Source organism: Zea mays, chromosome 5 (assembly GCF_902167145.1).
Source record: "Zea mays cultivar B73 chromosome 5, Zm-B73-REFERENCE-NAM-5.0, whole genome shotgun sequence".
Classification (NCBI taxonomy): Eukaryota; Viridiplantae; Streptophyta; class Magnoliopsida; order Poales; family Poaceae; genus Zea; species Zea mays.
The window spans coordinates 32,737,407-32,809,495 of NC_050100.1; the positions used below are offsets into that span (position 1 = coordinate 32,737,407).

General features: G+C 43.5%; 2 protein-coding genes across 2 annotated transcripts in view; both read left to right on the forward strand.

Annotated features, from left to right (window-relative positions):
- Positions 1-30,891: 30,891 nt before the first annotated feature.
- Positions 30,892-55,199, forward strand: LOC109939662 (disease resistance protein PIK6-NP-like). The gene is made up of 2 exons (XM_035958988.1): positions 30,892-31,312; positions 55,070-55,199. Exons 1-2 carry the CDS (start codon positions 31,055-31,057, stop codon positions 55,130-55,132), a joined length of 321 nt encoding a protein of 106 aa, XP_035814881.1. The 5' UTR covers positions 30,892-31,054; the 3' UTR covers positions 55,133-55,199.
- A 15,007-nt stretch (positions 55,200-70,206) lies between these two features.
- Positions 70,207-72,089, forward strand: part of LOC118471910 (putative disease resistance protein RGA4) — a gene marked incomplete at its 5' end in the record, with an annotated part of 2,071 nt that continues 188 nt past the window's right edge. Inside the window, 2 exons of the mRNA XM_035958879.1 lie at positions 70,207-71,019; positions 71,102-72,089. The exon at positions 71,102-72,089 is cut by the window's right edge and continues 188 nt beyond it. Of these exons, the coding sequence (XP_035814772.1) occupies positions 70,207-71,019; positions 71,102-72,089 (1,801 nt within the window). The remainder of the gene's footprint in view (positions 71,020-71,101) is intronic.

The following is a 72,089-nucleotide window of genomic DNA, read 5'->3' on the forward strand; positions in this document are numbered from 1 at the left end:
ACTGTTATGGTAAAAAAGGCCAATGGCAAGTGACGAATGTGCATCGATTTTACAGATCTTAACAAGGCTTGTCCGAAGGATGAATTCCCACTACCAAGGATAGACTCTTTAGTTGATGCAGCAGCTTCTTCAGAGCTCATGAGTCTGTTAGACTGTTATTCAGGCTATCACCAAATTTGGATGAAGAAGGAAGATGAGCCGAAGACTAGTTTCATAACTCCAAGTGGCACATATTGCTATCTTCGGATGCCTGAGGGGCTCAAAAACGCTGGAGGGAGTTTCAGCCGAATGACTACGAAGGTTCTCCAATCTCAAATAGGCAGAAATGTGCTAACTTATGTTGATGACATCATTGTAAAAAGCACGAAGCAGGAGAATCATATTGCTGATCTGCAGGAGACCTTCGCCAGTTTCAGGCAAGCTGGCTTAAAGTTAAATCCAGAAAAATGCGTCTTCGGAGTAAAGAAGGGGAAATTTCTTGGATGCTTGGTTTCAACAAAGGGAATTGAAGCTAATCCAAGTAAAATTGAAGCTATACTTCGGATGGAGCCACCAACTACAAAGAAGGGGGCCCAAAGATTGACAGGAAGATTGGCATCTCTCAATAGATTCATATCCAGATCAGCAGAGAGAAACTTACCATTCTTCGAAGTGCTGAAGTCAGCCGAAGTCTTTCAATGGGGACCAATCCAGCAGAAGGCTTTTGAAGAGTTGAAACAGTATTTGATAGATCTAACAACATTAACTCCACCAATGCCAGGGGCTCCTTTATTATTATATGTGGCAGCTTCGCACTCAGCGGTAAGCGCAGCGCTTGTCCAGGAGAAGCTTGATGGTCAAGTCAAGAGGCAGGCCCCAATATATTTTGTTTCCGAAGTTCTTAGTTTATCAAAGAAAAATTATACAGAGTTGGAGAAGGTACTGTATGCTGTCTTGATGGCCTCCAGGAAGCTTCGGCACTATTTCCAAGCTTACAACATAATTGTTCCTTCCTCACAACCTCTGAAGGATATTATGAGGAACCGAGAAGCTACTGGAAGGATTGGAAAATGGGCTGCAGAGCTCAATGAATTTTGTATTGAATATGTTCATAGATCTTCGATTCAGTCCCAGGCGTTGGCAGACTTCATTGCTGACTGGACGCCAGGGGCTCAGGAGGAAGAAACGAATAAAGACAACGAAGCATGGACAGTATTTTGTGATGGATCTTGGGGAACCTTCGGAGCAGGAGCGGCTGCTGTGTTGGTTTCACCTTCCAAAGTCAAAACTTGTTATGCGGCAAAGCTTGATTTTAGTTGCACAAATAACATTGCCGAGTACGAAGCATTGCTTCTAGGTCTTCGGAAGTTAAAAGCAATGGGAATCAGAAGGGCCATACTTAAAACTGATTCCCAGGTTGTTTCGGGTCATATTGACAAAAGTTGCAAGGCTAAAGATCCGAAGCTTGAAAAGTATTTGGATGTGGTTCGAAGAGTTGAAGCTTCTTTCGAGGGATTTTCTGTCAAAAATATCCCTCGAGGACAAAATGAGCATGCTGATTTGTTAGCTAAGTCAGCAGCACAGGGGCTGCCCTTACCTTCGGATGTGTTCTTCGAAACAATAAAAGCACCTTCGGTGGAACTTCTTGAAAGAGCAGTCCTCAATATATCTCCTGTTTACAGCGAAGATTGGAGAACTGAGATCATCTCTTACCTTCAGGGTAAATTCCTTTCAGATGACGAAGCTTATAACAAGAGGATAGAGGCAAGAGCTCGTCCATATGTCATAATAGAAGGGGAGTTGTAGAAGCATGGAGTTTGTGCTCCGCTACTCAAATGTTTATCCAGAGCCGAAGGTATAGAGTTAATGAAAGAAATACATGCAGGCCTGTGTGGATCTCACATCGGATCTAGGCCGTTACTTGGAAAAATTTTCCGCCAAGGATTTTATTGGCCGAAGGCAGCTTCGGATGCAGCAGAGTTGGTTCAAAAGTGCGAAGGTTGTCAGAAATGTGCAAGAGATCAAAAACAACCTTCGTCCTTAACACAGCTCATACAACCCACTTGGCCATTGCAAAGGTGGGGCCTTGACTTGTTAGGTCCATTACCACCGGCCCAAGGAAACCTGAGATATGTTATAGTAGCTGTGGACTATTTTTCTAAATGGATTGAGGCGAAGCCTTTAGCCACAATAACTTCGGCCACCGTCCAAAAGTTTTTCTGGCAGAATATCGTTTGTCGTTTCGGGGTGCCAAAGGCTATCACTGTGGATAATGGGACACAGTTTGACTCCGAAGCTTTCAGGGATTTCTGTGATCAAATTGGTACGAAGATCCATTTTGCATCAGTTAGGCACCCGGAGTCAAATGGACTCGTTGAAAGAGCCAACAACATTATAATGACAGGAATAATGAAATTAATCTTCAACCAACCCAGGGGAAAATGGCCAGATCAGTTAACCAAAGTGGTGTGGGGCCACAACACAACAACATCAAGGTCTACGGGCTTTACTCCATTTAAGTTGTTATTCGGTGACGAAGCAATAACTCCGGAGGAAGCTAAGACCGGATCAATAAGGATATTAGCTTCGGCAGAATCAGATTCCGAAGTTACTTATTCTATAGAAAAAGATGCTTTAGAAGGGATCAGACTGCAAGCCGTGGAGAATATCAATAAATATCAAGCCGAAACAATCAAATGGCGGGATAGAAAGGTTCGGCTAAAAAATATTGAGCCAGGGCACTTGGTGCTTCGGAGAGTGGCCAACCCAGAAACAGTGGGCAAGTTGCAGTTGAAATGGGACGAACCTTTCTTAGTAGCATCTTCGTCAAGACCCGGTTCATACAGATTGAAGGATATGGACGGCAACGACATTCCTAGGTCTTGGAATGCGGATGAGCTTCGGCGATATTATGTATAACTCGATGTAATTTTTCATATTTTTTATTTTTTCTTTCATGGCACCCTTTTCCTTTCCGAAGGGGGAGAAAGGTTTTTAATGGGGCCAGCACATGTGATTTCCTTTTTTAGTTCTATAAGAGCAAAATCCCCTAAGGAATGTAAATGTAAAAGCTGAGAACGCATCATCGAGTGCCAAAAAGTAAAGGCGAAGAAGCTCCAAAGTCGTTCCTAAGGGAATGCAGAGCTTACAGCGAAAAGTCAACGCTGATTCCGCCAAAAGTAAAGGCGAAGAAGCTCCAAAGTCGTTCCTAAGGGAATGCAGAGCTTACAGCGAAAAGTCAACGCTGATTCCGCCAAAAGTAAAGGCGAAGAAGCTCCAAAGTCGTTCCTAAGGGGATGCAGAGCTAAGGTGTGATTGTTTTTAAGGAAATAATGGCTATGAGTATGGCTTGAAGTGTGATTGTTTGGCCATTCATTTGCACATCGCATTACATCATAACATTTGCATTCATAAACATTCATCCAGGCATATGTAGGATAATCATCTTCATAGCATAAGCGGTTGCTTCGGCAAGTAAAAAAAAAAGATAGCTTCGGAAAGAAAGAGCTTCGTGTACAAAAAGGAGAGCTTCGGAGAAAAGGAAAATGTTGTTTTCTATGCTTCGTTGCGTACGAAAAGAAGGGAAGGTGTTTTTTCGCCTTCGGCTCAAAAAAGAAAATTTCGTCCACATCAAAGCATTTCTCGTACATCAATGAAAGGATAAGGATATATTACAAGGTATGAACAGAATACATTAAAAACAAGTTTTGTTTACATTTACAAAAGTTATCTCAAAAGTTTCTCAAGTACTGTCTACAGTCTAATATCTAATCCCCAAGGAGCTTCGGCTTCGGCGTCATTCTTGATCTTCGGCTTCGGCTTCGTCATCCTACATGAATAAGGTCGTTGTAAGTCAAAATCAAGCTTACAAGAAAAGGTAAGCACAAGGTATGGTTTCTTACTGGTTCAAGGTGACTACGAGCTTCGTCTCCAGCCTTCTCTCGCCCACCTTTTGTCCATATCATTTTTACAAATCTGTTCGAGATACTTCGGGCAAGGTCAGGAATGTCGTCTAGGATTGATGGTGATAAGGTGAAATTTGGCCTATTGACAATCTTTCCATGGTCACAGCCAGCCTTCAGGAAAGCTGCAGCAGTCCCTCGAGAAGCCACCCAGGCACAGAAGTCACCATGCCCAGCTATGACTTCATCGAGCTCGTCAATCTCCCCCTCAATATGTTCGAAGGTCTTCGGTAGATCTTCAGCTGAGGGGGTGAATTTTTCACTGCTGGCTCCAACTGAGTAAAAAATCTTTCTTAATCGTTGAATGCACTTGTTGCTAAATTCCAAGCATTTTTCTTGAAGACTTGTCAGTAGTTTTCTCAAATCTGAATTTTGTTGAGCTTCGGCTTCAAGTTTTGCATTAAGATCTTGTTTTTCTCGTTCGAACTGCTCAGACTGGCGGAGAAGCTTCGTGTTCAGTTCTGTTATTTTTGCTTCAGCTTCTGCCAATAAACCTTCGGTTGCCTGGAGCTCAAAGTTCTTTTTCTCGAAAGCATCTGATTGTTCCTTTATTTTGCTTTCCAAATTTTCAATTATAACTTCATGCTTTTTATCTTCAAAATCTTGTTGCATTTGCAAGGCTTTGCTCAACAGCATACTCTGCACGAAAACAACCTTCGTCAGATATGTTTTTATTATTAGAAACAATAAAAGTTAAGGGACAAGTAGTTCACCTTGAAGTTGGAATAAAATAAACTACCAACGACATGTTGTCGTCGGTAGCGGCTGATGTCTGTTTCTAGCTTCGGGAATCCGATACTCTTGGACAGAGTACTGATAACTTTGGCTCCTGTTTGATCTCGAATGCAATCTATTTTTTCATCATCAACGCCTCCGAAGAGGAGTGCCCCAGGTTTGTATCCACAGGATTTGGCATATTCTCTAAGCTCTTCTACTTCAGCTTTTGATAGTTGTTCTCCAACTAAATTCTGGAACATGAAGGCTTCGCTTTCTGAAGCTTCATCAGCAATTTCTTTTCCTTTCCCCGACGCTGCGGTCACGGCCTCTTCGGCGGCGGTGGTAGCTTCTTCTGCAGCCATGTCTAGCAGTATTTGGTCAATATGTTCAATTGTGCTCTCCAGATTCAAATCTTCAGCTGAGGCAGCTTCGGCAGCTGCGGCCTCCGAAGGTGCAATTTCAATATCTGTCCCCTCTGCAGCCGCTTGTGTTTTCTGGGCTGAAGCTCTTGGCGGCGTCTTGTCAATTACCTCTGTCACAGTGATAATTCTTTGTTTCTTTGCCTTGATTGTTTTCTTCGATTTTTCGGGCTCCTTGTCCTTCTGAAAAAACTTTGTCAGTTGAGGGCCCAGTGGACTTAGCTTCGCAGGTAAGGATTCAGTCATTACCTTCAGAATTTCCTCAACGACAGCAGCAGAAGGTGATGCGGGGGTTTCTTCTGCCTCGGATATTTGTTGCTTCGGAGAAGAAGTTTTCCTCTTTTTCGGAATTTTCTTCTTTGATGGTTCTTTTTCACCTTCATTTAAGGCTTCAGTTATCCTTTTCCTTTTTTGGCCTCCGGCACCTTTGTTCAGATTTTCGTAATCAGGGTATTTGAAACCCAGGGCGTCCAGCACTCGGTTTAGTCTTCGCTTCGGACGGGTGCCGAAGGCCGCGGTCATCAATTGATCTTCTTTTTTGGAATAGTTCCCAAGTATTTCGTTGCACATTGCTTCAATTGTTTCCAGCCACTCTTGGCAAGGTGTTTTAAAGTATTTCTTAAATTTGTAATAGTAAGGCAAACGCACAAGTTCACCTTCTTTCTTTTTCCCCTTCAGCTTCGGCATTTCCCATTCTTTTAAGCTAGGAAAAACTTGGAAAGCCAAGAACTCCTGAACCAGGTCTCTTGTACTAATATGATCTGCAACAATTCTGAATTCATTCATTGCTTGTTGTGTGGGACCGTCTACTGACATGTTGCAGAGAGGTCGGGTTTCTCCGAAGATTAGTTCGAGTGGACTTTGCACGAGCTTCTCCTTGTCATCATTAACCTTGACATAGAACCACTCAGACTTCCACCCTGCTGCCCATTTACTCCGATAGCTGATTACAGGAAACTTCGTAGTTTTCCGATAAGCAAAATTGTAGCAACCAAAATTGTCATGCAATCCATCCTTTCTAGCCTTCGTCTGATAATGCAGCTCGTGAACCCGGCAAAAGCTGTCCGCAAATGGCTCCACTGCTTGGCTTCGGAGTGCCCAGATATAAACACTGAGCCTAACGATAGCGTTAGGGGTCAGCTAGTGAAAGTAGATACCGAACCTCTTCAGCACCTCTGCAATAATCCCATGAAGGGGGAATCTTAATCCAGCCTTTAAAAAGCTCTTAAAAATGACAATTTCATCCTTTTCCGGCTTCGGGGTAGTCTCTTCTCCCCCGAAGCGTAATAGCTTCTTCTGATCTTCATTGAAAAAGCCTGACTTTACCATTTTGGAGAGATCAGCCTTCGAAACGGTGGATTTTCCAAAGTCCAAGTGGCTGGGCTTACTTGGCATGGCAATACGATAATCGTCTTCGGGATCAGTTTCCTCAATAACTTCTTCTTCTACTCCGGCAGGTGCTTGTTGTGCTTGTTCTGCATCTTCACTAGGGATCTCTTCAGAAACTACCAGCCCGGATCGTTGCATGGCTTCGGAGATGGGAACAGTCTCCGAAGCTTCAGTTTCGCCTCCCTCACGCTCAACCCTGGCAGTAGAACGCACTCTGGCCATTTAATTATGAATATGTGGAAATTTAACACTTTCTTCTTCCGAAGTTTTTTCTAACGAAGCAGGCTTCAAACTGGAGCTTCGTTCAATTCCGACAGACAAGCTTCGGCGACGGTTAAAAATTTTGGCAGCAAAACAGTGCAAATAGCAATGAATGCTGTGGTAACTTCACACCTACTCGTCTGTTTATATAGTGCTGCAGGTAAGAAGGCGAAGCGCCAGAATTTTTACACCAGGCGGACACCCGCTCGCACTCGCTGCGTGGTGGACCGCAGAGACCGAACAGTAACTCTGCAAGGTGGGGCCGCTACGCGCTGGGAGATTGAATCGTTTCTCGACAACGAGCTCAGGGAAGGTGTTTTTTAGACCTTCGGCGCTCCGAAGCTTAAGAGACTTTTTTCACGGATCAAGCTCGTTACGAAAAACGATCTAGCACCGCGAAAGGGGCTACTGTTGGGCCTATGCTTCGTCGCCGAAGGTCTTACAGGGAGAAGCAGTCTTCGGCGGAAGCTGTTTGTATAAAATGGCCGAAGGTTCCTCTTTGTGAAGCTTCGGTATTACAAACCGACTTAAAGATAGAATGACCTTTTAGTCCATAAAGGTCTGAGTCAATATTGTAAGCTTTTATAAGGGGCTTATTTGTAATTCCTCACAGGCTGCGTCCTGTGCCTATAAATAGTGAACAGTACTCCATTACTGTTCACGCATTCGAGTTATTGCAATCGCATCTTCTGGAATCCAACCTTTTGCCAAGGCAAAGGTATTATTGTATTCAATGACTCAATACATTAAATAAATACAATGTAATTTGTCTATGATGTATTTATCCCTTTTATACCTTTTTATGTTATCTTATAATTTTTACTGAAATTTTATTACGAAGACTTAAACTTCGTAATTACGCTCTTATCAGCTTTCGTCCAAGGCCCATTATCCTCAAGGGAATAATGTTTCATGGACGAAGGACATTGACATTTAACACTTTATGTTGCCTTGTTCTTAATTCATAGCATTTGAGAACAAGTCCCCAACAGTCCATATATTCAAACTAATATAGAGACCATATTATATCCATTTGCAATGTCTCACTGGTTATTTGACCTTATGTTGAACCTTGTTCACTGATCATTATACACTATTCAAGTATGTTCATCATACTGAATTTCCTATTCAACACTTAGCAAACTTGTTAGACCTTTAAACGTGTTGTTATCCAAATCACCAAAACTCACTAAAGGGATGACTGCACTTTCAATCTCCCCCTTTTTGGTGATTGATGACAACACATTTAAAGCTTACATAAGATTTGATAAATAAGATTTTGAATCCTATGATATAGTTTCCTCCCCCTAAATATGTGCATTTCAGAAAATACTAATTTTGTACTCAAATGCCAAAAGCACATATTTGGGTCAAAGAGTGAAGACAACTTATATCATACTATTCATAGGGTGCTTTGTGTCATAAAATAAACGTGATGCTCATGACATAGAATGCACTAATCAACTTTCTACATCTTATGTTTTTCTTATGATTCCCCCTTTTGTTAATTATACTCCCCTTTTCAAAAGTCTTCTAACACTTAGTTACATAGGACTAAAGGTAAGCTTTAATGCACAATTTCTCCCCATTTGTCATAAATCTCCAAAAAAATATAAAGAATATAAAGGGTAGAAATTATGATTAATCAAAATTTGAACACACTATCATGAAAAGGGTCCTTATATGGCACAAAGGTAATGAAGAAGTGTCATAAGTGATGTACCTTTGCGTTTTACCTTTTCAAAGGGGTGTTCCACACTTGTGTTGTATTTAGAGTTCATTTTGCAATCTCTTGTTGGCATAATTGTGACATAGGTCCAAAATATCAAATGAATATTGTCATACTAATTGAAGGACAAATCTTGATACCTGGAGTCTAGATGTCACCTAGCATTTTCTTATCATAACAAGAGGCATCATGAAAATTGCACAAGTATGAATTATACAACTAGTGATCATGTACAAAAAATATCAATTGAAAACCACCAATTGATACAATTTGATAGATAATCAGATCACTAATTACATATTACACTAAGTTCTCCTCAAGTTTTAGTACACACATATATATGAATTCAATTGATACCTGTTGAGAGTACTTATTTGCAACTTAAAGTACCATTGGCATACAAGGAGTATCAATTGAACATAATCATGCAACATAAGGAACATGTGCACTATTTAATCAATTAAGTTCTAGACAAGAGAATTTATAAGCTATGCTACTTCAGACATTTGCAATCCAAAAGGATGTGATTCATATTTACCAATTTTAGATGACGTTGGAGTAGCATATACAAGAGAAACTCATTCTCTTATGAAATGTATAGAAGATACATTTATTGGAGCAAAGAATCTTTGATACCTATCAAATTTTGCAGTGGAAGTGATTGTCTTTGCTTGAAGATTCCTTTCTAATTTGAGACTACACACATAATAGACTTGAAAATGAAGTTAGTCTCAAAGATTCAAATTATATACCATTCTCCCCCTAAATGTATGCATACAAGTGATGAATACTTGTTTAGCTTATGCACTTGGACTTGTGAGGCCAGGGGATTAAGTTCTACAATTTGAACCTTGGTACAAATAAATTATGAAATTATGAAATTGCACCAATTTAAGGAATTACTCATAATTAAAAGGTATACTAATAGACATGATATGAAATATTTTAAGCCAAGATTCTTGAGAAGTTAGCATATTTTAACTTATGACATCACCACAAGATGTATTAATCAAATATCTAGAGATTCTTTAATCATCACCACAAGTGCAACCTTATGATGTGACTTAAGATATTGCATATACATGCACACACTAGCATGTAAGAGCCTAGATACACAAATGTTATACAATAGTTCATGGAATGACACACCTTTGTTCCATGCCATATGGTCTTCATTATAATCATGAATTTCTATCTTAGCTTTTGATAGGCTTGACATTTCAAAGAGAAACTTATCCTCTTTAAACGATCAAGAGAAACTCATTCTCTTCAAAGAACTACACAAATTCACTAAAAGAAAATGTTAGTCTTTAACGACACAAGATATAGAATGAGCTCCCCCTAAATGTATGCATCAAATACTCGAATTACTTGTAACATGCACTTGATTCAATTAATATTCTTAGAGGAGTTCATCATATATCTTGGTCAAGGCATAATATATTTGAAACAATTGAATTTATGCTAGAGAACACATATCGTTCCCTAATAGAACTAATCCATGGGGTGACATGTGGTAAATATTTGATCATTTCCTTGGAACCACTCATCCTCATTTGATGTTCTCCAAGGTGTGAGACTACAAAACATGAACTTGAAGAAATCATTAGCCTCACAAGATATAGGCTAAACTCTTCCTCAATTTGTGCATGCAAGAGTACACAAAGTACACTTATGCACATCAACAATACGAGGTTAAAGGTGAAGTTTGCGCTATATCTTGGTTTAACATAACATGCTTTACATAGATGATGAAAATCAAACCAATTGAAAGTTTAAGAACTAAAAGTATATCAATTGAAATCCTAAAGGGTAAAGCATGCTAATATAAACCTCAAACCTCATAATGAAGGATATCATATAAATATGTCACTACATCTTCATTATTTGGTTGACAAAAAGTGTAACTCCCTTCTTGAATGAGCGTGCTTTCTTTTCTTTTATGATTTCATCCAACCAAGTGATCTTGAACTTTATTCACCTTTGCTTCGTTCGATCATACTTGATATGAGACCCATTGAAACTCAATGATTGAAAGAACCAAGACTCTTATATCCGTAGATTTTCAATCCATCTTGAAAGCACTTGGAAGGACCTTGTTGAAACACTTAGAAAAGAGAGCATTAAAAAACACAAGGGAGGGTTTCACAAATGATTATCCTTATATGTGGATGACAAATGAATCATCAATATTGAAACCCAAAAGGATAGACTAAATTCCTTTAAATTAGTGCACACATATAGTTGATGTCAAAGTTATATGCACTATTGAACATTTTATATTGCAAGGAAATTAACCTATACTATGGTACATCCCACTAAGGATAGAATACTAAAGCAACTGAATGAGAGTAAGTTTTCATACCTTGGCCTCTTATCAACTTCATCTTACTTTAGTTGAATAGTATCCTTTAAGCTTGTGATTTATCCAATTTAAAACAAGCACCATCTCTTAACATAGATTTTCTATGGATAAACTCAACACAAGAGATGACATTAGTAGCACAAGCACTAGTTTCTTATTTAGCAACCCTTTATATGTGAAAGGCAAACGAGTTGCTAAAATAGAGAAACCTCATAATATGGACTAAATTTCCCTTGAGCCCTCATGCATAATATATTTTGAATGACATGGATAATATGCATGGTTTTTCAATGAAGTTTAAAGGGCTGACTTAATCCATATTATGGTGAGTGTCTAATATAGAAGAATCAAATCCAAATTAACTAGATAGAGAATACATCACCTAATTTTGGATTGTTGACCATATGATAAGATTCATTTTTCTTCCAATTGGATTTTTACTTCATAATCAACAATTGATGTATACCCTCAAGTGCTCCCTCTTCCTTAGTGGCTACACAAGTCATAAAGGAGGTAAGAATAATATACACTTGAGATTCAATTGTTACCACCCTTGCTACTATCTCCAAATATGATTTATACATCCATTATTGAGCACCCAACTTGATTCATTTAAGGAGTGATCCTGCAAAACAAGTTTAAGCTTCGTATTTTGGTACCCAATTTGAATTGGGTCCTTTGAGATTAGTAGTAAGATCCTTGGGTACCCACACATTACTTATTGTGTCCTTTCTCTTTGTGTAGGCATCCACATATACTTGACAACCATCTTACTATGGTTCCAAGTTAATATTTAATCACACAGATAAAAACTAGAGTTAAGAATAGGAGCCTTTTTTCCTTTTCTTGATACATCATTGTGTTGCCTTCTTGATGATGAACCTAGCTTGACCTTGGGTGCACCTAGCTTATCAAGGTTAGTCGCACAAGCATTCATATCATAAAGACAACTTATGCATGAAATTTACAACTTAGTGATCCAATCATAGTGTGAAGCATATGGATACAGATTGAAGTAGATTCCTAAGATATCAATTTGTAGGTTTCCAAAATTTAGATAGTATGGATCATTAATTGTACCTTTTACAATTTAAAATCATATCCATGTTAGTGCATATGTATGTGATGAATATCAACAAAAAGGATTCTTATGCACTTTTAGAATTAACGATAAGGGAATTTTAAACTGCATCAAGAGTAGCTATTTAGAAAACAAAGATTACAATCCATATGAATGAGATACAAATTTATCATTTTGGATTGTCTTAGTATAGCTTACTCAAGTGAAACTTATTCTCTACGACACAAGATATATAATGTTCTCCCACTAGATATGTGCATCAAGTATTTGAATGACTTGTCAAATGCACTTTCAATTCAGTTAAGAGTCTCATGAGGAGTACATTACATATATTGGTCAAGGCATGACAAATTTGCAATGAATTAACTTATGCCTAAGAATACTTACCACCATATAGAGTGTACCATTTGTTATATCAATTGAAAGATCTTACTATATGAGATGGTGTCACCTTAGTATTCTTATTTTCATCATTTATGGAGACTTCCTTCTTTGTTATCTCTTTTCCTTTTAAAAACTAGTCGATAAAACACTTTGAAAAGAGGTATTAGTAGTACAAGGAAGTATTTAATGAATGATGATATCTATATATATGAATGGCAAACAAATCATCATTTATGAGGCGTAAATGCATAAATTAAATTCCTTTTAAGTTAATGCACATGGAGCAGTGAATTGACAATATGCACTAATTTACAAATTTAAGCCAAAAGGAATTTAACCTTCATATTGATATTCCTTTCCATAGAATATATTATTACTGTTGGGGACTTGTTCTCAAATGCTATGAATTAAGAACAAGGCAACATAAAATGTTAAATATTAATGCCCTTCGTCCGCTGAAGCATTATCTCCCTAAGGATTTAATGAACTTCGAACGAAGGCCATGAGCAAAATATCATGAAGGTTACACCTTCGTGATCAGACTTATGAAATAATGTAAAATGAGATATAAAATATAAAACATCAGAGAAATATATAACAAAAACAGATAATATTATTCACATATTTTATCATTCAAACCTAAATATTAAAACATAAAATTTAGGTACATTTATACCTTCGCCTTGGCAAAGAGCAGTAATTCCAGCGTAATGTGTCAACGATTACAAGATTGCGTGAACAGTACAGGGGTACTGTTCACCTATTTATAGGCACATGGCGTAGCCTGTGTATAATTACATTTATGCCCTTTACAATCGACTACAATAATAACACAGAACATCATGGGTCTTTTAGGTCATATCATCTTTAAGTCGGTTCACCCCTTCGTCTTGAGGCATGTCACCGTGCCGAAGCTTTATAGGCGATAGCTTCGGCGCTGCTCTTGAGAGGATCTGCCGAAGGTGTTTTCTTTCTTTAGGATCTTCGGCTACGAAGCATACCCCCAACAGTAGCCCCTTCGTGGTGCTAGATCATTTTTTTGTAACGAGCTTGATCCATGAAAAAATCTTCTAGGCTTCGGGATGCCGAAGATCCGAAAAACACCTTCACTGAGCTCGTTGGCGAGAAACGATTAAAATAATCCACACGCAAGGTGGCCTCATCCTGCAGCAGTTATAGGCGCACTGACGATTCACCTTATCAGACTCTGTGGCCCACCGTTCAGTGAGTGCGGGTGGCTGTTTGTTCGGTGCGGAAGACCTTGATGATTCAGCTTCCCACCTGCGGCACTATATAAACAGACGGGTAGGTGTGAAGTTACCATAGCATTCATTGCTATTGCATTGTTTTGCTGCCAAAATATTGATCAAAGCCGAAGCTTGCTCACTGTTTCCGCAACTGAAGCTATTTATTTTGCTCAAGCTTCGTAACGAGAAAGAGCTTTAGCAAAGTTAAGAAAAATTTTCAACTTCATTCGAAAAACAAGAAATTTAATCACCAGATGGCCAGAGTGTGTTCCACAGCTAGGGTTACTCGTGACGAGGAGGAGGCCGAAGGTGCCGAAACTGCCCCAATCTCCAAAGTGATGAAGCGCTCAGGGCTGGTAGCATCAGAGGATGCACCTGTCGCTGAAGCCGAGTAGGCTGATGCCGAGGAACTTGAGTCTGAAGATGATTACAGCGCAGTGCCAACTAAACCTAGCCACCTGGAGTTTGGGAAATCCACCATTTCCGAAGATGACATGCCGAAGCTGATAAATTTGGGCTATTTCAGTGAAGCGAAGAAAGAGCTGGTTCGTTTTGGTGGGGAAGAGATTACTCCGAAGCCAGGAAAGGATGAAGTAGTGGTCTTCAAAAGCTTTTTCAAGGCTGGTTTAAGATTTCCTTTAAACAAGATGATTGCTGACGTTTTGAAGAAGTTTGGGATCTATCTTCATCAATTAACTCCTAACGCTATCGTTGGGCTTAGTGTTTATATCTGGGCTCTACGAAGCCAAGGGGTGGAACCATTTGCCGAAGGTTTCTGCCGAGTGCACGAGCTTCATTATCAGACCAAGGCTAGAGGAGATGGGCTGCATGAAAACTTTGGCTGCTACAATTTTGCCTATCGCAAGAGTACAAAATTTCCAGTGATCAGCTATCGTAGCAAGTGGCCGGCTGGCTGGAAGTCTGAGTGGTTTTACATCAAAGTTGACGAAGAAAAGGAGAAGTTGGTCCAGAGCCCGCTAGAATTAATCTTCGGAGAAACCAGACCCCAGTGCAACATGACACCAGGGAGCCCAAGCCAAATTGCTCTGGCTGAATTTAGAGTTATTGCGGAGCATATCGGCACTAGGGACTTAGTGCAAGAATTCTTGGCTTTCAGATTGTTCCCAACCGTGAAAGAGTGGGACATGCCGAAGCTTAAAGGAGAAAAGAAGAAGGGGAACTTATTCGACTACCCTATCATTATAAACTCAAGAAATATTTCAAAGTGCCCTGCCAAGAGTGGCTAGACACGATTGAAGTGATGTGTAATGAAATTCACGACAATTACTCCAAAAAAGAAGATCAACTAATGACTGCAGCCTTCGGCACTCGTCCGAAGCGAAGGTTGAACCGAGTAATGGATGCTCTGGACTTTGAGTATCCCGACTACGAGCGGCTAGACAAGGATGCCGAAGGGCAGAAAAGAAAGAGAGTGGCTAGTGCTCTGAATAAAGACGATGAAGAACAATTGAAAAAGAAAAAGCTGAAGCCTGAGCCGAAAATAGATGCTTCGAAGAAGAGAAAAGCTACTGCTTCGAAGCAGAAGGCAATTGACGAAGAAGAAGAAACTGCTGCAACACCCTCTACCACCGACGTGGAGGAAATTTTAAAGGTAATGACCGAATCTTTGCCTGTCAAGCTGAGTCCACTGGGGCCACATCTGACGAAGCTTTTTCAGAAGGAAGAGGAGCCCGCAAAAACGAAGAAGGCAGCTAGGTCGAAGAAACAAAGAATCATTATAGTGACGGAAGTCATTGAAGGGACACCACCACAAGCTTCAGCTCCGAAGGCACCAGCTGTTGAGAGCACAACAGCTACCGAAGCTGCACCTTCGGAGGCTACAGCTGCCACAGCCGAAGATATTCAGTTAGAAAGCACAATTGCAAATATTGATAAGATACTGCTAGACATGGCCGCAGAAGAAACTGCTGCAGCCACTAAAGAGACTACGGCCCCAGAGCCTGAGAAGAAGAAAGAAATAGCCGAAGACACTTCGGAAGATGAAATTTTTAACTTTCAAAACTTAGTTGGACAAGAGCTAACAAAGGCTGAAAAAGAAAAGCTAAAAGAGTATGCCATATCTTGTGGATATCGGCCGGGGGCACTTCTCTTCGGTGGTGTCGATGACGAAAAGTTGGGCTGTGTCCGGGACCATACCGGAGCGAAGGTTATTGGTACTCTATCAAAGAGTATTGGTTTCCCGAAGCTCGAAATAGACATTAGCCGCTACCGACGACAGCACATCGTCGGTAGTTTATTCTATTCCAATTTCAAGGTAAACAACTTTTCTTTAACTTTTATTGTTTTAACAACGAAGATGTTTCCTAACGAAGGTTGTTTGTGCGCAGAGTATGCTTTTGAGTAAAGCCTTGAAAATGCAGCAAGATTTGGAAGATAAAAACACGAAGTTATAATTGAGAGTTTAGAAAGCAAAATAAAATACCAATCAGCTGCTCTTGAAAAGAAGGAGTTTGAGCTTCAGACAACCGAAGGCTTACTGACAGAAGCTGAAGCTAAAATAGCAGAACTAAATACGAAGATTCTCTCTCAGTCAGAAGGCTTCGAACAAGAAAAACATAAGCTTAATGCAAAATTTGAAGCCGAGGTCCAGAAAAGTTCAGATTTGCAAAAATCATTGACAGGGCTTCAAAACAAATATCTGGAGTTCAGTAATCGGTGTATACAACGATTGAAACAGGTCTTTTATTCGGTTGGAGCCAGCAGCGAGAAATTTAATCCTTCGACCAAAGACCTGCCAGGGGCCTTCGAACATATCGAAGGTGAAATTGATGACCTTGATGAAGTTATAGCTGGACATGGTGACTTTTGTGCCCTGGTAGCTTCTTAGGGCACAACTGTCGCCTTCTTGAAATCTGGCTGCGAACCTGGGAAGGTTGTCAATAGACCCAATTTCAGTTTATCACCAGCAGATCTAGAGAATATTCCCAACCTTGCCCGAAGCATAGCAAATAGATTTATAAAACTGGTATGGACAAAGGGTGGACGAAGCATAGCTGGTGATGAAGCTCGGAGTCATCTTAAGCCGGTAACAAAATCATACCTTGTGCTTACCTCTTCCTTCAAACTTGAATCTTCCTTACAATACTTTAATATATACAGGATGACGAAACCGACGAAGCTGAAGAGTAAGAAGACGAAGCCGAAGCTCAACGGATGACGAAGCTGAAGCCGAAGCTTAATGAATACTAATGAAGCTTGAGTAGATAACTGTAGAAAAAAAACTCTAAGGACTCTTGTAATAACTTTTGTAAAGAATTATGTAATTAAATTTTACTCTGAACCTTGTCCATACCTTGTAATATATTGTTACCTTTCTGTCAATGTATGAAGTGCTTCGGTGTGAACGAACTTAGCATTTTTGAGCCGAAGGCGAAAAACACCTCCCCTTCTTTTCGTACACAGTGAAGCATAAAACTGCTTCTTTTTCTTTTTTCCGAAGCCTTAACTTTAGAGCCGAAGCAACTGGATGTGTTATGATGATGATGATCCTATGTATGTCTAATGAATGTTTATGAATGCAAATGTATGATGTAATGTATCGTGCAAATGAATGTCCAAACACACGTATACGAAGCCACAACCATAGCTTTCATTCCCTTAGGAATAATCAAAGTCTCTTTGCCATTTATTTTTCGGCTTCACCGCTTATTTTTCGGTGTATCAGCGCTGACTTTTCGCTGTAAGTTCTACATTCCCTTGGGAATGTCTTTTGAACTTCTTCGCCTTCTATTTCGGCGGTATCGCGTTGACTTTTCGCGCTTCGCCTTATATTTCGGCGGAATCAGCGTTGACTTTTCGCTATAAGCTCTGCATTCCCTTAGGAACGACTTTTGAGCAGAAAACTTACACTGCGCTCCCTTAGGAACGGCTTTTTGTAGCTTCGTTGTGCTCTGCATCCCCTTAGGGACGTCTTTCGAGCTTCTCCCTGTTTTTTCTTTTCTCTTTGCACTCGATGGTGCTGCTCAGCTTTTACATTTACATCTTTGGGGGATATTGCTCTTGTAGAGCTGAAATAAGAAAAAAAAAGAAATTACATGTTATGGCCCCATTAAAAACCTTTCTCCCCCTTTGGAAAGGAAAAGGGTGTCATAGGAAAAAATAAAAAGATTACATCAAGCTACACGTAATATCGCCGAAGCTCATCCGCATTCCAAGATCTAGGAATGTCGTTGCCGTCCATATCCTTCAATCTGTAAGAACCGAGTCTTGATGAAGATACTACCAGAAAAGGTCCTTCCCACTTCAATTGTAGCTTGCCTACTGTATCTGGGTTGGCAACTCTCCGAAGTACCAAGTGCCCTGGCCTGATATTTTTTAACCGAACTTTTCTGTCACGCCATTTTATTGTTTCGGCTTGATATTTATTGATGTTCTCCACAGCCTGAAGCCTGATCCCTTCTATAGCATCTTTTGCCACAGAATAATCAGCTTCGTTCTCTGCCGAAGCTACTGTTCTTATTGATCCTGCTTTAGCTTCTTCCGGGGTTATTGCTTCGTCACTAAACAGTAATTTGAATGGTGTAAAGTCTGTTGACCTTGACATTGTTGTGTTGTGGCTCTACACCACTTTGATCAGTTCATCTGGCCACTTTCCCCTGGCTGATTGAAGATTCACTTCATTATTCCCGTCATTATAATGCCATTAGCTTTTTCGACAAGTCCATTTGACTCCGAATGTCTAACCGATGCAAAATGGATCTTCGTGCCAATTTGTTCACAGAACTCTTTGAAAGCTTCGACATCAAACTGTGTTCCGTTGTCCACAGTAATAGCCTTCAGCACTCCGAAGCGACAAACAATATTTTGCTAGAACAATTTCTGAACAGTGACCGAAGTTATTGTGGCTAAGGGCTTCGCCTTAATCCACTTAGAAAAATATTCTACCGCCACCACAACATATTTTAGATTTCCTTGTGCTGGTGGAAGCGGGCCTAGCAAATCGAGGCCCCACCTTTGCAACGGCCAAGTGGGCTATATTAACTGAGTTAGAGATGAAGGTTGTTTCTGATCTCTTGCGCATTTTTGGCAACCTTCACATTTTTGAACTAACTCTGCTGCATCCGAAGCTGCCTTCGGCCAATAAAATCCTTAACGAAATTTTTTTCCCAGCAAGGGCCTAGATCCGATGTGAGATCCACATAGACCTGCGTGTATCTCCTTCATCAATTCAATACCTTCGGTCCTTGATAAACATTTGAGGAGTGGTGAACAAACTCCATGTTTATACAATTCCCCTTCTATCATGACATATGGTCTTGTTCTTGCCTCCATTCTTTTGTTATAAACTTCGTCACTTGAAAGACAATTTCCTTGAAGGAAAGATATTATTTCAGTTCTCCAATCTTCACTTTGCACTGGAGAAATAGTGAGCACTGCTCTTTCCATGAGCTCAACCGAAGGTGCTTTTATTGTTTCAAAGAATACTTCGGAGGGTAAGGGGAGCCCCTGAGCTGCTGATTTGGCTAGCAAATCTGCATGCTCATTTTCACCTCTTGGAATACTTTTGACGGAAAATCCTTCGAAGGAAGCTTCCAACCTTCGGACTGCATCCAAATATTTTTCAAGCTTCGGATCTCGTGCCCTACTGCTTTTATCCACATGGCCAGCTATGACTTGAGAATCAGTCTTTAAGATGGCCCTTCTTATTCCCATTGCCCTTAGTTTCCGAAGCCCCAATAAAAGTGCTTCGTACTCAGCAATATTATTTGTGCAACTGAAATCTAGTTTGACTGCGAAACATGTTTTGACTTTTGAAGGTGCGACTAGAACCGCAACTGCTTCTGCTCCGAAGGTTCCCCAAGAACCATCGCAAAATACCGTCCAAGCTTCGGTATCTTTGCTTGTCCCTTCTTCGTGAGCCCCTGGCGTCCAGTCAGCTATGAAGTCTGCTAGTGCCTGAGATTGAATTGAAGATCTATGCACGTAGTCAATGGTGAATTCATTGAGCTCTGCGGCCCACTTTCCAACCCTTCTAGTAGCTTCTCTGTTCCTCATAATATCCTTCAGAGGTTGTGATGAGGGAACAATTATATGGTAAGCCTAGAAATAATGCCGAAGCTTCCTGGAAGCCATTAAGACAGCATACAACACTTTTTCTAACTCTGTGTAATTTTTCTTTGACAAGCTCAACACTTCGAAAACAAAATATACTGGGACTTGCTTTTTATTTTGTCCTTCAAGCTTCTCCTGTACATGTACCACACTCACTGCATTGTGCGAAGCTGCCACATACAACAGCAGAGGAGCCCCTGGCATGGGTGGAGTTAGCGTCGTTAGATCTATCAGGTACTGCTTCAGCTCTTCGAAGGCTTTCTGCTGAGCTGATCCCCATTGAAAGACTTCGGACGACTTCAGCATTTCAAAGAATGGTAAATTTCTCTCTGCTGATCTAGATATGAATCGGTTCAAAGATGCCAGTCTTCCTGTCAGCCGTTGAGCTCCCTTCTTTGTGCTTGGCGGCTCCATCCAAAGAATAGCTTCAATTTTGTTTGGATTAGCTTTGATCCCTTTTGTTGAAACTAAACAACCAAGAAATTTCCCCTTCTTTACTCCGAAGACACATTTTCTGGATTCAACTTCAGGCCAGCTTGCCTAAAATTAGCAAATGTTTCCTGCAGATCAGCAATGTGATTTTCCTGCTTCGTGCTTTTTACTATGATATCATCAACATATGTTAGCACATTTTTGCCTATCTGAGAGCGAAGGACTTTCGCTGTCATTCTGCTGAAGCTTCCTCCAGCATTCTTGAGCCCCTCAGGCATCCGAAGATATCAATATGTACCACTGGGGGTTATGAAGCTGGTTTTTGGCTCATCTTCCTTCTTCATCCAGATTTGATGGTAGCCTGAATAACAATCTAGTAGACTCATGAGCTCTGACGAAGCTGCTGCATCTACTAGAGAATCTATCCTTGGTAATGGAAACTCATCCTTCGGACAAGCCTTATTGAGATCAGTAAAATCAATGCACATTCTCCATTTACCATTGGCCTTCTTCACCATAACAGTGTTAGCTAGCCATTCTGGGTATTTTACTTCTCTGATGACTCCAGCGCTAAGAAGTCTTTTCACTTCCTTCCGAGCACCTTCGACTTTGTCATCAGACATTTTCCGAAGCCTCTGCTTTCTAGGTCTGAAGGATGGATCGACATTGAGCGAGTGTTCAATGACATCCCTGTTGACACCACAGAGATTGTTGGCGGACCATGCGAAGACATCTTTGTTGTTGAACAGAAATCTTGTTAAATTTTTCTCCTGTTCTTCAGACAATTGAGATCCTAGCAACACCTTCTGCTCTGTTATATCTTCACATAAGAGCATGGGCTTCGGTTGATCGGCCGAAGCAGCCTTCTCCCTTCTGTACTTGTACTGCTCACAAGCTTCGGCTCCATCTATATTATGAATTGCTTTTGAGTCTGTCCAGTTTCCTTCAGCCTTTCTGGCAGCTTCCTGACTTCCATGAATAGCAATAGGCCCTTGATCCGAAGGTATCTTCATGCATAGATATGCTGGATGAAGAATTGCTTCAAAAGCATTAAGTGTCCCACGACCAATGATTGCATTGTAGGGGTACTCCATGTCGACAATATCAAAGACAACTTGCTCAGTCCTTGTATTGTTGATAAATCCAAAGGTCACTGGCATCGTGATCTTGCCGAGCTCTACAATCTGCCTTCCTCCAAAGCCACAAAGGGGGTGTGTAGCATCATGAATCTTATCCTCTGGCTCTTGCATCTGTCTGAAGGCCTTAGTAAATATAATATCCGCTGCACTGCCTGTATCGACCAGAACATTGTGGACCAGAAATCCTTTGATAACACAAGAAATAACCATAGCATCATTGTGAGGGTAATCCTTGAGTTGAAGGTCCTCTTGGGAGAAGGTAATTGGGATGTGGGACCATCTCGACTTGATGAAGGGTCCCTGCACCCCGACATGTTGTACCCTTATATGTGCCTCCTTCTTCTGCTTCTTGTTGGCCGGCTCTGAGCATGAACCGCCTGTTATCGGGAGTACCAGCTTCGTAACCGAAGCAGCTCCAGCTTGGTTGTTGAACGAAGCCATCAACTCAAAAAGTGGAAGTGAGTTCACCGGAGGTGGGCGCCAATGTTGGGGACTTGTTCTCAAATGCTATGAATTAAGAACAAGGCGACATAAAATGTTAAATATTAATGTCCTTCGTCCGCTGAAGCATTATCTCCCCAAGGATTTAATGAACTTCGAACGAAGGCCATGAGCAAAACATCACGAAGGTTACCTTCGTGATCAGACTTATGAAATAATGTAAAATGAGATATAAAATATAAAACATCAGAGAAAGATATAACAAAAACAGATAATATTATTCACATATTTTATCATTCAAACCTAAATATTAAAACATAAAATTTAGGTACATTTATACCTTCGTCTTGGCAAAGAGCAGTAATTCCAGCGTAATGTGTCAATGATTACAAGATTGCGTGAACAGTACAGGGGTACTGTTCACCTATTTATAGGCACAGGGCGCAGCCTATGTATAATTACATTTATGCCCTTTACAATCGACTACAATAATAACACAGAACATCATGAGTCTTTTAGGTCATTTCATCTTTAAGTCGGTTCACCCCTTCGTCTTGAGGCATGTCACCGTGTCGAAGCTTTATAGGCGATAGCTTCGGCGCTGCTCTTGAGAGGATCTGCCGAAGGTGTTTTCTTTCTTTAGGATCTTTGGCTACGAAGCATACCCCCAACAATTACCAATTGAAAGAATGCCACTTGGAAGGAACTACTATTGATCAACTACCAATTGAAGCAATTTGTTCCATACCATTGCATTGAGCATTCCTAATCTTTCTTTTAGGTGAAGATTAACCTTTAAAGCGTGTGATTTTACCAATTGAAAGAGCACAATCTCTACTTATGAATTTCCATGAAATATCTTAAAAGAGATTGTATTAGTAACACAAGCAATAGTTTCCTATTTAGCAACCTCTAGTATATGAAAGACAAGAAGGTTACTAAAACAAGGAAACCTCATGATATGAACTAAATTACCCTTACAAGCATCATGCATAACATCAATTGTAAAAAAGATGAAAGTAGCATGATTATTTAATTAAGTTTACATGGCAAGTTTAATTCATAGCATGGTGAGTGATTAATGTAGAAGACTCAAAACCAATTTAAACAAGAATGAATACTTCACATAATATTGGTTCGATCTTCTTTGAATGTTGAATGACACACTCTATTTGGGAAACACATTCTCATGTTGTGATACTACATAAACACTTAGATAATTCCCCTTTTGATAAGTGCTTTAAGAATTTGAATTTCTTACTTAGCACTCTATTCATTTACGAACGTGGGATAATCCTCTTTATGTCTAGGTCATGGCAATAATACGATAATTAATTTGAAATATGCCACGAATTAATTATCATCAATTAAAGTATGTAGATTGCCACATATAAGAATAACAAATATGCAATCTACCATATAATTTGATCCTTTCCAAAGCATGGTAAAATATTTTAAGTTCATTCTCATGTGCTTCATTTTTCCTATGTGGCTACAAAAGACACAAAGGAATATAATAATTAAAAGCAATGTGCACCTAAGATTTATTTTTTTACCATCCTTTGGATATCCCTTAGTTGTAGGCCTTTTGCTTGATTCCCACAAAGGTTAATCCTTATTCCCTACAACACAAGTTCTTGCTAGAGATGAATATGAAGTTAGTGATATAACAACTCAATTCATCTTTGGGTCAATCTTAAAGGATAGACAATGTAAGATTGATAGCTTGAGATAAGGATTGAGTTAAACCGCTCAAGCACCCCAAAGCTTCATATCATCTCTAGGTACCTGCAAAACTTATTAAGTACATTTTGGTACCCATTTTCGGATGGGTCCACCAAGGTTAGCTAATAAATACTTAGGCACCTAAATGGCCTTTGTGCTAGTTTTAGGTGAACTACTTACCTTTCTAGCACAAGTGTCATTTTTGGGTCTCCTAAGTGAATATGAATGAATTGACATGGTAGGCTTAGGATACTCACTCATGGGACAATCCTTGCATAGGTGTCCCTTTCTTCGGCAAGTGTAGCAAATCTGATTTTTAATTTTGCAAGACTCCTTCTTGCCTTGCTTCTTGTTTGCTACATGGTTAGTGGGCCTCTTTCTTTCTAAAGTTAAGCCACTATCCTTTGTGTAGGGACATGACTTAATCTCATGTCCCTTCATATGACATTGATAACACTTTCTAGCGCATCTTCTCTTATTTGGAAGAGTGACTTGTTTGTTACCTTGTGTGGAGCATGTGGAGGCGTGGTTGAGGCACTTGTCATGAGCTTTGGCTTTCTTCTCTTGATGTTTGCTCATGTCCTTCTTGGAAAGCTTGATATTCTTTTGAAGGGGTTTTGTGCATGCTACTATTGTCCCCTTCTCAAGCTTTTTCACCATACTATCACGGTTATCTTGAGAAGGTTGAGCATGACACTTTCCCTTCAATTGAATCAAGCTCCTTTTTAGCCTCTCATTTTCTTCCTTGAGCTCATTGTTTTCTTTTGCATAGGAAACATTACTTGTTCCTGAAAGTTTTAGCTCAATGGAAGATTGGCTTTCTTGAGAGCAACATTTGTTAGCACATGATAATATAGTTTCTGTTTGAGTACATGTGCATAAGTGAGGTTGGTATGATTTCAAATTAGTTAACACAACCTCATGAGCTATTTCTAACATGATATGTGAATCCATAAATTTATTATGAGAGCACACAAGCATATCATGTTTTTCTTGCAAAGCTAGATTTTCAATATTTAGCCTTTCTATCGTGTTCTTGAACATAGCATTTTTATTTTCTAATTGAGCAATATATGATGAATGATTAACGATTTTAATTTGCTCAATTGAAATGTCTTCATACCTTTGGACCAAACCATCATGAGAGCACTTTAGCTTCTCATGCTCTTTGGTCAACTTCTCTAAGTCTTCGATTTTTCTAATGAGGAAGTCTTCTTGCTTATGAAGCATTTCTTTTTGTTCTTCCGCTCTTTTCATGAGTTTGAGCAAGCTCATCCGATGTTTCTTGCTTAGCTGAGCGAAGAATCGTTGAAGATCATCCTCATCTTCACTATCACTTTCTTGCTCTTCCTCATCCTCACTTCCGCTGTCACTCCCATTAGCAATAAAGCACATATGAGAAGTGGATTTGAAAGACGAACCTTGTGAAGAGGTGGATTCGTCGTTTGGTCTCCATCGATCATTTTCTTCTTCAATTTTGTTCTTCGCCTCATCTTCCTTCATTTTGAGGAACATCCTTTCGGCGATTCTCATGGCAAGATCTATTGCCCTAGGATCAACATCTGCACCAAAAGATGAAGTCGAAACAATCTCAACTTTTTCAAGCTTAGAAGCACTTTCGATTCTTAGTCCCCCCGACATGATCTTTTCCTCACGCAGTTAAGCGTTAGAACGAGGATTAGGCTCTGATACCAATTGAAAGTTGCCTAGAGGGGGGGTGAATAGGCAAGTGGAAACTTTTTCAACAAAAACTAGAAACGAACTGGGTAAAACCGGTTCAACCGGTGTCAAAACCGGTTCAACCGGTTTGCACGAGCTCAACTAAAGAATGAGATATAAAACTGATTTGATCTCAAAATCCACCCAGTTAACTTTGTAAATGAGATGTTCTAGTTGATCCATAGGGTTCAAAGTAGTAGATCTGAGAAGGGCACTTCTCAAAATCCACACACCAAAAAGATATAAACAAATCTTCCACGAAATGGTGAGAGAACGAAGAACACAAACAAACATAATGAGCAAGAACACAAGATACACAAGATTTATCCCGAGGTTCGGTCACACCACCAAGGTGCCCTACTTCCTCGTTGAGGCACCCACAAAGAGCCAGGTCTCTTTCAACCCTAATCCTCCCTTTGCCGACCACAAAGGTCAAGCCCACACACTAATCTTTGCTCAAACGAGCGGGTAATACAAACTTTCTTGTGATCTTTCACAAGATTTGGAGACACCTAGTCGTCTAGGAGCTAGAAGCTCCAAGAGTAATGAATCCACAAAGAACTCGATGTAGTACCAAAGCTCGAATCAAGAAGAGCAAGAAGGATTTAGAGATGAAGCACCAAAATTGCATCTCTTCAATCTCACTCAAAGATTTCTCTCCAAAGATTTGAAATGGGAGAGGCAAGAGGTGTGTGAGAGAGAGTGGGAGGTGTTTCTCAGGTTAGAAATGGAGTCCAAGTCATGCTCTACTGTGGGAGAGAGAGGTAGGAGTGAGTATATATAGGTGGGGCTCCAAAACTAGCCGTTTTTGACTTTTCTGCCCAAAAACCGGTTGAACCGGTCCCAAAACCGGTTGAATCGGTTTTCAAAAAGCTGCGCACAGCTTTTTGGCTGACACAGCAGACTGGCAGAAAAAGGTGAACAGTGCAAAACCGGTTGAACCTGTTTCCACCAGACAAAAACCGGTTGAGTGTCCGGCTGAACCAGTATTTTCCAGAGAGCAATTTTGGCCAAGATAGACCTAAAAAGGTTGTACTACATACTTCCACTAAGGATTAACAAGGGTAAAATGGAAGTTTTAGATCAAGGATTTTGAGCTTTAGTACCAACACCAACCTTCTTTATGGATCCCCCTTGATAGTACGACGATTCCTATACTCAAGTTAAATAAAATATAATTAAGTAAACTCCTTGAGAAATTGGTGTCTCATGTGTGATTTCTCCATGGCGTTGCTTCATAAGGATCACAAACATCTTTGTCTCACCTTTTGAAGCAAACACAAATCGAGTCTGTGACTTGTGCCATTTCACCATATATGAGTTCAAATCATGGCTTCAAGTCACCTTACTGATGCATCAACATGTTGTAACTCTTTATAGCTAATTAGTTCATCGACTTAGTGCAAGTACTCTCTTCTTCACCTTAGCCATGGTACCTCGGTCTACAAGCCGTCGCTTGCCCTTCACCTTCGCTTAGTTCCTCGAAGCCCTTTCCTTGCTATCTTCACCCTATCAAGCCATTCTTGAGTCACATCCTATTGAGCATCCATTGAGAGAATCATTTCTTCAATATTGTAAACCTTGCTTGAATGTCATCTAGATATAACTGCTAAGATCAATCAAGCTCTAGTTTGATTATCATATATTCATATACGGACTAATAGTAATATGGTCAAGCCAATTCACGATTCCTCATATCTTATTCACTTTGGCTTGACCAATCCTCTTAATCACTTCAACCTCTATTATGATCATATTTATGCATAGTGATTTCTTAGGACTTGTCCATATATTCAAACCAATATAGAGACCATATTATATCCATTTGCAATGTCTCACTGGTTATTTGACCTTGTGTTGAACCTTGTTCACTGATCATTATACACTATTCAAGTATGTTCATCATACTGAATTTCCTGTTCAACACTTAGCAAACTTGTTAGACCTTTAAATGTGTTGTTATCCAAATCACCAAAACTCACAAAAGGGATGACTGCACTTTCAGATGGTTCTCACAATATGTACAAATTCTATATATCTCTCTCGTAGTTTCATAAACTACGAGAGAGATATAGGTTTTATGAACAAATTTATTTTTATTTTGTCATATGAAGAAAGATCAATATATAAATTGTACATCATGATGAGTTATACAAATTTGTAGTTGAAAACATTTTTCATTTGAATTAATTTACTGCTTTAAAATGTGATTTTTAAATTGTCTTTGCCTAGTGTTGGAAAAAAAAGCACTCGGCAAAGAGCTCTTTGCTGAGTGTCAAAAATAAAACACTCGGCAAAGAGCTTTTTCGCCGAGTGTTTTCTTTTACCGACGGTTTTTTGCGTGGCACTCGGCAAAGAGATTTTTTGCCGAGTGCCCGACTAAAAACACTCGACAAAGAGCCAAATTCCGGTAGTGCGGGCAGCCGGGAGCAGGCCCAGGCGGCCAGACGCACCCGTGCAGGCGCCGAGGCGCTCAAGCGTCAGGCACATGCAGACGCAGATGCCGAGACATGCTTCGGTTCAGATTTTTTGGATACGCGAACACAGGACTGGGTACCCGACCGGATGGTACCCGTATCCTACCCGAGATTTTTGGGTACTTACTGGGTAATAGTCTGTATGATTGGTTGGCGCGCTCGCTTATGCCAGGCTCACGCCGGCCTGGATAGGCTGGGATCTAGGAATCTCCGTCCCTGCTCATGCATCCAATTGGTGAAAAAGCGGCCTGCATTGCACCCCCGCATGCAGATCAGTCTCCGCTTGTGCATGCAACCAATCAGCGGTTTGGACGCAGTCAACGCATGCGGAGGACATGAGCGTGGATAGCAGGGAAACCAATCATGCAGAGTGTTTCCGTATCCTACCCATATTCGGGAGTTCAATATCCGGATAGTACCCGTATCCGCCCCAACAAAAAATACACGTATTCTTATCCAAAAATTCGTCTCGTTTTGATACCCGTATCGGGTACCCGTTTTGGGTACCCGTCCCGTCTTCATCCCTAACCTTAGTGGTAACTCAACCTATATGATCAGAGATCCCATAAATTAGGATACGGGAAGAACAAGTTGTTGGTTAACGGGAGAGTACACCTTACTTCTAACCCACTCCATTGGAGATGTCATACTCTCATTTCTGTAGGGTAGGTTGACTTAGTCTTAATGTGTTCTAAGGCTTTATAGAATGATATTGTCCTATAGAGTATTCTTATAAGAACACACCTATGTGAGCTCAACTAGTAGTCGCGGTTTGTAGGAATTGGGAATTCCTTAAGAAGCTCATGAAGAGAGACATGAATATGACCTATATGCTCCACTCACGGGGTAGGCAATTGGTAGCCTAGTACCAGTCCAGATGTCAAGTGAAACTTGTCCACAAAAACTGTCAATTCAAGGCTTAGTCCATTGTGCTATTGTGGATGAGTCTAGCTCGTCGTTTTAGGTGGATGTTCAACCTTAGCCGGTCTCCACCGAAAGCTGGTATATTAACAGTACTTTGGTACATGGAGAATGAAATGTACCTAAAGATCTGGGGATTGTTATAGAATTTGGGCTTGGCCCAAATAATAATTCCTATAAATCCCGAAGGCTCAATCACACACATATATGGTATGGTCTTTAGTACCACCTTGCTACTCTAGGTAGAGTGAGGCCAACTTAAATAGTTAAGTTGTCTTCACCTGGTTGAAGCCATTGAGTAGAGGAAAATGGAGCGTGCGCCTTGCTTGCCTCGCTGGGCTAGGGCAGGCCAGGTCGAGCCGGGCAATGAGCTAGTGCGCTGGTCTGTTTTGGTAAGCAACTATTCTCGCATTAATTATGATTGATCTAATTGATTGATTGTGAATCAGTCACGTTATTGTTGTGATTATGCATCTGATTACTTTCCTTAGTTGCGTAGTGTCTATATAATGGGGCGAGACATCATTCTTTAGACAGACTTTTCTCCTCCTCGTTCCAAATCGTTGCGATACCTTCGTTTTCCCATCCAATCGCCGACGTGCCATAGGTGTTGGGAGAAGCAGGATCTCTGAAGCCTACGTCCCCTCATGTCCCTATATGGGTAGGGGTCGCATCAGGTTTTTGAGAAACGCCGTCACGACTGCTCGCTGTTCGTCTGCTTCCTCCACGCTGACGTCGTTGTTCTTGCCGGTCTGCTTACTCTACTTTTGCGTTGTTCTTTCGCTGACAATTCCGCTGTAAGAATCTCTATATTTTCCTTGTTGGTTATTCTCGTATTCCTTCAATATGTGGTGGATGCAGGACGAGAATTCATGGGGGCTAGAAAGACCACATGAGAGTCATGGCTTGCTGGTTCGCCAAGCCCACCGAACGCCGGAGACAGGTCATATCGTTGCCACGAGTGAGATCTAGCTTGTCAGGCGGATCAGTGTCATGATGAAAAAGGAGCAAAGGATGGAGGCGCTAGGAAGGGGCGGAGTCGGGCGGCGTCGCATCGGAAATGGGTCGGCGACAGAAACGGGGCAGCGAGCAAACTGATTTATGTGGTGTCGGGAAGATTAGAGTCAAACTGGTATATGCAAGGACTGGATCGAGAGGATCCAACGAGGAGGCTCATGACAGGGTTGTTTTAGGGCATGTTCTAAACCTCTAGAGCTAACTGTTAACTGAATTTAGCTGGGTTGGAGCATCTAACAACTAATATTTATTTGAGGGGTATAGCTAACAATTAGTTGATCTATTCTAAACCTCTCAGCTAATTTTAGTCACTAGCTATTAGTTTTAGAGGTTTAGAACAAGACTTTATAATATCTAAAACTTTGATTTTTTTACGCTTAACACTAAATAATCATTAGGTATAAAATGGTGTACAAAATTGAGGGGGCCCACTACAGGAAACGCCTAAATTTTTGTGGGCCAAAAACCCACGAAAATAAGTGTAAACCGACGAAAATAGCCTATTTTCGTCGGGCCGAAAATAAGTTCGACGAAAATAGCCGTCGGCATGCCAGGACCCACTTTGCCCCCTTTGGATCCGTCTCTGTCTTCAATCACTAGCACTAGATTGTGAAATGCTAGTGAGTTATACATTTATAAAACATGTTGTTGTTCATCACTAATAAATTGATGTTATTTCCAACATAATATATACTGCGTTAGGTACACCGGCCGAAGAAGATGAGCAGTATGATACGTGATGGAGCACCCGTACTCTATTAGTATTTATATTGTTCGTTGTGATGACAAATCAGCCGCAGCAATACATATGGGGCATCCAAATGAAATAAAGAAAGGCAACGGCCGGCGTCTCTAACCTCGGAGGCTTGGACTGTTCCGCTAGGCGCAGACGCCGTGTTCTTGGCATAATCTAGGGCGCAGGGAGGAAGCCAATAATAAGCCAAAGTCTTCCTGTTAATCCTGCGGCGTTGCTGCGCAAGCACCTCAATTAATTATTTGCCTCGATCTGCTTCTCCATGCAGCTCTCAGGCATAATAATCTGCTGCACTTTCATGCATTTAGGTTGAGGGTTCAGTTTACAGCTCATATATATGCGCCTGTGTTGAACTTGTCCCTTAGCTAGCAATATGTTTAGGCTATCACTTCAGTAAAATAGTAGCGGCATCCGTCCGTAGCACTAAACAATCATCAATCACTGCTGGCATGCATATGGGCACTCCAAACAATGTGACCTTAACATATATGCAATTGGGAGGAAGAAAAATACTAAGCTCCAGTTGCTACCTAGGGTAGTTCATCGGGGCAGGTGAAGTACTCCGTTTCCTTTTAGTTGTCGCTGAATAGTTTAATTTTGCACTATCAAGCGATAACTAAAACGAAATGGAGAAAGTACGTGATAACGTAGTGGCTAGCTATATACAGGTGCCGCGCGCCCGCGCCGCCGTGCACCTCACCACTAATTCACCGTTGAGGAGAGGAGCTGGCTGTGGGCCTGTGGCTGGCCGGAGAGCACCGGCCGGCCGGACCTAACAGCATACACCACACACTAGCTAGCAAAGAGAGAGGGTGCCGCGCGCCATGGCGGAGACGTACGGCGATCTCAGTGGTTCTGTCCAAGCTCGGGGAGCTAGCGAGACGAACGAGGCGACCATACTGCTTGAGGTGGGCGACAACATGGCGCAGCTTCGCGACCGCCTCGAGTGGCTGCAGGCCTTCGTCCGCGACGCCGACAGGAAGCGCCGGGCCGGCACCGACCAGCTCACCCGCGTGTGGGTGCGCCAGACGCGCGACGTCGCCTTCGAAGCCGAGGATGCACTCGATGACTTCTTTTACGAGGTGAGCTTAGCTAGTCAGCTAGCTTCTTCGTCGGGAGGACATATCCGGTGCAATCACTCATTTTGGTGCAAGCGTGCAATCAAACTATCCAGAGCATCCAATATAGATCTAACGGTTTCATATGGAAGAGGTTAAAAGTAAAATAGGTACTATGTTTTAGGTGGAAGGGGTTAAATATAAAATAACAGTCATCATTAGATCTAGATCGAATGCACCAGACCGCTTAATTGCATGCTTGCACCAGGATAAGTGATTGTATAGGATATTTTCCCCTTCGGAGGTTAATCATCCTAGCTTCATTCACCCAAAAAAAAAGGATTGGCGGGTATTGTATTGGAAGATTTTTTGACTTGTTGCAAGGAATTTAATCTTCTCAATACACCTAATCTTTTTTTATTCAATTTTAGGCTAACCGAACAAGGGGATTTACCTAATCTTTTCCTTTTTCAGTTTTAAAGCAGTAACATATGTACAAACATATGTTACTCTTTAATTTACATATAGCACAAACATATGTACAAACATATGTACAAAGGGTTCCCAAGACATAGGACCATCATGTGTGCTTATATTATACTTATGGAACCCATTAGAGCTAGTTTGGTGACATGAGAATTGGAGCGGATTCTTATGGAAGAAAATGATTTTCTCCTACTATAAATAGATCCTCTACAATTACTTTATTACCAAACCAGCCCTCAAGGGTTAATAAGGCTAGCTATTTCAAACAACATACTCATCCACATCTCTATATTCAAACTTCACTCTGCAAACAGTACAATATACAATGCAAAACAATGTTTTAGATGACTATAACTGCTGAACACGATCTAACATAAGAGGAAATTAAAATAAGGTCCTTTCGACAGATGTGTCCTCCCCTATAGACCTAGCTTGTCTTACTGTTTCTCATTGAAAACAAACGCAGATCACCAATATGTAGAAAGTAGAAAATGAAGAACACCAACTTGAGGTTGAACTTGTACATATGAAAAAAGAGATATTTTATTAAGGGGTAGATCAAATACAAAATTAATTAGAAATAGCTATCCGTCCAGACAAATAAATGTGTTTGGGTTTGAATAATCAATTCATTATAGATGAGGTGGTGGATGATGTGTTCGTTCCACAAATTTGGTGGAATGAACTCATTCCTCATCTATACCTCTAAATGGAGCACCAGTTCAAATTAATCTAGATCCACCTAACAAATGACCCCCGCTGAGATGTGTTTTATTTCGTGCAGCCGGTTTTGTACACATAAGAAATCCCCCTCCATCATATTGAACTACCCAGATATCTTATCCCTAATTCTTTCTCTCACTCATTCACATCTAACGATCAAGGACATCCAGATCATCCATCCCTCACCCACGCCCTCATGCATCCTCATGCACGCACACATCCTCCACCGTCGCTCGGCTCTTTCTCTGCCCGGGAGACATTTTACTAGCAGTATTCCTAATTATTAGCCTACAAGGAATCAAATGGTGATGGATCAACTCATTTCATTCCACAAACCAAACAATAAAGTGAGGAGTGAGAAGATGTAGAGGTCTGATCATCTTCTTCATCATCATCTTCATCTTCTTCATATTCCTCTTCTTCTTCACTTGAGGAACTTGATCTAGGAGCCTTTTCTTGCCTTTCTTCTTTTCATCACATGCAAGCGCATATAGCATTGATGAAGTGGCCTACTCTTGACCCATCTTTCGTGACATCTCAAATGCCATGATTTTTCGGATCACAAGTGTCGGGGTCATTTGACTCAAGTCCTCAAAGTTGCGAAGTATGGTGATGATGCTCCCATATTTTTGTTGAGGTAGAATGGAGATGATCTTCCTCACAATGTCTGCATCACCTAGCTTGTTAATCCCAATAGAATTGAGCTCTTTGATAATTAAATTCCAATGAGAATACATATCTTTAACAAGCTCATTTTCTTTCATTTGAAAAGAATTATATTCATTTAAGACTCGACATAGTTTTTGCACACGAACATTCGATGTGCCGTCATGGAGCTCATGTAATTTAAGCCAAATCTCATTAACAGTTTTCAAAGTAAATACTTGATTGAAAATATCTATGCTAAGAGATTCATACAAGAAATATTTAGCTCTAGAATTTAAATGAATTTCGTTCTCGTCAGTCGCGATGAGCTTTTTGAGATTCTTAGGTAGTTTCATCCCATCGCGAGTGACTCTCCAAACACCTAGATCAACTACTTCTGGGTAACAAGTCATTCTAGCACTATAATAAGGGAAATTAGTGTCGTCGACGTGTGGTGGCCTATGGGTATCCATCTCCTTTCTCTAAAAAGCGTCGACTCCATTAGCTGTGAAGCTAAAATGTTCCAAATGAGCCAAACCAGGCTCTGACACCAATTAAAAGGAACACAGATGACTAAGAGGGGTGAATTAGGATTTATAAAAACTTCGCTAATCTAGGACACAAATAAATCCCTACAACAGAACCTATGTAAAAATGTAAACTAGAATGTGCGATCTAGGTTTTGTCTTAGTGTTGCTATCTCTACCTCAAAAGGAGTTTTGTAACCTAAGTTCCAATCCTAACAATTCTAACTAGGAATAGAGATATTGAAACTTTAGTACTCGAATGTAAATACTTAAGCTAAAGAGTAAAGGTAGAGATGCAAACTCCCGTGGACGACGCCTGTATTTTTACCGAGGTATCCTGAACCGTGCAAGGTCCTGACTAATCCTCATTGGTGCCTGTACACAAAGGGTAGCCCATGTGAGGGCTAAGCACCACGGATGAGTAACTTCGTAGAGAGCCGTGGGCCTTCTCCACGTGCAAGTGGTGCTCTTGGACGCTCCCCGATGTCTTCACTATCGAGCTTTCGGCCAAAACGCCACGAGCCTCGTTCCCTCCGGCACACGGTGGTGGGTGTATCACAAACGTGGTTGATACAGTCTCGCAAGACTCTCACCCCACTCGATACAATTACAATGGCTCATGCAAGATCCAGGGTTTTGTGGGTTTTTCTAAACTCACTCAACTAACTAGGATTCACATAGAGCAAGCACTAATGCAGTCTAACTAATCTAAGCACTTTGCAAAGCACCTACGGTAATCAACGGGTTATTTGAAAGTCGCTTAGAGGGGGGGGTGAATAGGGCGAATTTGAAATTTACAAACTTAAGCACAACTACAAGCCGGGTTAGCGTTAGAAATATGAACGAGTCCAAGAGAGAGGGTGAAAAACAAATCGTGAGCAAATAAAGAGTGAGACACGATGATTTGTTTTACGGAGGTTCGGTTCTTGCAAACCTACTCCCCGTTGAGGTGGTCACAAAGACCGGGTCTCTTTCAACCCTTTCCCTCTCTCAAACGGTCACTTAGACCGAGTGAGCTTCTCTTCTCAATTAAACGGGACACTAAGTCCCCGCAAGGACCACCACACAATTGGTGTCTCTTGCCTCGGTTACAATTGAGTTGATCACAAGAAAGAATGAGAAAAAGAAGCAATCCAAGTGCAAGAGCTCAAACGAACACAAGTCACTCTCTCACTAGTCACTATTTGATTGGGAATGATCTTTAGACTTGGGAGAGGATTTGATCTCTTTGGTGTGTCTTGTATTGAATGCTATAGCTCTTGTAAGGTGTAGGAAGTCTGAAAACTTAGATGCAATGAATGGTGGGTGGTTGGGGGTATTTATAGCCCCAACCACCAAACTAGCCATTTGGTGAAGGCTGCTGTCGCATGGCGCACCGAACAGTCCGGTGCGCCACCAGACACTGTCCGGTGCGCCTGCCACGTCACCCAGCCGTTGGATTCTGACCGTTGGAGCTTCTGTCTTCTGGACCACCGGACAGTCCGGTGGTGCACCGGACAGGTCCTGTAGACTGTCCGGTGCGCCTTCTGGCGCTGCTCTGACTCTGGCGCGCACTGTAGCGCATTTAATGCCTTCTACAGACGACCGTTGGCGCGAAGTAGTCGTTGCTCCGCTGGCACACCGGACAGTCCGGTGCACCACCGGACAGTCCGGTGAATTATAGCGGAGAGGCTCCCAGAATTTCCGAAGGTGAGCAGTTCGGAGTTAGAGTCCCTGGTGCACCGGACACTATCCGGTGGCACACACCGGACAGTCCGGTGCGCCAAACCAGGGCACACTTCGGCTGACTTTAGCTCTCTATATTTGAATCCTTTCTCGGTCTTTTTATTGGTTTGTTGTGAACCTTGGGCACTTGTAGAACTCATAATCTAGAGCAAACTAGTTAGTCCAATTATTTGTGTTGGGCAATTCAACCACCAAAATCAATTAAGGAAAAGATGTAAGCCTATTTCCCTTTCAATCTCCCCCTTTTTGGTGATTGATGCCAACACAAACCAAAGCAAATATAGAAGTGCATAATTGAACTAGTTTGCATAATGTAAGTGCAAAGGTTACTTAGAATTGAACCAATATGTATTCTCATAAGATATGTATGGATTGATTTCTTCATATTAAAATTTTTGGACCACGCTTGCACCACATGTTTTGTTTTTGCAAATTCATTTGTAAATTCTTTTCAAAGTCCTTTTGCAAATAGTCAAAGGTAAATGAATAAGATTTTGAGAAGCATTTTCGAGATTTGAAATTTTCTCCCCCTGTCTCAAATGCTTTTTCCTTTGACTAAACAAAACTCCCCCTCAATAAAATCCTCCTCTTAATGTTCAAGAGGGTTTTAGATATTTGTTTTGAAAGGGTTGTGTCAATTTGAAATTCTATCAAAAAATAAGATACCAAATTGAAAGATCTTTTCTAAACTCAAATTTTTGAAATTGGTGGTGGTGCGGTCCTTTTGCTTTGGGCTAATACTCTCTCCCCCTTTGGCATGAATCGCCAAAAACGGATACTTGAGTGAAATATAAGCCCTTTACTACTTTCTCTCCCTATGATAAATAACATATGAGGGAAGATTATACCTGAAAGTCGCCTAGAGGGGGGTGAATAGGGTGAATCTGAAATTTATAAACTTAAGCACAACTACAAGCCGGGTTAGCGTTAGAAATAAGAACGAGTCTGAGAGAGAGGGTGAAAAACAAATCGCAAGCAAATAAAGAGTGTGACACAAGGATTTGTTTTACCGAGGTTTGGTTCTTGCAAACCTACTCCCCATTGAGGTGGTCACAAAGACCGGGTCTCTTTCAACCCTTTCCCTCTCTCAAACGGTCACTTAGACTGAGTGAGCTTCTCTTCTCAATCAAACGGGGCACAAAGTCCCCGCAAGGACCACCACACAATTGGTGTCTCTTGCCTCAGTTACAATTGAGTTGATCACAAGAAAGAATGAGAAAAAGAAGCAATCCAAGTGCAAGAGCTCAAATGAACACAAGTCACTCTCTCACAAGTCACTATTTGATTTGGAATGAACTAAGGACTTGGGAGAGGCTTTGATCTCTTTGGTGTGCCTTATATTGAATGCTATAGCTCTTGTAAGGTGTAGGAAGTTGGAAAACTTGGATGCCATTGAATGTGGGGTGGTTGGGGTATTTATAGCTCCAACCACCAAAAGTGGCCGTTGGGAGGCTGCCTGTCGTATGGCGCACCGGACAGTCCGATGCGCCACCGGACACTGTCCGGTGCGCCAGCCACGTCAGCCGGCCGTTGGGTTCTGACCGTTGGAGCTCTGACTGGTGGGGCCTCTAGGCTGTCCGGTGGTGCACCGGACAGGTCCTGTAGACTGTCCGGTGCCCCTTCTGCGCGTGCTCTGACTCTGGCGCGCACTGTAGCGCATTTAATGTGGTTGCAGTCGACCGTTGGCACGAAGTAGTCGTTGCTCCGCTGGCACATCGGACTGTCCGATGCTTCACCGGACAGTCCGGTGAATTATAGTGGAGCGGCCTCCCATTTTCCCGAAGGTAGCGAGTTCAGTGTCGAGTTCCCTGGTGCACTGGACACTGTCCGGTGCGCCAGACCAGGATGCCTTTTGGGATGTCTTTAGCTCTCTTTATTTGAACCCATCTTTGGTCTTTTTATTGGCTTGGTGTGAACCTTTGGCACCTGTAAAACTTATAGACTAGAGCAAACTAGTTAGTCCAATTATTTGTGTTGGGCAATTCAACCACCAAAATCAATTAGGAAAAAGGTGTAAGCCTAATTCCCTTTCAATCTCCCCCTTTTTGGTGATTGATGCCAACACAAGCCAAAGCAAATATAGAAGTGCATAATTGAACTAGTTTGCAGAATGTAAGTGCAAAGGTTACTAAGAATTGAACCAATAAATTCTCATAAGATATGCATGTATTGTTTCTTTATTTTTAACATTTTGGACCACGCTTGCACCACATGTTTTGTTTTTGCAAATTCTTTTGTAAATCCTTTTGCAAATAGTCAAAGGTAAATGAATAAGATTTTGAAAAGCATTTTCAAGATTTGAATTTTCTCCCCCTGTTTCAAATGCTTTTCCTTTGACTAAACAAAACTCCCCCTTAATGAAATTCTCCTCTTAGTGTTCAAGAGGGTTTTACAAATTTTGAAGATACTAGTACTTTCTCCCCCTTTTGAAAACAATAAGATATCAATTTGAATACATCAATGTTTAAAATTAGGTGATGGTGCTGTCCTTTTGCTTTGGGCTAATACTTTCTCCCCCTTTGGCATGAATCACCAAAAACGGATACTTGAGTGAAATATAAGCCCTTTTATAACTACTTTCTTCCCTTTTGGTAAACAACATATGAGTGAAGATTATACCAAAGACAGAGAGCGGCGCGGAGCGACGACGAAGGATGAGTAATTTTGATGGAGTAGAGTGGAAGCCTTTGTCTTCGCCGAAGACTCTGTTTCCCTTTCAATCTATGACTTGGTTTGAAATAGACATGAAAACACATTAGTCATAGCATATAAAAGAGATATGATCAAAGGTATAATAATGAGCTATGTGTGCAAAACATCAAAAGAAATTCCGAGAATCAAGAATATTTAGCTCATGCCTAAGTTTGTTAAATGTTTGTTCATCTAGTGGCTTGGTAAAGATATCGGCTAATTGATCCTTAGTGTTAATATATGCAATCTCGATATCCCCCTTTTGTTGGTGATCCCTTAAAAAATGATACTGAATGGCTATGTGTTTACTGCGGCTATGTTCAACAGGATTATCCGCCATGCGGATTGCACTCTCATTATCACATAAAAGAGGAACTTTGGTTAATTTGTAACCATAGTCCCTGAGGGTTTGCCTCATCCAAAGAAATTGCGCGCAACAATGGCCTGCGGCAATATACTCGGCTTCGGCGGTAGAAAGAGCTACAGAATTTTGCTTCTTTGAAGCCCAAGACACCAGAGACCTTCCCAAGAACTGGCAAGTCCCCGATGTGCTCTTTCTATTAATTTTACACCCTGCCCAATCGGCATCCGAATAACCAATTAAATCAAATGTGGATCCCTTAGGGTACCAAAGGCCAAACTTAGGAGTATAAACTAAATATCTCAAGATTCGTTTTACGGCCGTAAGGTGAGCTTCCTTAGGGTCGGCTTGGAATCTTGCACACATGCATACGGAAAGCATAATATCCGGTCGTGAAGCACATAAATAGAGTAAAGAACCTATCATCGACCGGTATACCTTTTGATCTACGGATTTACCTCCTGTGTCGAGGTCGAGATGCCCATTAGTTCCCATGGGTGTCTTGATGGGCTTGGCATCCTTCATCCTAAACTTGTTTAGAATGTCTTGAATATACTTCGTTTGGCTAATGAAGGTGCCCTCTTGGAGTTGCTTCACTTGAAATCCCAAGAAGTACTTCAACTCCCCCATCATAGTCATCTCGAATTTCTGTGTCATGATCCTACTAAATTCCTCACATGTAGATTCGTTAGTAGACCCAAATATAATATCATCAACATAAATTTGGCATACAAACAAATCATTTGCAAGAGTTTTAGTAAATAAAGTAGGATCGGCCTTTCTGACTTTGAAGCCATTAGTGATAAGAAAATCTCTTAGGCATTCATACCATGCTCTTGGGGCTTGCTTGAGCCCATAGAACGCCTTAGAGAGTTTATACACATGGTTAGGGTACTCACTATCTTCAAAGCCGGGAGGTTGCTCAACATAGACCTCTTCCTTGATTGGTTGATTGGTCCGTTGAGGAAGGCACTTATCGCGTCCATTTGGTAAAGCTTAAAGCCATGGTAAGTAGCATAGGCAAGTAAAATGCGAATTGATTCTAGCCTAGCTATGGGTGCATAAGTTTCACCAAAATCCAAACCTTCGACTTGTGAATATCCCTTGGCCCCAAGTAGGGCTTTGTTCCTTGTCACCACACCATGCTCATCTTGCTTGTTGCGGAAGACCCACTTGGTTCCTACAACATTTTGGTTAGGATGTGGAACTAAATGCCATACCTCATTCCTAGTGAAGTTGTTGAGCTCCTCTTGCATCGCCACCACCCAATCCGAATCTTGAAGTGCTTCCTCTATCTTGTGTGGCTCAATAGAGGAAACAAAAGAGTAATGTTCACAAAAATGAGCAACACGAGATCTAGTAGTTACCCCCTTTTGAATATCGTCGAGGATGGTGTTCACGGGGTGATCTCATTGTATTGCTTGGTGGACTCTTGGGTGTGGCGGTCTTGGAACTTGCTCATCTTCCTTGTCTTGATCATGGGCATCTCCCCCTTGATAATTGCCCTCCTCTTGAGGTAGCTCATCTTCTTGATCTTCTTCTTCATTGTCTTGAGCCTCATCCTCATCTTGAGTTGGTGGAGATGCTTGCATGGAGGAAGATGGTTGATCTTGTGCTTGAATGGGCTCTTCGGATTCCTTAGGGCACACATCCCCAATGGACATGTTCCGTAGTGCGACGCACGAAGCCTCTTCATCATCTAATTCATCAAGATCAACTTGCTCTACTTGAGAGCCGTTAGTCTCATCAAACACAATGTCACAAGAGACTTCAACTAATCCAGAGGACTTGTTAAAGACTCTATACGCCCTTGTGTTTGAATCATAACCTAGTAAAAAGCCTTCTACAGCCTTAGGAGCAAATTTGGATTTTCTACCTCTTTTAACTAGAATAAAGCATTAGCTACCAAAGACTCTGAAGTACGAAACATTGGGCTTTTTACCGGTTAGGAGTTCGTATGATGTCTTCTTGAGGATTCGATGCAGATACAACTGGTTGATGGCGTAGCAAGCGGTGTTGACCGCCTTGGCCCAAAACCGATCCGAAGTCTTGTACTCATCAAGCATGGTTCTTGCCATGTCCAATAGAGTTCGATTCTTCCTCTCCACTACACCATTTTGTTGTGGTGTGTAGGGATAAGAGAACTCAAGCTTGATGCTCTCCTCCTCAAGGAAGCCTTCAATTTGAGAGTTTTTGAACTCCATCCCGTTGTCGCTTCTAATCTTTTTTACCCTTAAGCCGAACTCATTTTGAGCCCGTCTCAAGAATCCTTTTAAGGTCTCTTGGGTATGAGATTTTTCCTGCAAAAAGAACACCCAAGTGAAGCGAGAATAATCATCCACAATAACTAGACAGTACTTACTCCCGCCGATGCTTATGTAAGCAATCGGGCCGAATAGATCCATGTGTAGGAGCTCGAGTGGCCTGTCAGTCGTAATGATGTTCTTGTGTGGATGATGAACACCAACTTGCTTCCCTACCTGACATGCGCTACAAACCCTGTCTTTCTCAAAATGAACATTTGTTAGTCCCAAAATGTGTTCTCCCTTTAGAAGCTTGTGAAGATTCTTCATTCCAACATGTGCTAGTCGGCGATGCCAGAGCCATCCCATGTTAGTCTTAGCAATTAAGCAAGTGTCGAGTTCAGCTCTATCAAAATCTACTAAGTATAGCTGACCCTCTAACACTCCCTTAAATGCTATTGAATCATCACTTCTTCTAAAGACAGTAACACCTACATCCGTAAAAAGACTGTTGTAGCCCATTTTACACAATTGTGAAATTGAAAGCAAGTTGTAATCTAAAGAATCTACAAGAAAAACATTGGAAATGGAATGGTCAGGTGATATAGCAATTTTACCCAATCCTTTGACCTAACCTTGATTTCCATCCCCGAATGTGATAGCTCGTTGGGGATTTTGGTTTTTCTCGTAGGAAGAGAACATCTTCTTCTCCCCTGTCATGTGGTTTGTGCACCCGCTATCGATGATCCAACTTGAGCCCCCGGATGCATAAACCTACAAAACAAATTTAGTTCTTGATTTTAGGTACCCAAATGGTTTTGGGTCCTTTGACATTAGATACAAGAACTTTGGGTACCCAAACACAAGTCTTTGACCCCTTATGCTTGCCCCCAACATACTTGGCAACTACCTTGCCGGATTTGTTAGTTAAAACATAAGATGCATCAAAAGTTTTAAATAAAATGTTAGAATCATTTGATGCAATAGGAGTTTTCTTCTTAGGCAATTTAGCATGGGTTGATTGCCTAGAGCTAGATGTCTCACCCTTATACATAAAAGCATGATTAGGGCCAGAGTGAGACTTCCTAGAGTGAATTCTCCTAATCTTATGCTCGGGATAACCGACAGCGTACAAAATGTAACCCTCGTTATCCTGAGGCATGGGAGCCTTGCCCTTAACAAAATTAGACAATCTTTTAGGAGGGGCATTAAGTTTGACATTGTCTCTCTTTTGGAAGCCAATGCCATCCTTGATGCCAGGGCGTCTCCCACTATAGAGCATGCTTTTAGCAAATTTAAAATTTTCATTTTCTATGTCATGCTCATTAATTTTAGCATTAAGTTGAGCTATGTGATCATTTTGTTTCTTAATTAAGGCTAGGTGATCATGGATAGCATCAACATTAATATCTCTACATCTAGTACAAATGGAAACATGCTCAACGATAGATGTAGAGGGTTTGCAAGTTTTTAGTTCAACAATCTTAGCATGTAAAATGTCATTTTCACTTCTAAGATTGGATATGGTAACATTGCAATCATCTAAATCTTTAGCCTTAGCAATTAATTTTTCATTATCATTTCTAAGGCTAGCAAGAGAGACATTCAATTCTTCAATCTTAGCAAGTAAATTAACATTATCATCTCTAAGATTGGGAATTAAGTCATCACAAACATTTGAATCAACCTTAGCAATTAATCTAGCATTCTCATTTCTAAGGTTGGCAATGATATCATGGCAGGTGCTTAGCTCACTAGATAGCTTTTCACATTTTTCTACTTCTAGAGCGTAAGCATTTTTAACCTTAACATTCTTCTTGTTTTCCTTAATTAGGATGTCCTCTTGGGAGTCCAAGATTTCATCCTTCTCATGAATAGCACTAATTAATTTAACTTTTCTTTTTGTTGCATGTTTAGGTTGGCAAAAAGGGTACGCAAATTATCCTCATCATCACTAGAATTAGCCTCATCGCTAGATGTCGCATATTTAGTGGAGGATTTAGATTTAACCTTCTTCTTTTTGCCGTCCTTTGCCATGAGACACTTGTGGCCGACGTTGGGGAAGAGGAGACCCTTGGTGACGGCGATGTTTGCGGCGTCCTCGTCGGAGGAGGAGTCGGTGGAGCTCTCGTCGGAGTCCCACTCCCGGCAAACATGGGCATCGCCGCCCTTCTTCTTGTAGTATCTCTTCTTCTCCTTTCTTCTCCCCTTCTTGTTGTCGCCCCTGTCACTGTCACTAGATAGTGGACATTTTGCAATAAAATGACCGGGCTTACCACACTTGTAACAAACTTTCTTGGAGCGGGGCTTGTAATCCTTCCCCCTCCTTTGCTTGAGGATTTGGTGGAAGCTCTTGATGATGAGCGCCATTTCCTCGTTGTCGAGCTTGGAGGCGTCGATGGGGATTCTACTTGGAGTAGAATCTTCTTTCTTCTCCTCTGTTGCTTTGAATGCAACGGGTTGTGCTTCGGGCGTGGAGGAGTCGCCTTGCTCGATGATCTTTTTGGAGCCTTTGACCATTAGCTCAAAGCTCACAAATTTTCCTATGACCTCCTCGGGAGACATTAGCGTGTATCTAGGATCACCTCGAATTAATTGAACTTGCGTAGGGTTAAGGAAAACGATGGATCTTAGAATAACCTTGACCATCTCATGGTCATCCCATTTGGTGCTCCCGAGGTTGCGCACTTGGTTCACCAAGGTCTTCAAGCGGTTGTACATGGCTTGAGGGTCCTCGCCTTGGTTGAGTCGGAACCGACCGAGCTCCCCCTCGATCGTCTCCCGCTTGGTGATTTTGGTCACCTCATCTCCTTCGTGCGCGGTCTTGAGCACATCCCAAATCTCCTTGGCGCTCTTTAACCCTTGCACCTTGTTATACTCCTCTGGACTTAGAGAGGCGAGGAGTATAGTGGTGGCTTGGGAGTTGAAGTGTCGGATTTGGGCGACCTCGTCCAAATCATAGTCTTCATCCCCCAGTGATGGTACCTGTACTCCAACCTCAACAACATCCCAAATGCTAGTGTGGAGTGAGGTTAGATGATGCCTCATTTTATCACTCCACATATTATAATCTTCACCATCAAACATAGGTGGTTTGTCTAATGGGACGGAAAGTAATGGAGTACGTTTGGAAATGCGAGGGTAGCGTAGGGGGATCTTACTAAACTTCTTGCGCTCATGGCGCTTAGAAGTTATGGACGGCATGTCGGAGCCGAAGGTGGATGGCGACGAAGAGTCGGTCTCGTAGTAGACCACCTTCTTCATCTTCTTCTTCTTGTCACCGCTCCGACGCGACTTGTCGTGTGAAGGGGATCCCTTCACCTTGTTGGCGGACTCCCCGGATGGAGCCTTCCCATGGCTTGTAGCGGGCTTCTCGCCGGTCCTGATTTCCCTCTTGGTGGATGCTCCCGACATCACTTCGAGCGGTTAGGCTCTAATGAAGCACCGGGCTCTAATACCAATTGAAAGTCGCCTAGAGGGGGGGGTGAATAGGGCGAATCTGAAATTTATAAACTTAAGCACAACTACAAGCCGGGTTAGCGTTAGAAATAAGTACGAGTCCGAGAGAGAGGGTGAAAAACAAATCGCAAGCAAATAAAGAGTGTGACACAAGGATTTGTTTTACCGAGGTTCGGTTCTTGCAAACCTACTCCCCGTTGAGGTGGTCACAAAGACCGGGTCTCTTTCAACCCTTTCCCTCTCTCAAACGGTCACTTAGACCGAGTGAGCTTCTCTTCTCAATCAAACGGGACACAAAGTCCTCGCAAGGACCACCACACAATTGGTGTCTCTTGGCTCGGTTACAATTGAGTTGATCACAAGAAAGAATGAGAAAAAGAAGCAATCCAAGCGCAAGAGCTCAAATGAACACAAGTCACTCTCTCACAAGTCACTATTTGATTTGGAATGAACTAAGGACTTGGGAGAGGCTTTGATCTCTTTGGTGTGTCTTGTATTGAATGCTATAGCTCTTGTAAGGTTTAGGAAGTTGGAAAACTTGGATGCCATTGAATGTGGGGTGGTTGGGGTATTTATAGCCCCAACCACCAAAAGTGGTCGTTGGGAGGCTGTCTGTCGCATGGCGCACCAGACAGTCCGGTGCGCCAGCCACGTCAGCCGGCCGTTGGGTTTTGACCGTTGGAGCTCTGACTGGTGGGGCCTCTGGGCTGTCCGGTGGTGCACCGGACAGGTCCTGTAGACTGTCCGATGCCCCTTCCGCGCGTGCTCTGACTCTGGCGCGCACTGTAGCGCATTTAATGTGGTTGCAGTCGACCGTTGGCGCGAAGTAGCCGTTGCTCCGCTGGCACACCGGACAGTCCGGTGTGACACCGGACACTGTCTGGTGCTTCACCGGACAGTCCGGTGAATTATAGCGGAGCGGCCTCCCATTTTCCCAAAGGTAGCGAGTTTAGTGTCGAGTTCTCTGGTGCACCGGACACTGTCCGGTGGTGCACGGACACTGTCCTGTGGCACACCAGACAGTCCGGTGCGCCAGACCAGGGTGCCTTTTGGGATGTCTTTAGCTCTCTTTATTTGAACCCATCTTTGGTCTTTTTATTGGCTTGGTGTGAACCTTTGGCACCTGTAAAACTTATAGACTAGAGCAAACTAGTTAGTCCAATTATTTGTGTTGGGCAATTCAACCACCAAAATCAATTAGGAAAAAGGTGTAAGCCTAATTCCCTTTCAATACCAAAGTTGGAGAGCGGTGCGGAGCGACGGCGAAGGATGAGTAATTTCGATGGAATGGAGTGGAAGCCTTTGTCTTCGCCGAAGACTCCAATTCCCTTTCAATCTATGACTTAGCACAAAATGCACTTGAAAACACATTAGTCATAGCATATGAAAGAGATATGATCAAAGGTATATCAATGAGCTATGTGTGCAAGACATCAAAAGAAATTCCTAGAATCAAGAATATTTAGCTCATGCCTAAGTTTGGTAAATGTTTGTTCATCTAGTGGCTTGGTAAAGATATGGCTAATTGTTCTTTGGTGTTAATATATGCAATCTCGATATCCCCCTTCTGTTGGTGATCCCTTAAGAAATGATACCGAATGGCTATGTGTTTAGTGCGGCTATGTTCAACGGGATTATCTGCCATGCGGATTGCACTCTCATTATCACATAGAAGAGGAACTTTGGTTAATTTGTAACCATAGTCCCTAAGGGTTTGCCTCATCCAAAGCAATTGCGCGCAACAATGGCCTGCGACAATATTCTCGGCTTCGGCGGTAGAAAGAGCTACGGAATTTTGCTTCTTTGAAGCCCAAGACACCAGAGATCTTCCCAAGAACTGGCAAGTCCCTGATGTGCTCTTTCTATTAATTTTACACCCTACCCAATCAGCATCGGAATAACCAATTAAATAAAATGTGGAACCCCTAGGGTACCAAAGGCCAAACTTAGGAGTATAAACTAAATATCTCAAGATTCGTTTCATGGCCCTAAGGTGAGATTCCTTAGGATCGACTTGGAATCTTGCACACATGCATACGAAAAGCATAATATCCGGTCGAGATGCACATAAATAGAGTAAAGAACCTATCATCGACCGATATATCTTTTGATCTACGGATTTACCTCCCGTGTCGAGGTCGAGATGCCCATTAGTTCCCATGGGTGTCTTGATGGGCTTGGCATCCCTCATCCCAAACTTGGTGAGTATGTATTGAATGTACTTCGTTTGGCTAATGAAGGTGCCCTCTTGGAGTTGCTTGACTTGAAATCCTAAGAAATACTTCAACTCCCCCATCATAGACATCTCGAATTTTTGAGTCATGATCCTACTAAACTCTTCACATGTAGATTCATTAGTAGACCCAAATATGATATCATCAACATAAATTTGGCATACAAACAAATCATTTTCAAGTGTTTTAGTAAAGAGAGTAGGATCGGCCTTTCCGACTTTGAAGCCATTAGTAATAAGAAAATCTCTTAGACATTCATACCATGCTCTTGGGCCTTGCTTGAGCCCATAAAGCGCCTTAGAGAGTTTATAAACATGGTTAGGGTACTCACTACCTTCAAAGCCGGGAGGTTGCTCAACATAGACCTCTTCCTTGATTGGTCCATTGAGGAAGACACTTTTCACGTCCATTTGATAAAGCTTAAAGCCATGGTAAGTAGCATAGGCAAGTAATATACGAATTGACTCAAGCCTAGCTACGGGTGCATAGGTTTCACCGAAATCCAAACCTTCGACTTGTGAATATCCCTTGGCCACAAGTCGGCCTTTGTTCCTTGTCACCACACCATGCTCATCTTGCTTGTTGCGGAAGACCCACTTGGTTCCTACAACATTTTGGTTAGGAGGTGGAACTAAATGCCATACCTCATTCCTTGTAAAGTTGTTGAGCTCCTCTTGCATTGCCATCACCCAATCCGAATCTAGAAGTTCTTCCTCTAACCTGTGTGGCTCAATAGAGGAAACAAAAGAGTAATGATCACAAAAATGAGCAACACGAGATCGAGTAGTTACCCCCTTATGTATATCGCCGAGGATGGTGTTTACGGGGTGATCTCGTTGGATTGCTTGGTGGACTCTTGGGTGTGGCGGTCTTGGATCTTGTTCATCTTCCTTGTCTTGATCATTTACATCTCCCCCTTGATCATTGCCGTCTTCTTGAGGTGGCTCATCTTCTTGATCTTCTCCTTCATCATCTTGAGCCTCATCCTCGTCTTGAGTTGGTGGAGATGCTTGCATGGAGGCAGATGGTTGATCTTGTGCTTGTGGAGGCTCTTCGGATTCCTTAGGACACACATCCCCAATGGACATGTTCCTTAGCGCGATGCACGGAGCCTCTTCATCATCTAGTTCATCAAGATCAACTTGCTCTACTTGAGAGCCGTTAGTCTCATCAAACACAATGTCACAAGAAACTTCAACTAGTCCAGTGGACTTGTTAAAGACTCTATATGCCCTTGTGTTTGAATCATATCCTAGTAAAAAGCCTTCTACAGCCTTAGGAGCAAATTTAGATTTTTCTACCTCTTTTAACAAGAATAAAGCATTTGCTACCAAAGACTCTAAAATATGAAACATTGGGCTTTTTACCGGTGAGGAGTTCATATGATGTCTTCTTGAGGATTCGGTGAAGATATAACTGGTTGATGGTGTAGCAAGCGGTGTTGACCGCCTCGGCCCAAAACCGATCTGAAGTCTTGTACTCATCAAGCATGGTCCTTGCCATGTCCAATAGAGTTCTATTCTTCCTCTCCACTACACCATTTTGTTGTGGCGTGTAGGGAGAAGAGAACTCATGCTTGATGCCCTCCTCCTCAAGGAAGCCTTCGATTTGTGAGTTCTTGAACTCCGTCCCGTTGTCGCTTCTTATTTTCTTGATCCTCCAGCCGAACTCATTTTGAGCTCGTCTCAAGAATCCCTTTAAAGTCTCTTGGGTTTGTGATTTTTCCTGCAAAAAGAACACCCAAGTGAAGCGAGAATAATCATCCACAATTACAAGACAATACTTACTCCCGCCGATGCTTATGTAAGCTATCAGGCCGAATAGGTCCATGTGAAGTAGCTCAAGCGGCATGTCGGTCATCATAATGTTCTTGTGTGGATGATGAATACCAACTTGCTTCCCTGCTTGACATGCGCTACAAACCCTGTCTTTCTCAAAATGAACATTGGTTAGTCCCAAAATGTGCTCTCCCTTTAGAAGCTTATGAAGATTCTTCTTCCCAACATGAGCTAGTCGGCGGTGCCAGAGCCAACCCATGTTAGTCTTAGCAATTAAGCAAGTGTCGAGTTCAGCTCTATCAAAATCTACCAAGTATAGCTGACCCTCTAACACTCCCTTAAATGCTACTGAATCATCACTTCTTCTAAAGACAGTAACACTTATATCCGTAAAAAGACAGTTGTAGCCCATTTTACATAATTGAGAAACAGAAAGCAAATTGTAATCCAAAGAATCTACAAGAAAAACATTGGAAATAGAATGGTCAGGAGATATAGCAATTTTACCCAATCCTTTGACCAAACCTTGATTTCCATCCCCAAATGTGATCGCTCTTTGGGGATCTTGGTTTTTCTCATAGGAGGAGAACATATTCTCCCCTGTCATGTGGTTTGTGCACCCGCTATCGATGATCCAACTTGAGACCCCGGATACATAAACCTACAAAACAAATTTAGTTCTTGATTTTAGGTACCCAAACAGTTTTGGGTTCTTTGACATTATATACAAGAACTTTGGGTACCCAAACACAGGTTTTTGACCCCTTGTATTTGCCCCCAACATATTTGGCAACCACTTTGCCAGATTTGTTAGTTAAAGCATAAGATGCATCAAAAGTTTTAAATGAAATGTTATGATCATTTGATGCAATAGGAGTTTTCTTCTTAGGCAATTTACCATGGGTAGATTGCCTAGAACTAGATGTCTCACTCTTATACATAAAAGCATGATTGGGGCTAGAGTGAGACTTCCTAGAATGAATTCTCCTAATTTTGTGCTCGGGATAACCGGCAGGGTACAAAATGTAACCCTCGTTATCCTGAGGCATGGGAGCCTTGCCCTTAACAAAGTTAGACAATCTTTTAGGAGGGGCATTGAGTTTGACATTGTCTCCCTGTTGGAAGCCAATGCCATCCTTAATGCCAGGGCGTCTCCCACTATAGAGCATGCTACGAGCAAATTTAAATTTCTCATTTTCTAGTTCATGCTCGGCAATTTTAGCATCTAATTTTGCTATATGATCATTTTGTTGTTTAATCATAGCAATGTGATCATGAATAACATCAATGTTAATGTCTCTACATCTAGTGCAAATGGTAACATGCTCAACGGTAGATGTAGAGGGTTTGCAAGAATTTAATTCAACAATCTTAGCATGTAATATGGCATTTTCATGTCTAAGATTAGAAATGGATACACTACAAACATTTAGTTCCTTGGCCTTAGCAATTAATTTTTCATTTTCATTTCTAAGGCTAGCAAGAGAGACATTCAATTTTTCAATCTTAGCAATCGAACTAGCATTATTATTTCTAAGATTGTCAATTGAATCATCACGGACACTTGATTTCTCAACCTTAGCACTTAATTTGGCATTTTCATCTCTAAGGTTGGAAATAACATCATGGCAAGTGCTTAGCTCACTAGATAAATTTTCACATTTTCTATCTCTAAAGCATAAGCATTTTTAACTTTAACATGCTTTTTATTTTCTTTAATTAGGAAGTCCTCTTGACTATCTAAGAGTTCATCCTTATCATGAATAGCACTAATTAATTCATTCAATTTCTCCTTTTGTTGCATGTTTAGGTTGGCAAAACGTGTCAATAAATCATCCTCATCATCACTAGAATTAGCCTCATCACTAGATGTTGCATACTTAGTGGAGGATCTAGATTTTACCTTCTTCTTGCCGTCCTTTGCCATGAGGCACTTGTGGCCGACGTTGGGGAAGAGAAGGCCCTTGGTGACGGTAATGTTTGCGGCGTCCTCATCGGAGGAGGAGTCGGTGGAGCTCTCGTTGGAGTCCCACTCCCGACAAACATGGGCATCGCCGCCCTTCTTCTTACAGTATCTCTTCTTTTCTCTTCTCTTTCCCTTCTTGTCGTCGCCCCTGTCACTATCACTAGATAATGGACATTTAGCAATGAAATGACCGGGCTTACCACATTTGTAGCAAACCTTCTTGGAGCGGGGCTTGTAGTCCTTCCCCCTCCTTTGCTTGAGGATTTGGCGGAAGCTCTTGATGATGAGCGCCATCTCCTCATTGTCGAGCTTGGAGGCATCGATGGGGACTCTACTTGGTGTAGAGTTTTCTTTCTTCTCCTCCGTTGCCTTGAATGCCACGGGTTGCACATCAGGTGTGGAGGAGGCGCCTTGCTCGATGATTTTCTTGGAGCCTTTGATCATCAACTCAAAGCTCACAAATTTGCCTATAACTTCCTCGGGAGACATTAGTGTGTATCTAGGATCACCACGAATTAATTGAACTTGCGTAGGGTTTAAGAAAACGAGTGATCTAAGAATAACCTTGACCATTTCATGGTCATCCCATTTGGTGCTCCCGAGGTTGCGCACTTGGTTCACCAAGGTCTTGAGCCGGTTGTACATCGCTTGTGGCTCCTCCCCTTGGTGAAGCATGAAACGACCGAGCTCCCCCTCGATCGTCTCCCTCTTGGTGATCTTAGTCACCTCGTCTCCTTCGTGCGCGGTCTTGAGCACATCCCAAATCTCCTTTGCGCTCTTCAACCCTTGCACCTTATTATACTCCTCTCGACATAGAGAGGCGAGGAGTATAGTGGTGGCTTGGGAGTTGAAGTGTTGGATTTGTTCGACCTCCTCTGAATCATAATCCTTGTCTCCTTCCTTTGGTACCTGCGCTCCATACTCAATAATATCCCATATACTTTTGTGGAGTGAGGTTAGGTGATGCCTCATTTTATCACTCCACATAGAATAATCTTCACCATCAAACATAGGTGGTTTGCCTAATGGGACGGAAAGTAATGGAGTGCGTTTTGAAATGCGAGGATAGTGAAGGGGCATCTTACTATACTTCTTACGCTCATGGCGCTTAGAAGTGGTGGATGCCGATTTCGAGCCGGAGGTGGAGGGTGACGAAGAGTCGGTCTCGTAGTAGACCACCTTCTTCATCTTTTTCTTCTTGTCACCCTTTCGTTGGGACTTGATGGAGGAAGAGGATTCCTCCTTGTGCTTGTGGGCGGACTCCCTTGAGTGTGTTCTCCCCGAGCTTGCGGACTTGTCGCTGGTCTCGATCTCCCTTTTGGCGGATGCTCCCAACATCACTTCGAGCGGTTAGGCTCTAATGAAGAACCTGCCTCTGATACCAATTGAAAGTCGCCTAGAGGGGGGTGAATAGGGCGAATCTGAAATTTACAAACTTAAGCACAACTACAAGCCGGGTTAGCGTTAGAAATATGAACGAGTCCGAGAGAGAGGGTGAAAAACAAATCATGAGCAAATAAAGAGTGAGACACGATGATTTGTTTTACGGAGGTTCGGTTCTTGCAAACCTACTCCCCATTGAGGTGGTCACAAAGACCGGGTCTCTTTCAACCCTTTCCCTCTCTCAAACGGTCACTTAGACCGAGTGAGCTTCTCTTCTCAATCAAACGGGACACTAAGTCCCCGCAAGGACCACCACACAATTGATGTCTCTTGCCTCGGTTACAATTGAGTTGATCACAAGAAAGAATGAGAAAAAGAAGCAATCCAAGCGCAAGAGCTCAAACGAACACAAGTCACTCTCTCACTAGTCACTATTTGATTGGGAATGATCTTTGGACTTGGGAGAGGATTTGATCTCTTTGGTGTGTCTTGTATTGAATGCTATAGCTCTTGTAATGTGTAGGAAGTCTGAAAACTTGGATGCAATGAATGGTGGGTGGTTGGGGGTATTTATAGCCCCAACCACCAAACTAGCTGTTTGGTGAAGGCTGCTGTCGCATGGCGCACCGGTCAGTCCGGTGCGCCACCGGACACTGTCTGGTGCGCCTGCCACGTCACCCAGCCGTTGGATTCTGACCGTTGGAGCTTCTGTCTTCTGGGCCACCGGACAGTCCGGTGGTGCACCGGACAGGTCCTGTAGACTGTCCAGTGCGCCTTCTGGCGCTGCTCTGACTCTGGCGTGTAACACCCCAGGTGTTGCCATGACTGGAGCACACCTTGGCACTCAAGACTATGATCACATGTGGAAGAACTTAAGGAGCAAAAGTATAAGGGGCTTTGGAAACTAAGTTTTACCAAGAGTTGGGAATGACCAAAGGCATTACCCTAATTGTGTGCAACTATGACCATGGATAAGAAGGGAAAGAGAGTGAGCAAATGTGCAAGCATGGGTAATCTTTACCCAAACCCTAAGCAACATTATAACCATCAATTAGGGAGGGGAATTATTGCAGAAAGGCCCCTAGGGAAACCCCATTTCAAATCTCCAAGTGGAGAGAGAGCTAGAGCTCTCTAATTCCCTCTAAGTCCCTTTTTAGCCCTAAATCAAAGATCAACCGTGTTCACTTCAAAAATGGCGCCAAAACCACTTGGGTTCTATACCAAAAATGTGCAATACCACTTAGGGCACCCACTGGAAAAAGTTGAGCTCGAGACTCGGACGTTTGACATGCCATGGCATGGCTTTTGTCGTGTTATGCTCAGTATGACACACCTGTTTTGGCACCCGAAGATCTTCCTCCCTAGGCCGTATCTGCCCCGGCGTCTCACAGTTGAGTGACAGCCCTAGGTGCCAGGAAGAGGTCTGCGGCGGACTTTTGCAAAGATTCGCACGTATGCGACCTCTGGCGACGTTTGAACACTGGAAGAAACAAACCGCCACGTGTTCGACGCCGTCTGCCGCGCCAGAGCACGCCCGCGCCCGCGCCCGCGCCGCGCCCAAGCCGAGCCAGCGCCCTGGTCCGCGTCCGCGACTATAAAACGCCTAGGAGCCTTGGCCGTACCCCTCCGCACGCACTCAAGCCTCACCGGAGCTCAGTTCGCCGCCGTTTGCCCATACGCGACGCGCCCGCGGCCACCCGAGCCCCTGCCACCGTAGACCGGCCAGCCCAGCCATTCCCAGCCCCGTCCAGCCCCCGGAGAAGACTGTGCACGTCTCCGTGAAGCTCCCCGAGCGAGGAATCGGGCTCTGCTTCACCGGAGAGGCCGGCCCAAGGTCACCGGACTTCAACCGACCGCCGGCAACCGTGGACCGAGGTACACCGTGCACCTCTCTTCGATTCCTTGCACGGTTAGACTCCTTAGACCTCCACGAAGCTCCCTATGCCCTTGGATTGATCTATGCCGCCGTGGATAGGCCGGAGCACACGCCGCCGGCGAGCTCGCCCGCCTGCTCACGTGGACCGGGCGATTCCGGCCATCCCCGACGACGAGCCGTACCTCGACGTGATCGCCAGACCCTCCCCGAGCCAACCCTACACTTCGCCGGAACTCCCTCGCCGCCGGTAAGCCGCGCCGCCCTTTCTTTTTCCGCGGCTACTGTTTCGGTTGAGGGAGGGACTGCGGGTGAGAGGGAGAGAAACCCAGGGGGTTAAGTGAAAGGTCAGAGACTCAAGTGAATAGTGCCTTAAGGGTAGATCTGCGAGGTTTGAATTGTTTTAAACCCAGGGGCCTCGGCGCAAACTGTTTTTCCAGGAAAACTTAATTAAAACCTAATTTAAATTCAAACAGAAACTTTAAAAACCCATAACTTCTGTTTGGTTTATCCAATTTTGGTCAAATCAATTTTGCCAGACTCTAAATCATGTAACCTATTTAGGAAAAATATAAAACCCCTTGGTGCTGTGGAAAACTTAAAAGTTCTGATTTAATATTAACTTTGGCCAAAAGCTAAATAATAGTAAGAAAAATAGTTAGGCTATTTGACTAAGGTTAGGAAAATTTGGAGAAGTTTATATTCACCTACTAACCTGTTTAAAAATGTTAAACCCCTCTGTCCATTACATTAAGTTAGTTTTAACCCCTTATTCCAAATATGCTTAAAGTTTAAGAAAAATAGGAAAAGTGACACACATATTGAACCAGAGGGCACCCCTATTTTTGTTAAGATACTTAGTTAATGTAGTTCACTAGAAAAATATATCATACCCTGTTTTAGTGTAAAAGAATTAAGATCTTTTTTAAATTAATAAAACAAGGATAACTTAGAAAAACTCCACAAAAATAACCCCAAGGTGAAAACACCCCCACCCTTGGGATAACTATTGTTTTATTAGAAAGAACTTAGGAAAAATATGAAATCTGCTGTTTGACATTTTTCAAATAGTAATGTAGCAGAAAGAGCCTTTTTGACATGAAACTTAAGAAAAGCATAACTAAATAACCACCCCTTAGCTTTCTGTGATTTTTAGCCCAGAGGCCTATCATTACCATAGGATGCCAACAAAAATAACCTTTAGGACAGAGCCTACCCCTAACTAGGAGGTGTAGTGTAAAGTGCCCCTTTTTGCCTAACTTTTGTTATTTTTGTTTAAGGCCTAACTTTTATCCCTTAAGCCTCAAATTCTTAAAACAAGCTAAAATAGCCAGTGACAACCCACTGTAATTTTTACAGAATTTTTGGAAATTATTAAAACCCTGTTGTAGTTCAAACCTACCCTAGAAAACCTAAATGGAAATTAAGGGAAGAGAAATAAAAGATATGAATAAAGGTTGTCCCTAAAAACTTTATTGCTGTCCACTCAAATGTATCAAGGCAATACAAATCCACTATGTTATCCTAAAGGAAAACTTAAGTCCAAAGAGTAATAAGTCTATCTATGTACCACTAGAAGCCCCGCATAACTGAGAAAACCCTAAGTTAATTCTTAACTTAGTTTCTTTAACTTAATGTTCTTAAATCATGCATAATCATGACATACATGTTCATTGCATTTCGATAGACTGTAATCTTGCTGACGGAGAGTACATCCTCGTGCCGGAGCAAGGAGCTGCTCAGGAGGTAGCCCCAGATCCAGCACCAGAGCCAGCACCAGAGGACCTGCCTGCCACTGCTTTGGAAGGCAAGCCCCGGTTTTATGCATAACCTGTTATTTATGCTATTTTACTTCACTTAATGATTGTAGGTTTGATTGTGCACTTAGGTGTAGGAATTGTCTAAAACCCTAGTTGCATGATCTCAGGAATCCTTTTGAAATGAATACTAGTATGACAGGTCGAGTAGTTGCTTTAATTAAATAGGATCTCGGTAGAAGACGAGTGATTTTTCGAGCACTCGCGCGAGATCAGGAAATTGATTGTACCCACTTTCACACTGTCATGATACTAGTTGGTGGACAACAATCCATGGGGATTGGTTGTTTACGAGATGGAAAATGGAATAAGGATTAACGTGCGGATACCTGTGTCAAGCGTTTGAACGTACTGAGCACATGCCGAGAAATATGGTAAATCGGTAAGCCTAGTACCTGAGTGAACCCGGCAGTGGACATATCCCCTCACGCGTCCTGAGACGAGGTCTCCCATTCCGGTTATGGTGGGTACAAGTGCGGTCACTGCACGATGGCCAGTCGGGGTCAGTGAGGCATTGTACGCCAAGGCGGTGAGCCCTGATCTGCTGACGGGGAATCGATGGGGACGGTTGATGTGTGTGGGGACGGAGTGCCCCTACATGTCGTGTGTTTAGGTTTACCTTGCAAGGATAAAAACTCGATTCGAATCGTCTGCTTCTCGCAGCTAATGAGACTGCTTGATCCATTGTACTGCATTGAGTAATAAGTGGAAGTACGATGAGTTGAGATAAGATGTTGATTGTTAATAATGCTTGCTACCATGTATGAGTAGATAGTTCACTTTTAGCCTTAAGAGAGTCACACTTAACTTTGACTAAGTTAAAATCTTGATTTAGAAACTCAGCTAGTGCTTTTGGCAACCAAACCCCACAGCCAAACAGCTGCATGTCTAGAGGTAGAGGAGTAGACTCCTCACACCGGGTAAGTCTAGCTGAGTATTAGTATACTCAGCCTTGCTTGTGGCATAATTTTTACAGGTTCTCTGGAGGAGATGGTTGCTGGGATAACTTGGCCGACCACCCTGCCACCGGGTTGGACTGTCGAGTGGGACCCTGCCTCGACTGAGGAGGAGCATGAGGAGTGATGGGACAGGCTTCCCCATCTCTCTGTGTTAATTACCGTTAGTTTTATTCCGCTGCACTTCGAACAATGATGGATCCTTTTTCAAAAACTCCGATGATGATGATGGTGATGTAATAATTTAACCTTATGACATGTATGGTTTTATGCTTTATTGTATTTGCTCTGTGACTCACCTTCGAGTGAGATTGTGGTACTTGATCCTGTCAGTGGCCGTGTCGGACTAGATCCGAGGGATTGACGGGTTATTCCCATTTAAGTGTGGTCTAGCCTCTAAGGCGGGACTTGGACACTTAAGTTGGAATAATTCGGGCAGTTCCGCCACAGCTGGTATCGGAGCTTGTACCACCACAGATGAATCAATAAAATGTAAATACCATCAATTTTCTAAATAAAACTTGATAGAAACAAGTTGGATAGATAGTAGGACGAGTAGGATAGACCTAGGACGCGAAGCCTTAGGTTAATAGAAGGGTAGCTAGGTGGCTAAGTAACTAGGCCCTACAGGCCACTTTTACAGGATGGGAGTTCCTCCCTATTCCTTCTATCTTGTTGTGAGGTCGTTCAGGACGAGCATGCATGCATTCATAATTAAGCAATGGATAACTAAGTAAGGACTTAAAAACAAGATAACAACCAGCTAGGTCCTTAGTGCCTTGTTACTAACTAAAGAAAGACTGAGTTTTATTTTTCTTGTTCTTTTTATAATTCTTTTCTTTTACTTACGCTTAACCGTACACAGATGACTTCCCACGGATCCTCCGATGACGGGAATGCACTGACCCACACGGACGGGCTTGCACGAGAGGGTTTTCCCCGCATTTTGTGGGAGGTACTTCAGGGGGCTGGATACATGACACCCCCTCAGTACGCAGTGCAGCAGTTCGAGAAGCACCGAGTGCCCCGCTGTAGGGTGAGGATGACTCTGGAGCCTCATCCCCTGCAGCCAGGCTGGCGCTCCTTGGACTCAGAGTCTTTCGGGTACCGGGCAGAGGACACGATCGAGGCGATCGCTCTGCATGGATTGACTACCTTCTGCGGGTTCCATCCCTTGGAGCTGGCTACTCATCCCATTGGCTTGTTCCCCGCTGAAAAGGAGGACGACCCAATGTGGAAGGATCGGGTGGAACATGCCAAGGACATCTGGGCCATCTACCCAGGACAGACTGCGCACTTGACAGTACGGTGCATGAATGCTCTGTACCGTCTGCAGGTGATGCGCGGTGAGGCCATGTCCCATCTGATGGCACTGCTGGAGGCCACCAAGATCACGTTAGATAACCGAGAGGAGCTTGTGGTCGACTTGTCTCAAGAAATGGTAGAGAAAGATTTGCAAGTGGAGCAGCTGTCTGGTGAGATTCATGAGTTGGAGGAGCTAGTGGGCACCCGGGAGAACACCATTGAGGTCCTAGAGGATCAGCTCCTCAACACTCAGCAGCAGCTGGCAGAAGCAAATGAGCACCTGGACATGCACCACCAGGAGATCCAGGACCAGGAGGACGACGAGGACGTCGACATTGAGGGAGGAGATGAGCCTGCCTCCAGTGTGGACACTGCTGGCTCGAGAAGACCACCTTCCCCCGAGTCAAGTGTTGCTTCGTTCGCTCACTAGGTGTCCAGGGTAAGTTTAGAAGTTGGGCAGTCGGACTCCTCGCCGCTAGCTTAGCTTTTGCACCCTTAGGGTACTAGGCTAGGTAGAGTTGAGTCATTTTGGAACAATTGATGTAATCGTATTAAACTCTCTTGGGAGCTTGATGGATGGATGCTATTATTAGCTTAATCTTGGAAGGAAAAATTTATGCCTCTTAAAGAATCCCTTTTGTTGAAATTAGATCTTTCATGATGTTTTCTTAACTTTTTTCCCCGTGTTGAAATCTTGAAATTGGAGCTGTGGTGTTAAGTAAGTATGTGATTTTTCAGATGGCCGGGAGGCAGCGTCGTGGCCAGAACGAGCACGTTCCACCACCACCCCCACCTCCCACTCTGCAGGAGCTCATGGCTCAGCAGAATGAGATTCTGAGGCAGCTGGCTCAACGTCAGCCACCACCCCAGCATTATGGTGGTGGAGACCACCAGCGTCACCCCGCGGCGGCCACCTATCAGGAATTCCTCAGCACCCAGCCTCCACTATTCACAAGGGCGGAGGACCCACTTGATGCAGATGTGTGGCTGCAAGTGGTGGAGTCCAAATTTCCACTGCTCCATGGAGTTTGCTCAGAGGCCACCAAAGTCAGGTTCGCCACCCAGCAGCTTCGCGGACCTGCAAGGACTTGGTGGGATCACTTTCTTGCTATGCAGCCAGAGGACCGAGAGGTGGAGTGGAGGGAGTTTAAGGCAGCTTTTAGAGGACACCATATACCAGCCGGGATCATAGACAGGAAACTCAATGAGTTCTTGGCACTCACTCAGGGCAACAGGACAGTGTTGCAGTACGCCCAGGCCTTTAATGACTTGTGCCAGTATGCGGGATATCATGCGGATACAGATGAGAAGAAGAGGGACAGATTCAGAAGGGGGCTCAGCACTAAGCTCCGGGATCGTCTCAACACCGTCAGGGCCAACAGCTACAATGAGTTGGTAAACGTGGCTATCTCCCAAGAGGACTGCATTACAGCCAGGCAGGCAGAGAAGAAAAGGAAGACCCCTGTGGCAGGACCCCCAGCTCAGCCACAGCGTTTCCGGATTGTGTCTGACACCCAGGGCAGGGGACCCCAACAGCAGCAAGGGCGATGGGTAATTCGACCTCAGCAGCAGCAGCAGCAGCAGGCACCCAACCGCAACCAGTTTCCAGCACAGCGGAATAATCAGCAGCAGCAGTACCGCCAGGCCAATGACAACAGATGTTTCACTTGCGGCAACACTGGGCATTATGCCAAGAATTGCCCCAGGAACCAGCAGAGGCAGGGGCAGAATGTCAACCAGAACCAAGGCAAGAGACAGAAGGTGCAAGTGAGGCAGGGCAGGCTGAACTTCACCACCATGGCAGATATTCCAGAGGGAGCACCCGTCATGACTGGTATCTTTACAGTATTAAATTTTCCTGCTATTATTCTTTTTGATTCGGGTGCATCGCATAGTTTTATCAGTGCAAAATTTAGTGCCAAGTGCCAATTGCCTTTTCACCACACCAATGGAGGTATCACAATTTCAACCCCAGGAGGCAGGGTTGCCACTTACCAAATTAACAAGAATGTGACTATAAAGTTTGGTAGTCTGATAATTAAAGCCAACCTCCTCATTTTGGGTTTGGAGAGTGTGGATATTATATTGGGAACTGACTGGTTAACCAGAAACCAGGCTGTGATGGATATTGCGGCTAGAGCCATTGAGGTGCGCTCACCAACTTGTGGTGAGACCACATTATATTTGCCTGACCAGGGATGCACCCGTTCTTGTGCTTTTGCTATGATAGAATCCCCAGTGGAAAAGATCCCAGTGGTCTGTGACTATCCAGATGTTTTTCCAGATGAATTGCCAGGAATGCCACCTGACCGAGACATTGAGTTCGCTATTGAGTTGCAACCCGGGACTGCTCCGATCTCCAAGAGACCCTATCGGATGCCTCCCGCGGAATTGGCAGAATTGAAGAAGCAACTGCAAGAGTTGTTGGACAAGGGATTTATTCGTCCAAGCACTTCACCATGGGGATGTCCAGCTTTATTTGTGAAGAAAAAGGATGAGAGTTTGAGGATGTGTGTTGACTACCGCCCTCTCAATGCGGTGACCATAAAGAACAAATACCCGTTGCCTCGCATTGATGTTCTGTTTGATCAGTTGGTTGGAGCCAAGGTATTCTCCAAGATAGACCTTCGCTCAGGATACCATCAGATCAAGATCCGTGCCAGCGATATTCCCAAGACGGCTTTCTCTACCAGATATGGATTGTATGAGTTTCTGGTGATGTCTTTTGGACTGACCAATGCCCCGGCATATTTCATGTACCTGATGAACTCAGTATTCATGCCAGAATTGGATAAGTTTGTGGTTGTCTTCATTGATGATATTCTGGTCTATTCCAAGAATGAAGATGAACATACTGAGCACCTGCACATCGTGCTTCAACGGCTGCGCGATCATCATCTTTATGCTAAGTTGTCTAAGTGTGAGTTCTGGCTGAAGGAGATCAAATTCTTGGGACACACAATTTCTCAAGATGGGGTATCAGTTGATCCTGAGAAGGTGCAAGAAGTGATGGATTGGAAACCCCCGACCACAGTAAAGCAAATTCGGAGTTTTCTAGGTTTGGCAGGGTATTATCGACGATTTATTCCGGATTTCTCCAGAATTGCCAAACCAATGACGGAACTGTTGAAGAAGGGAGTCAAATTTGAGTGGAGCCAAAAGTGTGAAGATGCCTTTCATACCTTGAGACAGCATTTGACAACAGCCCCAGTGTTAGCTCAACCTGACAACACCAAGCCATTTGAAGTTTATTGTGATGCTTCTGGTACTGGTTTGGGATGTGTCTTGATGCAAGAGAACAGAGTGATTGCTTATGCTTCTCGGGCACTCAGGCCCCATGAGCAGAACTACCCTACACATGATCTAGAGTTGGCAGCTGTAGTTCATGCTCTTAAGATTTGGAGGCACTACTTGATGGGAGCTCACTGTAACATCTACACTGATCACAAGAGTCTCAAATACATCTTCACTCAGGCAGATCTGAACATGAGGCAAAGGAGATGGTTAGAATTGATCAAGGACTACGATTTGGAGGTGCATTACCACCCTGGTAAGGCCAATGTTGTGGCAGATGCCTTAAGCAGAAAGGCCCAGTGCTATTGCATGAGCATGGATGTGGGAGTGACCACCCTGTGTGATGAATTGTGCAAACTGAACCTGGAAGTTATTTCTTCGGGTAACCTAAGCTATATCTCGGTGGAGCCCACATTGCAAGAACAGATAGTCAGGGCACAGATTGAGGATAAGGGTGTTCAGATTATCAAGGATATGATCAAGCAAAAGGCAGAAAAATACAAATGTTTCCGACAGGACAGCAAGGGAATCCTATGGTTTGGAGATCGATTGGTTGTCCCCAAGGACCCTGAGCTTAGAAAGAAGATACTGGACGAAGCTCACCTTTCCAAATTCTCCATGCACCCTGGTAGCAACAAGATGTATCATGATCTCAGATCTTTATATTGGTGGACTAGAATGAAAAGGGAAATTGCCAAGTACATATCCGAGTGTGATACTTGTCAGAGGATAAAGGCTAGTCACTTGAAGGCAGCAGGCCCTCTGCAACCCCTTCCCATACCATCTTGGAAATGGGAGGACATTTGCATGGACTTTATAGTGGGATTACCCAATACCTCCAGACACCATGATTCTATTTGGGTTATCGTGGACAGATTGACCAAGACGGCTCATTTCTTGCCAGTGCACACCACCCACAAGACCGAGAAGTATGCTGAAATTTATGTTGATCAGATAGTGAGATTGCATGGTATTCCCAAGACCATTATATCTGACAGAGGAGCACTGTTTGTGGCACGCTTTTGGGAGAAACTGCAAGAATCACTTGGGACCCATGTCATCCGAAGCTCAGCATACCACCCACAAACCGATGGCCAGACCGAAAGGGTGAATCAAATTTTGGAAGATATGTTGCGAGCCTGTGCACTACATTATGGAAAGGATTGGGACAAGTGTCTGTCTTTGGCAGAGTTCTCTTACAACAATAGCTATCAGTCCAGTTTAAAGATGGCACCTTTTGAGGCATTGTATGGGAGGAGGTGTAGGACCCCACTGAATTGGTCTCAAGCAGGAGAAAGGGAAATTTTTGGGCCAGACTTAGTACTCGAGGCAGAGGCAAAGGTCAGGGTCATTACCAAGAACTTGGAAGCTGCTCAGGCCAGGCAAAGGAGCTATCATGATAAGAGGCGGAAGCCTCTACAGTTTGAGGTGGGAGATCATGTCTATCTTAAGGTATCACCCACCAAGGGTGTTCAGAGATTTGGTATCAAGGGCAAGTTAGCTCCTCGCTACATTGGACCCTATGAGATCAAGGCAAGTTGTGGACCCGTAGCTTACAAATTGGCATTGCCACCTCACATGTCAGCAGTGCATAATGTGTTCCATGTATCTCAGTTGCGCAAGTGTGTTCGTCTACCCACTGAAGTACTGCCAGAACCAGACATTGAGATAGAACCAGACTTGTCCTATCAAGAGTACCCCGTCAAGGTGTTAGATCAAAAGGAGAGATCAACTCGGGCAAGGTCGGTCAGAATGTATAAGGTTCAGTGGAGTCACCATTCAGCAGAAGAAGCTACATGGGAGGCTGAGGATTTTCTACGCTCTCGCTTCCCCGACTTTCTACCCAAAGGAGTCGGTATGTAACCCCAGAAACCCCCCCCACCTGCCCTTTGAATCCAATTATAAGAAAAACTTAGATAACAAGGATAGTCTAAGTTGTGGATTTAACTTAAGAAGGGCTTCCTTCTGAAGTTGCAAAGAGAATGACATTCGAAGAGTAGTTAACAAGAGAAACTTGAGTATAAAGAAAGAGTAGCACCAACACACCTTCCAGCACCCTCCAAGGGACTCTACCTAAATCTCGGGACGAGATTCCTTTAAGGGGGGAGGGCTGTAACACCCCAGGTGTTGCCATGAGTGGAGCACACCTTGGCACTCAAGACTATGATCACATGTGGAAGAACTTAAGGAGCAAAAGTATAAGGGGCTTTGGAAACTAAGTTTTACCAAGAGTTGGGAATGACCAAAGGCATTACCCTAATTGTGTGCAACTATGACCATGGATAAGAAGGGAAAGAGAGTGAGCAAATGTGCAAGCATGGGTAATCTTTACCCAAACCCTAAGCAACATTATAACCATCAATTAGGGAGGGGAATTATTGCAGAAAGGCCCCTAGGGAAACCCCATTTCAAATCTCCAAGTGGAGAGAGAGCTAGAGCTCTCTAATTCCCTCTAAGTCCCTTTTTAGCCCTAAATCAAAGATCAACCGTGTTCACTTCAAAAATGGCGCCAAAACCACTTGGGTTCTATACCAAAAATGTGCAATACCACTTAGGGCACCCACTGGAAAAAGTTGAGCTCGAGACTCGGACGTTTGACATGCCATGGCATGGCTTTTGTCGTGTTATGCTCAGTATGACACACCTGTTTTGGCACCCGAAGATCTTCCTCCCTAGGCCGTATCTGCCCCGGCGTCTCACAGTTGAGTGACAGCCCTAGGTGCCAGGAAGAGGTCTGCGGCGGACTTTTGCAAAGATTCGCACGTATGCGACCTCTGGCGACGTTTGAACACTGGAAGAAACAAACCGCCACGTGTTCGACGCCGTCTGCCGCGCCAGAGCACGCCCGCGCGCGCGCCCGCGCCGCGCCCAAGCCGAGCCAGCGCCCTGGTCCGCGTCCGCGACTATAAAACGCCCAGGAGCCTTGGCCGTACCCCTCCGCACGCACTCAAGCCTCACCGGAGCTCAGTTCGCCGCCGTTTGCCCATACGCGACGCGCCCGCGGCCACCCGAGCCCCTGCCACCGTAGACCGGCCAGCCCAGCCATTCCCAGCCCCGTCCAGCCCCCGGAGAAGACTGTGCACGTCTCCGTGAAGCTCCCCGAGCGAGGAATCGGGCTCTGCTTCACCGGAGAGGCCGGCCCAAGGTCACCGGACTTCAACCGACCGCCGGCAACCGTGGACCGAGGTACACCGTGCACCTCTCTTCGATTCCTTGCACGGTTAGACTCCTTAGACCTCCACGAAGCTCCCTATGCCCTTGGATTGATCTATGCCGCCGTGGATAGGCCGGAGCACACGCCGCCGGCGAGCTCGCCCGCCTGCTCACGTGGACCGGGCGATTCCGGCCATCCCCGACGACGAGCCGTACCTCGACGTGATCGCCAGACCCTCCCCGAGCCAACCCTACACTTCGCCGGAACTCCCTCGCCGCCGGTAAGCCGCGCCGCCCTTTCTTTTTCCGCGGCTACTGTTTCAGTTGAGGGAGGGACTGCGGGTGAGAGGGAGAGAAACCCAGGGGGTTAAGTGAAAGGTCAGAGACTCAAGTGAATAGTGCCTTAAGGGTAGATCTGCGAGGTTTGAATTGTTTTAAACCCAGGGGCCTCGGCGCAAACTGTTTTTCCAGGAAAACTTAATTAAAACCTAATTTAAATTCAAACAGAAACTTTAAAAACCCATAACTTCTGTTTGGTTTATCCAATTTTGGTCAAATCAATTTTGCCAGACTCTAAATCATGTAACCTATTTAGGAAAAATATAAAACCCCTTGGTGCTGTGGAAAACTTAAAAGTTCTGATTTAATATTAACTTTGGCCAAAAGCTAAATAATAGTAAGAAAAATAGTTAGGCTATTTGACTAAGGTTAGGAAAATTTGGAGAAGTTTATATTCACCTACTAACCTGTTTAAAAATGTTAAACCCCTCTGTCCATTACATTAAGTTAGTTTTAACCCCTTATTCCAAATATGCTTAAAGTTTAAGAAAAATAGGAAAAGTGGCACACATATTGAACCAGAGGGCACCCCTATTTTTGTTAAGATACTTAGTTAATGTAGTTCACTAGAAAAATATATCATACCCTGTTTTAGTGTAAAAGAATTAAGATCTTTTTTAAATTAATAAAACAAGGATAACTTAGAAAAACTCCACAAAAATAACCCCAAGGTGAAAACACCCCCACCCTTGGGATAACTATTGTTTTATTAGAAAGAACTTACGAAAAATATGAAATCTGCTGTTTGACATTTTTCAAATAGTAATGTAGTAGAAAGAGCCTTTTTGACATGAAACTTAAGAAAAGCATAACTAAATAACCACCCCTTAGCTTTCTGTGATTTTTAGCCCAGAGGCCTATCATTACCATAGGATGCCAACAAAAATAACCTTTAGGACAGAGCCTACCCCTAACTAGGAGGTGTAGTGTAAAGTGCCCCTTTTTGCCTAACTTTTGTTATTTTTGTTTAAGGCCTAACTTTTATCCCTTAAGCCTCAAATTCTTAAAACAAGCTAAAATAGCCAGTGACAACCCACTGTAATTTTTACAGAATTTTTGGAAATTATTAAAACCCTGTTGTAGTTCAAACCTACCCTAGAAAACCTAAATGGAAATTAAGGGAAGAGAAATAAAAGATATGAATAAAGGTTGTCCCTAAAAACTTTATTGCTGTCCACTCAAATGTATCAAGGCAATACAAATCCACTATGTTATCCTAAAGGAAAACTTAAGTCCAAAGAGTAATAAGTCTATCTATGTACCACTAGAAGCCCCGCATAACTGAGAAAACCCTAAGTTAATTCTTAACTTAGTTTCTTTAACTTAATGTTCTTAAATCATGCATAATCATGACATACATGTTCATTGCATTTCGATAGACTGTAATCTTGCTGACGGAGAGTACATCCTCGTGCCGGAGCAAGGAGCTGCTCAGGAGGTAGCCCCAGATCCAGCACCAGAGCCAGCACCAGAGGACCTGCCTGCCACTGCTTTGGAAGGCAAGCCCCGGTTTTATGCATAACCTGTTATTTATGCTATTTTACTTCACTTAATGATTGTAGGTTTGATTGTGCACTTAGGTGTAGGAATTGTTTAAAACCCTAGTTGCATGATCTCAAGAATCCTTTTGAAATGAATACTAGTATGACAGGTCGAGTAGTTGCTTTAATTAAATAGGATCTCGGTAGAAGACGAGTGATTTTTCGAGCACTCGCGCGAGATCAGGAAATTGATTGTACCCACTTTCACACTGTCATGATACTAGTTGGTGGACAACAATCCATGGGGATTGGTTGTTTACGAGATGGAAAATGGAATAAGGATTAACGTGCGGATACCTGTGTCAAGCGTTTGAACGTACTGAGCACATGCCGAGAAATATGGTAAATCGGTAAGCCTAGTACCTGAGTGAACCCGGCAGTGGACATATCCCCTCACGCGTCCTAAGACGAGGTCTCCCATTCCGGTTATGGTGGGTACAAGTGCGGTCACTGCACGATGGCCAGTCGGGGTCAGTGAGGCATTGTACGCCAAGGCGGTGAGCCCTAATCTGCTGACGGGGAATCGATGGGGACGGTTGATGTGTGTGGGGACGGAGTGCCCCTACATGTCGTGTGTTTAGGTTTACCTTGCAAGGATAAAAACTCGATTCGAATCGTCTGCTTCTCGCAGCTAATGAGACTGCTTGATCCATTGTACTGCATTGAGTAATAAGTGGAAGTACGATGAGTTGAGATAAGATGTTGATTGTTAATAATGCTTGCTACCATGTATGAGTAGATAGTTCACTTTTAGCCTTAAGAGAGTCACACTTAACTTTGACTAAGTTAAAATCTTGATTTAGAAACTCAGCTAGTGCTTTTGGCAACCAAACCCCACAGCCAAACAGCTGCATGTCTAGAGGTAGAGGAGTAGACTCCTCACACCGGGTAAGTCTAGCTGAGTATTAGTATACTCAGCCTTGCTTGTGGCATAATTTTTACAGGTTCTCTGGAGGAGATGGTTGCTGGGATAACTTGGCCGACCACCCTGCCACCGGGTTGGACTGTCGAGTGGGACCCTGCCTCGACTGAGGAGGAGCATGAGGAGTGATGGGACAGGCTTCCCCATCTCTCTGTGTTAATTACCGTTAGTTTTATTCCGCTGCACTTCGAACAATGATGGATCCTTTTTCAAAAACTCCGATGATGATGATGGTGATGTAATAATTTAACCTTATGACATGTATGGTTTTATGCTTTATTGTATTTGCTCTGTGACTCACCTTCGAGTGAGATTGTGGTACTTGATCCTGTCAGTGGCCGTGTCGGACTAGATCCGAGGGATTGACGGGTTATTCCCATTTAAGTGTGGTCTAGCCTCTAAGGCGGGACTTGGACACTTAAGTTGGAATAATTCGGGCAGTTCCGCCACATGGCGCGCACTGTATCGCATTTAATGCCTTCTACAGACGACCGTTGGCGCGAAGTAGCCGTTGCTCCGCTGGCACACTGGACAGTCTGGTGCGCCACCGGACACTGTCCGGTGAATTATAGCGGAGAGGCTCCCAGAATTCCCGAAGGTGAGCAGTTCGGAGTTGGAGTCCCAGGTGCACCGGACACTGTCCGGTGGCACACCGGACAGTCCGGTGCGCCAAACCAGGGCACACTTCGGCTGACTTTAGCTCTCTATATTTGAATCCTTTCTCGATCTTTTTATTGGTTTGTTGTGAACCTTGGGCACCTGTAGAACTCATAATCTAGAGCAAACTAGTTAGTCCAATTATTTGTGTTGGGCAATTCAACCACCAAAAGCAATTAAGAAAAAGATGTAAGCCTATTTCCCTTTCATTATTCTATTAAGCACTTGGGTGTTGGAGCACTTGGAAATGTGTATGGACTTGCTTGGTATTTTTCTTGAGCTCCCACCTCTCCAAATGGCTGGCTAAGGGCGTTTATTTAGAGATCCCCATCAATTCTAGTCATTGGAAAATGCTACAGACTTTCTGTCTGCGTGTGCACCGGACCAGTCCGGTGCGCCACCAGACCATCCGTTCTAGCCTCCACGTCAGCTAGCCATTGCACGCTGTCAGCACTACAGCCGGTTCAGTGTGCCACTAGATCGTCCGGTGACCGAGCCACATAAATTGACCATTAGTGACTAGCCGTTGCCGACCGTTGGACCTTGGTCTGGTGTGGCATGGGACCGTTTGGTCCATCAGCTGCTCGAGAGCCATTTGTAGAGCTCTCTGCGCACGCGGTCCGATGCACACCGGACCGGTCCAGTGAGCCACTAGTGTGCCACCTAATAGCCCGTTTCGAGTCTTCTATCTTCATTTCTTGGGATCTTTTGGTCGTGTCTTGGACTTGTGCTGAGTATTTATAGGTCTTCTTGGAGTCTTTTAGGTCTTTTGAGGTGTTGTATCCTCAGAGCCTAAGTCCAATCCACTTCACATTCTGTGAACTACAAAACACAACCACTTGGGAAACCTTAGTTCACTATTTTATTGTTCATCAAACACCAATATCTCTTAGCCAAATGGATCGAGGTCCATTTTGCTTACTGTCACACCTGGATTTAAGGAAAAATTTAGATGCATCTCAAATATGTGCTAGGATCAAGTTTCACACATATGATGACTCATGGTACAAAAATCAGTGTCACATCTTTATTGCATAATACAATTTTTGTACAAAATAGTTAAGTAAATTACATCATATGACGACAACGATCCTTCGCAACCATAGTTGGCACATGGAGGACGAGTTGCTCCTGCATGCCGCCTAGAGTTTTGTGTCAAACCACATTGTCCTACACCACCAAGTGTTGTGCATAGCTCATTCAACAGACCATGAGGAAATCTAAAAGATGTTGGATCGCCTACATTCAGAGTTGTACATTATGGGCGACCACATGCTGGTGTAGGATTGGGTTTGCTCATGGACCGCCTAAGGTGGGGGGCAAGTCCTTCATCCTCACCATGGTCGACCGCTTCTCCAAATATGCACAATTCATCATGCTCGACCACCCCTACACAATAGCCTTAGTCGCCCGCACCTTCTTCGATGACATCGTCCGACTCTAGGGGTTCCCCTCCTCCATCATCAGTGACATGGATCCCGTGTTCACCGGCCATGTCTAGAATGACCTATTAGAGATGGTCGGTGTCATGCTACGCATGAGCACGACATTCCATCTTCGGATGGACGACCAATCCAAAGTGGTTAATAAGGTGATCGCGACGTTTCTATGATGCGTGACAGGTGACAGGCCCCGAGCATGGGTAGACTAGATTCCTTGGTCAGAGTATTGCTACAACACTTCCTTCCACATTGTCTGCATGCCACGCCTTTGAGGTGGTTTATGGCCACCCGCCCCCGCGCATCCTACCCTACAAATCAGGGTTGGCTCAGACGAAGACCACTGCCGCCCTCCTGAACAACCGCGATGAAAACCTAGTGGAGGTCCGCCAACGCTTCTTCCAAGCTCAACAAGTCGCTAGGAAGTACCACGACGCCTTGCATCGCGACTTCAAGCTGCCGATGGGCGACTAGGTTTGGTTGCGTCTACTACATAGGATGACATAGTCCCTAGACACTCGAGCTAAAGGCAAGCTCGACCCACGCTACGCTAGGCCATTCAGCGTGCTGGAGCACATCGGTAATGCCGCCTTCCACCTGTAGCTACCAACAGGCGCTCACCTCCTTGACGTCTCCGATGTCGGGCTCCTGAAGCGCCATAAGGGCGATCCACCGACCGAGCCACCACCCCTGCCTTCGGTTGTTAGATGGGCGCCTCCAATCGGTTTTGGACAGGGCCTTGCGGGCTCAACTTTAGCGCAGCGTCTGGCATGGTTTGATGCAGTTTTAGGGGGTCTCCTGAAAGGATGCAACGTGAGAGGTCCCCGACGAGTTCCGTAGCCTCTACCCCGACTTTCAGCTCGAGGACGAGCTATTTGCGTACAAGGGAGATGTTATGTACGACCTCCATTACCAGGCGCAGAGTCCAGGAGGCTTAAGTCCGGATCATTATTAAATAAGAGATAACCACCATGAGTGGATAAGAACAGATGAGAGTTAGTTGGTTAGGGGGTGTTTGGTTGCTCCTGCTAAAGTTTAGCCCGGGTCACATCAAGCGTTTGACTTTTAAATAGGAGTATGAAATATAGACCCAACCAACTGGACTAGATTCGTCTCGTCTTTTAATTTTCGGCTGACAAATTAGTTTTATAATCTGACTACATTTAATACCCGGAACGGAGGTTCAAACATTCGATGGGACATGGGCTAAATTAGTTTTATAGTAACTCCCTTACCTTATTCACTGTACCAACTCTGTGATAGGACAAGGAATCCTATTACATGTACACCTAGTTTTTTTTTCATAAACCAGAAACTAGCTAGGAAAACCAGTTTCGCTTTCAAACTGGCCCTTAGACTATATGTTTTTGGGCAATAGCAACAATTAATTATTATTACTGAATCAACAGGTGGGATGATGCGGTGGGTTTTGAAGAGGATGTTGAAGCACTTAAGAAAATGCTGCTGCATCGTGAAGATGGCAATTGGCAAAACTTAATGTTCATCTCCATACTCGGGGAGAGTGGTGTGGGCAAGTACACCCTTGTAGACAAGATCTTCTTTGATCTGGCAGAAGACGACACCACAAAAAAACGAGAAATTTTCGTGGGCGAAAGAAATAACTTTGCTGTTAAAGTCTGGTACATGATGCCTCCAGGTTCCAGCACAGAACATCTCCTCCGAATTATCTACGTGAGAGTAGAAAAGCAACTACTAAAATGGCGAGCCAAAGGAGATGCGGCAATAGCAACAGAAGATATCCCTGACAGGATCCGTGACCTCCTGGCAAATAAAAGGTACATATTGGTTATCAGTGGCGTCTCCTCCAAGGCCATGCTCAACCGCCTGAGGGCGTGCTTGCCGGACGATGCCTGTAATGGCAGCCGGGTGGTCCTGGTGCTGGACATCGAGAGCGAAGTGGTGGCACAGCGGGCCAACACCATGAACGCCGGTGGCATCAGCGGGATCCATCTGCTGAGACGCCTGGACCAAGAAAGGAGCGGGCGGTTGTTCTGCGCCAGGGCCTTCGCCAAACAAGTGCGACTGTCGCCTGATTATCCCGACGAGGAGAAGAAACTGACGAAAATGTACAGCAGAGCTGTGCATGCGATAACAGGGGGCCACCCACTGGCCATCGTGCTTCTGGCCGGGCTCCTCCGATTCAAGGAGAGGCCGGGACAGTGGGAAGCTGTGCTGCAGGTGCAGCAGCTCATGGTGTCATCGTCGTCGTCAGGACCTGCAGCAGTGGAAGACGAAGAAGCAGCAGCAGGGAGCAGCGACCAGATGGTGACGATAACCGCTGGAGGAGGAGGAGGAGGTGGTGGAGGAGCAGCGACCAGATGGTGACGATAACGACTTCATTCCATCGTCGGTGCGCCGCCTCTCGTCCTACATCTCCGACGGCGGATTCACCACTTTCGCCAACAAGTTCTCCAAGCTGCGTTCCTTCCTATGCTGGGCCAGTGACGACTACAGCGCTACTGCAGGCGGAAGCATTAATACGGATAAGAATCTTGATGATCTCAAGTTCCTGCTTAGGTCCAAGTTCCTCCGTGTCATCGAGATCAAGGGGCTGAGGATCAAGGAGCTGCCGGCTGAGATCTGCGACATGTTCCACCTGCGGTACCTTGGTGTTCACAGCCCGGGCCTCAAGAAGCTCCCACCCGCCATTGCCAAGCTGATCAACCTGCAGACACTGGACATAAGGGGCACTGCAGTCAAGAAGATCGACCCGTCCTTCTGGAACATAAAGACGCTGCGCCATGTCCTTGCCCAGGACCTCGAGCTTCCAGCGTCGTCGTCCATCGTCCAACAGCTGGACGGCCTGCAGACGCTGCAGGGTGTCAGGCCTGCCGCCGAAGAAGAGGGGAGGCCTGCCGCCGAAGAAGAGGGGGACGGCCTGCAGACGCTGCAAGATGTCAGGCCTGCCGCCGAAGAAGAGGGGAGGCCTGCCGCCGAAGAAGAGGGGGACGGCCTGCAGACGCTGCAGGGTGTCAGGCCTGCCGCCGAAGAAGGGGGGGACGGCCTGCAGACGCTGCAGGGTGTCAGGCCTGCCGCCGAAAAAGGGTGGAATCAAGAGAATTGTCCACTGCACAAGATGACCCAGCTCCGCACACTGTGCCTGCACGGAATCAAAGGCGACACGCACGGGGCTGAATTGGGGGCTGCTCTCCTCAAGATGCATCTCCTACGCCACTTGGAGCTGTATAGCTCTGCTCCGCATGACCAGTTTCCTCCATGCATTTTCAAGGACCGGGGCCTTCAAAATCTGGAGAGCGTAAAGC

Coding starts and splice junctions, on each gene's coding strand:
- LOC109939662 (XM_035958988.1), top strand. CDS start 31,055: ATGGCGGAGACGTACGGCGATCTCAGTGGTTCTGTCCAAGCTCGGGGA. Junction 31,313..55,069: donor TCGATGACTTCTTTTACGAG/GTGAGCTTAGCT, acceptor GCATTTCGATAG/ACTGTAATCTTGCTGACGGA.